The sequence below is a fragment of the Vombatus ursinus genome, unplaced genomic scaffold, assembly GCF_900497805.2.
Source record: "Vombatus ursinus unplaced genomic scaffold, bare-nosed wombat genome assembly UNPS02009205.1, whole genome shotgun sequence".
Taxonomy (NCBI): domain Eukaryota; kingdom Metazoa; phylum Chordata; class Mammalia; order Diprotodontia; family Vombatidae; genus Vombatus; species Vombatus ursinus.
In genome coordinates this window covers 9,193,323-9,265,411 of record NW_020948983.1, presented here as the reverse complement: position 1 = coordinate 9,265,411, position 72,089 = coordinate 9,193,323, and the positions used below count along the sequence as shown (strand labels likewise).

The 72,089-nt window shown below is 38.0% G+C and overlaps 1 protein-coding gene and 1 pseudogene across 1 annotated transcript; one reads left to right on the top strand and one right to left on the bottom strand.

The window, feature by feature from the left end:
* Positions 1–17,354: 17,354 nt before the first annotated feature.
* Positions 17,355–25,686, top strand: LOC114035478 (annotated as a pseudogene).
* Positions 25,687–28,965: 3,279 nt separating this feature from the next.
* On the bottom strand, positions 28,966–67,836 carry GPAM (glycerol-3-phosphate acyltransferase, mitochondrial). The gene is made up of 22 exons (XM_027851759.1): positions 67,816–67,836; positions 65,699–65,753; positions 64,613–64,743; positions 64,171–64,293; positions 60,809–60,882; positions 58,134–58,247; positions 51,633–51,782; positions 49,803–49,899; positions 49,298–49,434; positions 48,091–48,190; positions 47,094–47,306; positions 44,398–44,511; positions 43,602–43,687; positions 42,583–42,701; positions 39,900–39,970; positions 38,951–39,215; positions 38,049–38,191; positions 35,962–36,039; positions 32,831–32,971; positions 31,640–31,829; positions 31,269–31,327; positions 28,966–30,362 (listed from the first exon to the last, which is right to left on the bottom strand). The coding sequence occupies exons 3-22, from the start codon at positions 64,712–64,714 to the stop codon at positions 30,246–30,248; spliced, it is 2,493 nt and encodes an 830-aa protein (XP_027707560.1). The 5' UTR covers positions 64,715–64,743; positions 65,699–65,753; positions 67,816–67,836; the 3' UTR covers positions 28,966–30,245.
* Between the last annotated feature and the right edge of the window lie 4,253 nt (positions 67,837–72,089).

Below are 72,089 nucleotides of genomic sequence, written 5' to 3'. Positions count from 1 at the left end.
AAAAAAATACGCTCCAGCAAATTTACTTCTTGAAGTGTTTAGGACGCTTCCTTCCACTAAGTGCATGTTCCATGTGACAATACACTAACTGCTGGAGACTGACATAAAGAATCTATGGTTTATCCTTGTTAACAGATCTTCACAGATAAGCCAATTAATTCTGAAAGCAATGTTTCCTTTAATTTGGTCTATTTAAGGGAAGGCCACATGCATAACTAGAAGCCCTGAAGAGAGCTTAGCGAAAGAGGAAGGGGCAACAAAAGTAGATATCTATCCAACCTGAAAAACGTGATGGTAGGAGCTGACATATCTGAACAAGAACAAGACACCCCCAAAAAGGGTAATAGATCTACACCCCCCAAAGACTGAGAAGGAAAAGAAGGGGTACAACTATAAATACAACAAAAGAGCCTCCAGATTTATGGTCCCCTGAGTCATAGTGGGAGACATGGTCTTAGAAAAGGCTACTCCCAAAACTTACAGCAGAAGTAAGGAGGGGACCAAACAGAAAGAGTAAGCATGGCAGTCCCTCCTGGAAATTGTCAGGTCATTTGTCCCAACTGAGCATGCTGTGAAAGGTAAGACTGGTTTCAGAAGACAATAATCAAGCATTTTTGCTTTTACTAGGCCTGAGAAATAGAATCATCACAGTTCAACTCCCTAAGGGTGCCAACAGTGACCAGACCTTAGTGTGGATCAATATTTCAGTCCTGGCAGCATAATGCTTGGCACGTAGTAAGTGCTTAATAAACGCTGCTTTATACATGCATTGCTCTCTGACATATGCAACTTCCAAAGGGAAACACATACAGTCCGTATCTTATATGTTGCCTTCCCAGGCTAGGAGTGCCTTTCAACAGAATTCACCAATACACTGAAGAGGAAAACAATCCAATGACCCCTCAGCTATACCACTACCCTGTGATGAGAATCTTACTCGACTTTTTCCCTAATATCCTTTGCATTTGATCACTCCACATCGCAAAATTGGAAGAGACAAGTCCTAGCACAATAACAATAGTGGCATTATTTCCCTGCCTAAACCTGCTGGTTGAATTCAATCTCAGAATTGGTGGAGAGGAAAGTACAGTGTTCTTCCAGCACACACAGCCACATCTTTCCCTACTGTGTTGCCTTACCCAATATGAAAACAATCTATAAGATTCTTCTTGAATCTTGCCCCATGGAAAGAAAACCAGGGAAGGAGACAAAACCCTTTCATACCATGTGCTACTTTGTGTTACTTACCTGTGTGCAGGTCTTAGCCTTCCTACTAGACTGTAAGCTCCATGCTGGCAGGAATTAAGTGCCTGACGCATCATTCACTCCACAATGTTTTGCATGTGGTTGGTGAAACATAAAAATCCTATGAAGAAAAACAGAATTTTAAAGGAACAAGGAGCCAAGAATCAAAAGAGTTACAGAAATGCTGCTCATGGAAACAGGACACTGCCCATACTGTAGTTATCTGGCTTGTTCCTTGCAGAAATTTCATTACTTCTCACATCACAAGGAACTGGTGAGAGAGGTGCCTTTCTCCACTGAATACTATCAAATACAGTCACGATTTGGTTGCATCTGAGGTGCATTGCTCACTGGCCCCACAAACTTGTATGCCAGCTACTCAGCAAAACTGGCTGCAGGTGATTCCTCCTCACTGTCATCAGCCTTGTTAACGAGACTTGATCAGTAGCTCATCATTTTTCCATTTGCTACCCACCAGCTTGGCTGCTTGGCAGGCAAGATTCTGGTTTCTTCAATTCTTTGCTCTCCCTCTCTCTTCTGCCCTTTTTCTAAGACCAGCTTTTCTAGTATTAAGTCTTCCTTTTTTTGTTCTCTTATGTTTTTTTTTTCTTTTTTTGATGAGGCCTTGCTCTGCAGCTACCATTCCCTCCCACCTTCAAGGAGCAGAAGGGGTTTTAGAATGAAAAATCAAGAAATGAAGCAAAATATAATAGCAGCAGAGAGTGGTCAAAGTCAGAGAAAAAAGAATACGAAGATATATTATAGTGAGATGGCTTCTTACTCCTTCCAGTTGCTGATTTCACTCTCCCTACTCTATGATGTGTTCATTGCAATCAGACAAGGTTAGAGGCCCCTACTATGACCATACACCAAGACTAGAGATGTACCTACTCTTCTGAATTCCCACTTACAGCAGATGCTGCATTCCACACTTCCATGCTCTGAATGAACTGAAACCCTAACTTCAGAGTTTGCATCTGTACCTTATGACCAGTCCTAAGGGAAACACGAGTTAAACACCCCTAGAAACTTCAGTGTTGTACTCCTTTTCCTGCTCAAGGGAAAACTCAAACTCTATGTGTCCTAGAACTCCTGGGTCCAGACTGAATCAATGTCTCAGAAAAATTCTATAATCTAGGAGAGTAGAGAATTTGTAGCCACTTCAGTAAGCAATTATGTTTAATTACTTATTCTTCTATTTAATGACTACTTATTTATGAATTTATTCTATGTTATGAGTAACACTGATTATAGCATTCCAGCATGTCTGTTTCCTTGGGAAACCAACTCCATTAGGTCCAGTTCATGTGACTGGCACCCGCTGAATTATAACACTTTCAAAAGAAGGCAGGATGAGCCAGGGAATGGCAGGCTCAGAACCAAGCTCCAACTGGTAGAGGCACAGATCAATCCACCCCTAAACAAGAAGCATCGCCACATCATACAGAGAGGTAGATTTGAGGGATGACTCTCTGCTGACTATAGAGAAACAAAGTGGGTGTTCATCAACTAAAGAAATGGAAGAACAAAATGTAGGAAATTAATGTAGCAGAATATTATTTCAATGGAATACAAGCTTCTTGTAGGCAGGGATGATCTTATTTTTATGGATATTCCCCAGAATAGTGCCCTATACACAGGCACTTTAAAAATGCTTAATTGTCTAGTAAGAAACTGCAGATATGAAAAATCTAGAGCAACATGGGAATGCTCATATGACCTGATACAGTGAAAAAAGAAAAATAAAGAACAATATATATGTATATGTACATATATAATTACTTAATAATGCAAAGAAAGTAAAGGGGGAAAAAAAGCTGAACTCTCTTGCTATCTAGTGAGGTGGAGAGGACACTGGCCCTGGAATGATTGGACCTAGATTCAAATTCTACCTCTGGTGATTAATAAGCTTAGGCAAATCATTTAACCTCCCTTGGCCTCAGTTTCCTTACCTATAAAATGGGGGAGTAGAGGACTAGATAGCCGCTATGATCCCTTTCAGGCCTATGAACAGCAATTCTCAATCTTGTTTCCAGAGAAGAGAGAAACAAACCTCCCTCTTCTGGACAGAGATGGGAGACTAGGAAGGAATGGGTATACAATGTTGCATATTCTGTTGGGTGCTATTGCTGTATCTGTTTTTACTTTAGTTTCTGTATTACAAGGGAAGGGTTCGATTGGAGGTGGGGACAAGCTAGCTATAACCAGAAATTACTATGATGTAAGGGCGAAAGGCCTCAATAAAACACATGCGTGTGTATATATGTCTGCACATGTTATGTACATTTATACATGGGCATATGTATACATGTATGATAAACAGGGTAACCCAAAAGTTTCCATTTTAAGCTTTTGCAACTTAAAACCCTACCAAGACTTTTGGGACACCCTGTATGTATACTGGTCTTCAGGCACAAATTTAAGTGCCCCTAAAGGCAAGGTGAACTACCCGCTCTTATCAGACTAGTCAATTGTCTAAAACAGTGTAGACTTGGTCACTTTCATAGAAAGCGAGGGCAGTGAGAGCAAAAGTTCCCCAGATGGAAAGAGGTCTAAAGAAACCAGGATGGAGGGCCAACCCCTCATACCTTGGCATCAAAACATGTGTCAATAGACAAACTAAACACAGCAAACTGAGATAATTCTACCTCAATGCCCTATTCTGCATCTAGTGCCAAACTACTAAAGCAAGAACCCCAGACCTTACCTCTTATTAGTCCCTTCTCAGACCCTGTTGAGAATCTTAGTTTTAATTCTACATTTGCTTCAGATGCCACCACATGCACACATCTCTGGTCCTTTGAGTTCTGTGATTCATCTACCCAGTTTTTGATCTTGGCTTTCTTGATTCTGTGCCCAACCTGGTTAGAAACTTCTCAGCTACAAATATTCCCCAAATTCAGATGGGGGTTCAATGAATTCCATTCAGGAATAGCCATTGATGTACTCTGTCTTTGGTCCTTGGTTTTTTCAGTGTTTGACAACAACAACAATAACAATAATAGGGTGCAGCTAGGTGGCACAGTGGATAGACCACTGGCCCTGAAGTCAGGGGGACCTGAGCTCAAATCCGACCTCAGACCAAACACTTGACACCTACTAGCTGTGTGACCCTGGGCAAGTCACTTAACCCCAATTGCCTAACAAAAAAAAAAGACAAAAAAAACCAATAATAGCTAACATTTATATAGTGCTTACTGTTTGACAGGCACTATGCTAAGCACTTTACAATTATTATCTCATCACAACAACCCTGATAGGTAGGAGCTATCCTTATCCTCATTTTCAGTTGAAGAAACTGAGGTAAATAGAGGTTAAGTGACTTGCCCAGGGACACATAGCTAGTATCTAAAACATAACAGGTGCTCAATGAATGCTTATTAAATAAATGGAGGGACCTTTTTCCAGTCTTGCTCCAGACCTTGGCCACCTCAGATATTTCCTCTTTGTCTCATCTTCAATCTCTGATTATCTACTGGTTCCATCCCTGTGACCTATAATGCCTAGAAACTGCCATCATTTCAATCCTACATCTCTTCTTTCCCAATTCCACCCCTACTATTTCAATTTCAGCTTCTACTCAGTTTTCAACACCTTAAACTCTGACTTCTGACTCCATGTTTTGACTGTGTTTTTCCCAAGCCAAGATTTCTTCTAAATCCAATAACCTTTCCTCAGTCCTCATTCTGCTTGATCTCTCTATAGGTTTTGACACCGTTAGTTATGCCTTCCTTCTGTATACTTTCTCTTTTTCTTTACTTTCCATGGCGGTGTTCTCTCTTAGTTCTCTTCAAACCTTTTGTTTGATCACTCTTTACTCTGCCTTACTGGATCACCATCTATCTCCTACCCACTAGGCAAAACTGTCTCCCAAGACGCAGTCTTGAGGGGCAGCTAGGTGGTACAATGGATAGAGCACTGGCCCTGCATTCAGGAGGACCTGAGTTCAAATCTGGCCTCAGACACATAACACTTACTAGCTGTGTGACCCTGAGCAAGTCATTTAACCCCATTGCCTAGTCCAAAAAGAAAAAAGACTCAATCTTGTGTTCTCTCTCTCTTTCTCCCCATCAAAGCCCATTTGTTTCTTAAACTCCCTTCTCCAATTTAATTGCAAATTACCTTTTAGACACCTCCAGCTATATTTCCTATCATCTCAAACATAACAGACCCCAAAAGAACCAGAACTCTTTATCTCTTCCCAAAGCCCAAACCTCCTCTGAATTTCCCTATTTCTGTTGATAGCACCATTCTTCTAGTCACCAACCATCGCAGCCTCAGTTATCCTCAATTCTTCACTCTCCTGACCTTCCTCTATCCAATTATTTGCAGAATCTTTTCAGTTCTACTTACACATTTCTGTCATCTGTCCCCTTTTTCAAATCCCTTCTAATATGTGTTATCTCCCTCATTACACCATGAGTTCCTTTAGAGCAAGGACTGTCTTACTTTTGTCTCTGTATCCCCAGCATTTAGCACAGTGCTTTGCACTCAGCAAGCCCTCGATAAATGCTTGTCAATTTATTCTCAACACTTTCAAAGCTCCCACCATCATTCAGCCTTTCATCACTTCTCCCATATATTCATGCCTGAAATGGCTTCTTAATTGGCCTCCATGATTCAAGTCTCTCACCTCTTCAACACATCTTCCATATAGCTGCCAAATCCAAGTTCCTAAAACAAAGGTCTGAGCATGTCACTCCCCAGTTCCAAAATATCAATGGTTCCCTATTACCTCCAAGATAAAATGCACATGGCTTAGTCTAGCATTTCAAAGCTTCTACAAACTGGCTCACTCCTACCTTTCCAAACCTATTTCGTTTTACTCTCCTTCGTGAATTCCATATTCTGTAAAACTGGACTTCTAACTGTTAACCAAACTCTAAACCTCATTTCCTGTCTCTATGTTTTTGCAAAGGTTATTTTCCCCTTCGCTAGTATGCATGTCTTCCTTGTTTCTGCCTCTTAGAATTCCCAGCTTCCTACAACATTCACCTTAGATGCCACCACCTCCATGAAATTTCCCAGATTCCCACCCACCTGCCCACTTGTTAGTACCTTGTTCCTCTGAAATTTCTTTGCATTTATCTGATTACATGTTGTAACTTCTCCCAGTATCCCCTGCCCCAAATACCTCCTATAGAACATAACTGCCTAGGGGCAGGGATTGATTATCCCCTGCACCTGGCATGAAACCTGCCACATAATAGGTGCTTAATAAATGTTCATTGATTTGATTCAAATTAATTTTGACTCCATCTTTTCATCACACTATTCAACTTCTGCCGGGTCAATGGCCTAAGTTACTAAACAGTTTAACATTTTCAGACTGACTCTATGTAAATCCTATATAAGATGCCTGATTTATCTATTTTCCAAGAATTAAAATGTGGTCATTCAATTTACCCTGGAGCCATTCTGGGCAAGGTTTCTCTCTCTGGTGATTCTGTAGGCTTATGGGGGTGCTGTAGGCCAGATGTGTCAAATACATGGGCCCCAAGGGCCACTCCCTTGGCTAAAACCAAATAAAAATGTAACTGGGAAATACTTATCAAAATAAATAAAAATACAATAAAACATAGATAACATTACATTTAAAACTAAGTCGATCTGATTGCAGGGATCCTTATGTACCAATTAGCGGTCCCAGTTTATATTTGAGTTTGACATCAATACTGTATTCTAACCCTGGGGGGAATTGTGATGCTCCTGAATAGTGTTTGAGCTAGAATGCACAGGTTTTCCCCTCCTCCAGAGCACTGGAGATGGTTCGGCTGCTGGAGAAACAAAACTTTTCTGAATCATTAATGCTTTGCTAGGTGGTGCAATGTGCGTCCTAGGGTCCCAGCTACCTCCTGAAAAGTCTAGGCTCAGTTTGGTAATGAGACATCAATTAAAAAAAATTCATTAAGTGCTTACTATGTGCCAGGCACTATTCTGGAGATAAAATGAAAGGCTTAAAAATCCTAATTTTTAGAAGTCCTTGTTCTTAAGGAGCTCTTATTCTAATTCTAACATGTTAAAAACCAGGTAATCATAGGTTAATAGCTAGGTATATGCCCAATACCTACTGAGTAGATCAGATGTAATCCTAAAGAGGAAATCACTAGAATCTAGAGGCCCATGGAAAGGCCTCCTCCAGGCCTCCTATGGCATTTTAGTCAAGATTCGAAGGCAACCAAGGAAACTAGAAGGCAGAGGTGAGGAGGTGGAACATTCTAGGCATGGGGTATACCAGTGCAAAGATGCAGAGATGGGAGAGAGAGTATCATGCCAAAAGAACATGACATCTTTATTTTCTAGCAAGAAAAGACATGGGTACATCCCATGAGCTCTACAGTCACACATTTCACACACACACACACACACACACACACAAATAGAGCAGCTTTTAAGACTAAAAACCAGTGATTTCCAGGTTACCAGACTAGTTATAAGGTACAGAGAGGTACTGGCAGAAATAACCTGTCTATGATGCCATCCTCTCCCCAACTCTCCAAAACCAACTAATTCTTTAAAACCCAGATTGTTTCACCTTTTCCATAAAGTCTTCCCTGATTGCATCATCCCTCAGCATCACTCCTCTCTCTCTCTTCTCTGAACTCCAATGATACAAATACATAAAAGATAGCTAAGAACTTAATTATATTGTCTGATATTGTTCTCTCACTTCATAAGTGTACACCATGTAACTAGCCTTTAACCTCTAGAAGGAAGGGATCAAGAGATAAGCTTCTGTATCCCTATGGTATTTAGCAAAGGCCTAGAGACATAATAATAAGTCCTTGACCTTTTTCCTTAAGCAGAAATGGCCCTCCACTAAATTGTGAAGCAGATGAAGTTGTCTTGTCCCTTTACCCCACCTATAGGATCCTGTTTCTGCATCTTTATTCTCCCTCGAGGTTCCACCTTTCCAGGTCTTGTTAACTAATCATTGGTTTCCCAGTAGATTTGTTATCTGTTCAATGAAGTAACTTTGGAAATTGAACCACATGTTCCATGAGCTTATGAGAACTGTATTAGTGGAAGGGGAAGGAAGATCTCCTGGAGCACATATGAGGATGGGCCTGTATCCTGGCCCCTTCTAGTGGACCACAACTGTTCTTGCTCCCTCACTAAAGAATGTGCTTAACCAGCAGCCACTGGTTGGCCCCTTGCTACCCATGACATAAGAAGCACCCACTTTGTAGGCTCTGAGGAGTGAGGAGAGACAAAGCACATGTGACCTACTAGAAGAGGCCAGCTCCATCCCTGCACATATTCCATGGGATGGCTCCCTCTACATTATGTATAAAGTGCTCTTCCCCAACAGAGGCAGGGACCAGCACTCTCTCTACCTGGTGGGATTGCTCAAGCCAAGGTAGGGAAGCAGATTGGTTTGTGGTAAAGATGGCCAGTGGGGACCCGAGCAGAGAGGAAAGCAAGAGAAGTATAAAGAGACAGTGATTTTATTCCTAGTATCTAGAGTTGGAAGGGGCCTTAAAAATCATATAGATCAATCTCCTTATTTTGCATAGGAGGTAACTGAAGCCCAGAGAAGGTAAACTACTTGTCTAAAGTCATACACCAAGAACCAAACCAAGATCCTCTGACTCCAAACCACTTCTTTTCCCACTATACTACACTGGGCTCCTGAGTCAACTTTAAAGGCCCCTGGCACCCCAGGACAAGGCACTGAGTCTGTCTCTTGGAAAAAGGGTATGGACAATGGGTGTGAATGCTCTGAGTAGACCAACCCTTGGGGCTCTGAGCAAGGTGTTTTGGTGCCCTCTAGGGGAAAAGGGGAACAGTTCCGAATTCCCTGCAGAACCAGAGCTGCTGGAACAGCTCTCTTGACTCAGACTTTATATCTAGATTTCCTTGAGCAGAAAGGACTCTCCATTAAATTGTGAAGCAGATGAAGTTGTCTTATTCTTCTGCCTCACCCACAAGTTCCCATTTCTGCACCTTTTTCCCCCTACAGGGACTATCCTTCCAGAATCAAGCCCCAGTTCCCTATCTCAAAGAATCAATAGTCTTACTCTCTTCATGGTTTTAAGCTTAAATTCCTGCATCTATAATAATGAAGAATCTGAAAGAAAGATAAATCCCCCCCCCAAAAAAAGCCTGATTTAGGCAAAGGTCCCTCCCAGTTCTAAGGACCATGCATGACTCACACTTTCCCCCCTCCCCCTCTCTACGGCCTTACTTGTTCTCAGAAAAGGATCTTCTACACTTATTCAATCACACTAATATGTGAATAACTGAGAAGGTTTAATGTGTTTTCTCCCTTAGGGTGCCTGCATTTAGGTAACAGAATTAGCCTTTGTTTTGATCTAAATCAAAAGAAAAAACCTCTAAAGGGAAAACTTCTGGCATCAGTCAGGGAAGAGAGGAGGGGAGGTTTCAAAACTTTCCATATGCCTCTGAAATCATGCCACTCAAATGCCTGCAATGGACAGCACTAATCCCAAGGTACCAACTAGACATCAATACTAGAAGCCAGCTGGGTGTTCTTGAACAAGTCACAGCTTTTATCTAGACCTCAGTTTTTTATCTGCAAAATAAAGGTCCTAGATCTCATTATCTCTGAGGTTCCCACCAGCTCTAACATTCTCTGAGATTCTAAAGGGAAAAATAAAACCTCTTCTCATCCAGAAAAAGAAGACTCCCTAAATGGAAAAAGTCAAGACAGATCACAATAAATTGACTGGGAGTCAGAGGTTCCTGACTTTTTTTTTCCATAGCAGCTGCTTCCTCCCTTGCTGCTAGGCCCCCAAACTCTCCTCAGAATGTTGCTGACTGGATGCAGCTGGATGTTACACTTGCTACCAAAAAAATGCCCCTAATTTTAAATACCATAAAAAAATTAAATACCCTAGGTATTTTAAATGCCTAGAAAAGTTCACTGCTTAATGGAACATTGATGTAAATTCTTTTTTTTTTTCATAAATAAGATTGCTTTCCAAAACACAATTTCCATTTCTCTTTTGAGTCTCAAAAACAACCCTGTGAGTTAAACATGTTAAATAAGATTATCCCCATTTGACAGATGCACAAACTGAGACCAAGTGAAGTAAAATAATGCCTATGGGCAGAGCTCTTCTGATTCTCAATTCAGCTTTCTGGCTACTACTGAATGCTGCCATTTTATTGCTCTCTGTCTCTCTGTCTGTCTCTCTCTCTCTCTCTCTGTCCCTGTCTCTGTCTCTCTGTGTCTCTGTCTCTCAGTCTCTCTCTCTCTATATATATATATACATACACATACAGAATGCTGCCATATATATGCATATATATGTGTGTATATATATATATGTATATATATATATATATATCTGCCCCCATCCCTAGTAAAATATAAGTTCCTTAAGAGCATTACATTTTCGTCTTTGTGTCCCTGTTTGCCTAGCACAGTGCTCAGTGTAGAGCAGGTGCTTAATAAATGTTTATTTTATTGTGTTCTTTTGATCCTTGCCTAAATTTTCCAGCTTCTCCCACAGACAGTTAAAACTTCTTATAGTGATAGTCCCAGTCTTTACTTGGTCAGATCCCCTCCCTTCATCCATGCACTTCTCAACCACAGAAAAAAGCCCCATAAAACTCCACAGAGAGGCTTTAACTTGGGCTTATGTCACATCCATAGCCAATAAGCATCCTGTGGGAGGATAAAGGTAAGTTAGGCAAGGAATCAGTGCTAGCTACTTAAGCAAGATTGGTGACAGCCACACAGCTTAGCATTTCCCTCAGGATGCAGCATAATCAGTACTGTAAGAGGGAAACTCAAACTCAATTCTCTGCAACCTCTTTCTAAAGGGTGCTTTAGAACAGCAAGACAGCCCACTGCAAGGGAACCCTTCTTGGAGGACCTGGTTCCCGTTATCCCCACAGTCTCACATTGTCATCCCTATCTCAGCAGTATGGTGAAGCTTGATCTGATGCCCTAGGAGTTTTTTCTGGGTCTCCAGCAGCACTTTGGCTTTCCCTTGGCAAGAGCTGAGAGCTAGTGAGGGAATCTTAACCCCTTCAAGTGGCCTTAGGGACTGAACCTAGGCTCCAAAGAATAACTATACATAGCTTAGAAGGAATATTAACCTTTATCAAGTGACCTACACCTTAAGGCTCACAGGGATGGCATTTTATACTCAACATTTCTCACTGTTTCCTGATATGTCATTACTACTCTAGCATATCTCTTTTGCCACAATGCAATTCACTCTTACACTATTCACACTCAGGCACACAATTTTATTCCCATTTCCTATCTCTGCAAATCACCAGAGACTCCTTCATCCTCAATGCTGATTCATATCCCTTTCTTTCTTTCAAAACTCAGCTTCCCTACTCACTTCACTCCTTTAAACAGAAACATTTGGAAGATGAAATCCTGGGTCTTATTTTAGTCTCGGAATGTCAGAGGAATCATCATCTAGTGTAACCTCAGTTTTAGAGAGTACAAATCAGAGAGTTCAAATGACTTACCCAAGGTCACCCATTCAAATCAGTAGCAGAAGCAGGGCTAGCATCTAGGTTCCTTGTCTCCCAGTATACGGCTCTCTGGACTTCGCTATATATTGCATTCTGACAGGCAATAAAGAAGTAGCATTATTAAGAATAATATCGGTTGCCATTAAAGTCAATCTAGGGCCTGGCTAGCTGAGTCAGCCTCAAAATGTCCAGTTACCCAGGGAAACATTTGGCTTCTTGGATAGTTTTACACTGTAGGTACCTTCTGTCTGTTTTGTGCCAGAACATAATATGAAGTGACAGCACCACCTTGTGGACAACAAAGGTATGTGTTTTGCTACTGCATCAAGAGTTCTCATTATAGATGTACCTTCCAGACCAGGTTTGCTTTTAAAAATAATAATAATAATAATAATAATAATAATGTTTTTAAAAAGACACATTAAAGGGTTATTTGTTTTACAAAAGAAATTGGTAGGTTTCTAAAGACTCTTCTAGTGTAGTTGAAATAGGATTCAATTTTCACACGACTTCTCAAGAAAGTTCCCGTGCTGTCACAAAGAACAAGCTTTGGATGTGATGTCTGAGTACCTGAGTTTAAATCACAGTTTTGCTGGGTGACCTTGTGAAATTTATTTCACCTCTGTGGCCTCAGTTTCCTCATCTGTGCAACAAAGAGGCTAGACTGGGTGATCTCTAAGGGACTTCCTAACTCAAAATCTAATTATTTCCTAGTGCCTTGCACATAGCTATTATTGAATGAAAGAGTGAATAAACGAATGAAGCCATTCCTATAATATTGAGGACAATGTTCATTTCCAGATGAGCTGCCTTTGAAAATAACTAGGGAACTACTTATAAACTTTGGATTATTGATTTTAGATACTTAGATTTTTTTGTAGATTCATGCTTTCCATGGGCACTGCTTCTATGGGTTTAAATAACAGCATATCTGTGTATTCTTATTCTGTAGCAGTCTTGGCCATATCTGTTAATTAATCTTTCATACCTGGGACATCCACTCACCTGCATATCATAATCAAAGCCTCATACATTCTTCATCCATTTAGTTTTTTTTCTGTGTGGATCAGCTGGTTTATTTCACGTGGACAAGGATCTGCTAGAAGAGAACCTGTAGTATTACATGGCTTAATACAATCAGCACAAAGTTATCCACACACAAAAGGATCTATTTCCCACCTATAAAGAATATATATCTGAATTTTCCACAGGACACCTTCCATGACGCTAGTGAATGTGTTTGAGCATGTCACACTGTCTTATAACTTGAATATTAATAATCTGATGATCCTTGAACAGTTATTTCAGTTGTTTCTCCTATCAAGAAATCTTATATGACTGTAACACATGGGAGATACCATGCTAGAAGAAAGTATTTAAGACTGCATTTTACTTTCTCAAATAGTTTCCATATAAACACAGGGGGATTTGGTTTTCCCTACACCTTTTAGGCAACTGTGTGACTCTTAAGAATGATCTATAAAAGTCTACCTACTCCCTTCTCATTTTTTCATCACTAAGAAAAAAAAATACTCAAAGATTTTCTAGCAATGGAGAAATAATCTTAGTAGTCAGTATTTGCTGATTTCTTCTCAGTTCATATAATCACAGCATCTAGTTTGGTGGTAATATGGGGTGTTCCAAAATCCATGTTGCAGTTTTTAAAGCTGAGCAAAGGCTTTGGAGACACCCTGGATTGTCTGTGATCCATTCCATTATTTATTTTGGAAGTTTACTGTCTTAGAGATATCTTGAAAATCAATCTTAGAGCACCTTGAAAACCATATCAGCACCAGAATCGATTTTTCCTGTGTGAATTTGGTCAAACGCAAGTGTTCTTAACAACTCCATCCTCTTAAGTACTATTACTACTTACTCATCTAGATATCAGGTTCAGAAGTGATGGGGTCCAAATGTGGTGGTTCCACTGCTATCCATGACTCAAACAAATGTAATAGAGACACAAAAACCAAAATAAAATTGCCCTTGCCCAGAAGGAGCTTGCACTTTACAGAAAGGAATCTCAGCTAGGTAAAATAATTTACTCAGCTAAATAAAATAATTTGAGGAGGAAAAGAACATTAATAACTGGAGTCAACAAGATGAACTTATGGAAAAGGTTTCCTGTCAGTCAAGATAACGGCAACAGACCAGTAAGGAAATACTAACAAATCTGTTCTATTTCACATGTATTTGTTTTCCTCCTTCCTATAAATGCCATCAGGATGATCTGGATTAGTTGGCAATCACACTTAACCAAAGGTTCTCAAAGTGTTGCGTAAGGATCCCTGGGGGCCCTCACAACCCTTTTTTGTGGGGATCCATGAGGTCAAAGCCATTTTCATAATAACACTAAGATGTTTTCATTTCAAATATGGTAAATATCAATAAGCCCACATGAACAAATGCTCTGTGGGGGCTCCTCAATAATTTGTAAAAGTATAAAGAGGTCTTAAAATGAAAAAGTTTGAGAAGTACTGTGCTAAATTTTTCAATGGATTTTTTTTCTTCCACTGATTTCTCTGTTTTGAGTGGTGATTCTGTATCAATGCTTAGAGTTATCATATTAAAATGTTTTGCAAATAAGTTTCTATTATAAAAAGGTGTTGCTCTTAGTTTCCGTGTATGGCTTGGCATGGAAAGCAAGTGTTTGCTATCTGAAATGGTTGCTGGGTTCTTTTGTTCTCTTCATAGTGACTACCATTTTACAGTATTTAAAAAGCCCAAATGTTCCCCTGGTATCTAGGCAATGTCAAGAGATCTAAAAGAAACCATTTAACCACCCTTCAACTGCTGGTTGGACTCCCTGTGGAATATTTATAAAGGAGATATTGATAAGATTTGCAAAAAATGGGAAAATATGGATGGGTCACATTCTCTACCTTTAGAGAGAGTACTCATGTGAATGGGGCCACAGATTCTTAAAAGTATCACACTTCTAAAGAAAATAGTAATTAAAAAGTCCCAATAGCTTTACTTTTATCCAGAATCAATAGCTTGTTTAAACAGAATTAAATATACAACGTGTCTTTTTTAATTATTATTATTTCCTCTAGTTTGATGTTCATTTGACCTTTGCTCCAACCACTTGAAGATATTACTGTGTATAGACAGCCGATTCTGGAATGACTCCCATGTTCATTACCAGTCATTTCCTGTCAGGTAAGACACAATTAATTTCACTCTTTTTGGGGGGAGCGATACCCTTCAGTGACGATGTCCAGCACCAACCTGCTGTTGAAGAGCCTATCTGTACTTAGTTTGGTTGGTTGGTCAAGAAAGAAATGTTGGAGCACAATGGGTTGCCTCAGATTGTAGTGGGATCCCTGCTCCTCTCATTAGAGATCTTCACAAGGACTGGAGGCCACTTTTTAGGGGTATTGTAGGGCAATTTCTTGTTCAAGGATAGTTCAGAATACTTGGTTCCCAAGGTCTCTTCCATCTCTGAGATTCTGTGAATCTGTTGTCTTAGTTTAAGCTTTTCCGGTTTGATACAACCTGCTGCCAGAACTTCAGGAGCAAAATCATGCATGGCAATGTTGAGGCATTTGAGGAAGACCTTAGTAGAGAGTATCTGCACAAATGAAGACTGGAGCTGCTACCTTTCTCTGTTGTTTCTAGTTACCTTCAAAGAAAGGCACTCAAAAAGCACACGAGGATCTTACAAAAAGTTTCATAATTTTCTTAATTGTGCTTATCATAGATACTCAATTTCCTCCTCAGCAAAGTGGGGGATTGGTTAAGAAAAGGAATGAGTATGATGACAAAAATGAAATAATAACATTATTAATAAAGGCTAAAACTAAACATCAGAAGCTTTCTTTCATAAATTAAAAGATAACAAATCCCCCATATTAGAAGTGCAAATTTCAAGATAACCTTGAGAATTCAGCAAATAAACCCTATTAGAATCAGAGTATTTATCACAAAACTGTTGCCCACACTCATCCATACATAATGTTAATCCAAAAATATTTGAGAACAATGGTTTTAATGGATTTTACCATACCAAATCTTCAATTGCCCAGCTATGCAGAATGAAAAGCTTTCCAACTTTAAAGACTTAGCAGAGGAGACCAAAATTATGTGGGCAGGTATACTGGACATATTATGGGGATAGACATATATGCCATCCCCATCATCCTATCTGCTACTGGAGAGGTCCTGAAAAAAAGGTAATAGAGCCAATAAAAGATGAAATCATATCCTAATGAATGCTTCAGTTACAAGAAGCAGGTATTGTATCCAACTGTGAATAATTCTTAGAATATTGTCCTAAGATCATTTCAACTTGGACTCCATTAAAAATATCAGAATTAGATAAATAATAAAATCATATCTGAAACATGTAGCTTTAAGGTTTTCCAAGCATTTCATACACATCTCTTCTCTAAGCAGTGGTTTGCTAGAGCTGGCTCAAACTGGCCAATTGTTAAAATTTCAGTTTGAGCATTTAAACCTCAGATATCAAGCAAACACAAATGAGGATTTGATTTATTGTTTTGTTGATTTCTAGACTTAAGAAAGTGATGGAGAAAATGTTAATAAAGCAAATTAAATTTCAATTGTATTGTGCATTTTTCCCCTCTGGTGAACAGTTGTTAAACACCTATCAGCATACCCCTTCCTTTAAGGTTCTTTTCAACTTTTACAATATCCAGCTCTAAATCAGAAGTAACTGGACATTTCCACTACTGATCACTAGCTTAAGAAGCTGGCTTGAAGTTTGGCACAAAGACGACTTTGTGAGATAGCTACCTTGATTGAAGCATTTATGAAGTGCTTAGTGTATGACCAGGAGTGGGGAACCTGTAGCCTGAAGGCCACATGTGGTTCTCGAGGTCCTCGGATACGGCTTTTTGACTAAGTCCAAGTTTTACAGAACAAATCCTTTTATTAAGGGGATTTGTTCTGTGAAGTTTGGATTCATTCAAAGGGCTGCGTTGTGGCCTCGAGGCCACAGGTTCCCCACCCCTGCTATATGACAGTTACTATGCCAAGTCCTGGGAACACAAATACAAAAAAAGCAAGGTAGTTCCTACCCTCAGGGAGCTTACATTCTAATAGGAGAAGAATACATATATGATTAGGGATTGATGAGCAGGGAAAAGTGTTTTGGTCTCTGACGTCATAAGGATGGTTAATTGAGCCATAGAGCAATTGATTGAAATGTCCTTTCCAGGCATGAGAGTATTAATTTGATTACTATTCTCAGAAATAAAGGTGAAAAGCACTGGGGGGTTGATTAGTGGAAAGAGAGAATGAGCAATGTGCTGGGGTCTGTATCAGGCTAGATATGAAGAATTCATACTGATATGGAGGCCCAGGGCCCTAGGGTAGGAGTTGGGTTCTAGTCCTAGATGCAAGACAGAAGATAGGATAACAAGTCATGACATAAAGATTGACAGATTGCTGTATATATGTATTTCTATCCCTGTTTTATGAATAAAGAAACTGAGGATCTGAGGGCTTAAGTAATTTGTTCATGTTCACGTAGCTAGTAAGTATCTGAAGCTGGATTCAAACCCAAATCACCTGATTCCAAGACCAGGACTCTCCTTTGTGCCATCAGCACATGGATGGGTTTAGGGACGTGGCCTTAACATTACTACATTAAATCCAGAAGCAAAGAGATTACCACTCCAATGGTATCGGAGCTGGTCTTTGTCTCTCTTCCAGGTATGCATATGGTCAGATTTGCCTGGAGAAGACTCGGGATTCTGATTCCATCCAAGCATCACTACAGTGATGCCTGTGGTGATGCCAGAGACATGGAAGTATAAAGAGAGGTGCATGTGGAAGTTTTTCTCAGATTATCAGGGCCAGAAGAGACCTTTAAGTTCATGTCATCCCATCCAACATTTTACAGAAAAGGAAACTGAGGACCAAGAAGTGACTTTGCTCAAGATTTTGCAATTAGGGAATGGCAAAGTTGAGATTTACACCACGGTCTTTACTACATGACCAGTGGTCTTTTCACTATATAGTAGTGCTATAAAAATTCATGTGTTCCATGTGTCCATTGGGTTTACTCATTCCCTGGCATCCTGTCCCCAGAGTAGCCTCACATAGTTATGGGAGCTGCTTTCAAGGTAATTATCCTAGCTCTGAACCATATGGATGGTTGGTAGTAACACTCTATCAGTGCTCTGGAAAAGCATCACCATTATTATTGTTGTTGCTGATGCTGTTATAATATCTGTAATATCTCAGAGGAGAGAGGCCTAGGCCTGAAGTCTGGAAGTTGTTGTTCAGTCGTTTCAGTCATGTCTAACTCTTCCTAACCCCAATTGGACTTTTCTTGGCAGATACTGAAGTGGTTTGACATTTCCTTCTCCAGCTCATTTTACCGATGAGGAAACTGAGGCAAAGAGGGTTAAGTGACTTTCCCAGGATCACATAACTAATAAGTATCTGAGGCAAGATTAAAATTCAGGTTTTCTCCAAATCTAGCATTCTTCATACTACACCACTAGCTTCTTCTATAACTAAAATTCAAAATAGAATACATGGTAGGTTGGCCAATTAGAGGTTAATTTTTTGGCCACAACAATCTAATATGTAATTTATTATTGTTCAGTCACATCCAACTCTTCATGATCCCATTTGGGATTTTCTTGGCGAAGATAATGGAATGGTTTGCCATTTCCTCCTCTAGCTCATTTTACAGATAAGGAAACTGAGGCAAATACAGTTAAGTAACTTGTCCACAGCTAGTATGTGTCTGAGGCCAGATTTGAACTCAGAAGGATGAGTCTTCCTGACTCCAGGCCCAGCCCTCTATCTACTATGCTACCTAGTTGCCCCTCTAATATTTAATAATATATAGTTAAATATACAGCAAAGCAGTAATTAGTGTGTATATATGTATACATGTATGTGTGTATATGTATACAGGCATATATATAATGTACATATGTGTATGTATATGTATATAAACATATATACATATACACACATATACCTTTTTAAGTTTCTTATATAATAACTCCAAATCAGAATGTAAAATCACAAAGAAGATAACAGAGCTACATGAAATGGGAAGAAGGAAAAGCCATTTCCAAAGCAGGAAGGAGCAGATCTCTGAGGGCATCAGAGAGGAAATCTTGTTTGAGTTGGACCATGAAAAATTCCAACAGGCAGATATTGATTAGGAGTGCATTCCAAATCAATAAATATCTATTAAGTGCTTACTATGTACCAGGTGCTGTACTAATCATAGGGAATGACATAATAAAAAGGCATAAAGGTAAGAAAATGCTTTAATATATGCAAGGGGTTGACAAGTAGTCTGGCTTAGCAGGAACATCATACACATGGAGGGGAATTAGCTGAGATAACCACAGATCGGAGATTTAGAACTGAAGGGACTCAGAGATCATTTAGTCCAACTCCATTTTACAGATGAGTAAACTAAGACCAGAAGAGGTTAAGGGAGTTACCTAAGGTCATACACATAGTAAGCAGCTGAACTGGAATAGACAAAGTAATTCAGCAATCTACTTTGGACAGTGTGTTTGCTTCCAGAAACACTAATTTAATGGCACTCCTTTAAGCCAATTCCAAGCTAGGTATTAGATACTGGACCCAACTTTAACAAAACCTAATGTAAAAATATTAGGATAGGGGTAGGAACATAACCTTTGATTTCACTGGTATAGGGAACTTCATAGAGAACTCCTAGTAAGGAGACTCCCTCTACCAATGAAGATTAGCACCTTCTCTGTAACTTATGAAAAATAATTTTGCATTTTTCCATTCACCCAGTTGCTTTATGCTTTTCAAAACACAGCCATACTTCTTGACTTACTTGATCTTCACAATAACCCTTTATTGGATTTGGACAGGTGTCAGAGGTAAAATATAAACCTAAGTCTTAATGACTTCCTCTATCTACACTGTCATACGGCAATGAGTGACTCTCCTAGAGGCTTGACATTTTATTTTTCACTTTCAAGACATGGATTTACACATAGCTTTTTAGGAGTATCCCCACTTCACCAAGTGAGATTCACTGGGAATTTTCAAAGGCTTTTACTGCTATACCCATCCTGCCCTGCTGTGTTCAATATTCCCCAGTTCCTTCACAACATAGGGAAAACCTGATTTTCTTTCCTACCTCAGTATTTCCCCATAGTTTCTAGAAAATATATTTCAAATCACCAACAAGATTTTGTCATTGGGAAAATAGAATTAAAAAACAGCTAGGCCATGTAGACTAACACAATGGATCTCAAAAACAGAAGCAGCACAAGGAACTATGTAGAACAAGCTGTATATGAAGCTATTGCCACAAAAATTAATTTTTTTTTATTCTGACCACTGACAAGAATTACATTGAGTTGCCTGACTTAACCTAACTCAAAATTAATTCATTCTGCATCTTACCTTTAGGAAAGAAATATTATGCAGTAGGAAGTTAATGAAGCCAAAAGCCTCTTTAAAAAACCAATTTTGGGTAAAAGTTCAGTAGTTTCTTCCTTCTAGAGACTGAAACAAACTTTCCATTAAAAACCTTGCCTCCAATGGAGAACCATAACATCACATCCAACCAGAATCTCATTAACAGGAGTCAGTTACAAACCGGTTATTGAAATTTTTTAAAAGAATTGTGCTCATCAAGGTCTCCAATGGAGGCAATAAAATGATACTCAACAGGAGTCAGACAAACAGGCTGGACAGCAATCTGAGTTGGCCTGGTCTGGCCTGGGAGAAAAGGCCTCCAGTCACATCTCTTCCCTTCGCTCCAATAGATGTTTTCCAACCCAGTAAACACATTGATAGACTTCAAAGGGAGCCAGGATGTGTCCTGACTTGCATGTGCTCAATACATCTCCCAAGTTAATATCTCCATTTTATTTAGGTGTCATTTGCTCACTCTTCCAAAAAGCTCATAAAAAAATATTAGAGGCAGTAGAATAAAGCAAGGTAACAGGACTATTAGCACCTTTCTGGAAACCTTTGCGATCTTTCTGGCAATTTTCAAGTTCTGGGAGTCTTTTCTAAATCAAATAAACTCTGCAAATACTATGACTGGGCAGGGACTATAGCAAAACCCATCATTTGCACACCTTAATGAGAACATTTATTTGAGAACCTTTATTTATAAGAGCATCATTTGCATGCTTTTATGAAAATATATTCAATCCCACCAAGATTTATTAAGCACCTGCCTGCATTCCAGGTACTGTACTAGGCTCAAGTACAAAGGAACCAACAATCCAGAAAGAGAACTAAGGTGTATACATTCAAATTTATATCATAGTTAATATGTGAAAGTTCAAAGAAAAGGTCTAAATAAAGCAAGCACCTTGAGAAACTTGAGGAGAGAGTTTGCTTCCAACTACACAGGGGCAGGGAAGGCTTAATTCACATTTCAAAAGATAAGGCAATCCTCTGCCCAAATGCCATGGCCCTCACAGACTGAATTATTCTGATATCTGGATGAGGTAAGAAAGATGTCCTAGCTCCAGGCTTTGAGAGACAGAAAGATCCCAAGTATACAGAAATGTTTAAGGCACTTTTTGCAGTAGCGAAACACTAGAAACAAAATGGGAGCCCATCAATTGGGAATTGGCTGAACAAATTGTGATATAAGAACATAATGGATTACCATTGGGCATTTAAGAACAGTTTAAGAAGAATTCAGAGACAGACGAGAAGACGTACATGAACTGGTGCCAAGCAAAGTGAGCAGAACCAAAACAACGTAATTACACTAACGTAAACAAAAAAGCACTAAAAGGTAGATGAACTCGGGTTAATTTTGGCCCAGGGGAAAAAATGGTGAAACTCCTCAAGGTCAAAGTGAGCCTCTATGAAACTGGGAACATTGCTTATGCTGTTATTTTGTTTACTTAACTGTTTTTATTTGTTACAATGGGGAAGTAAATGAGATGAGGGAAATGACTGTAACTTTGTAAAGTATAAAAGGCATCAATAAAAAAAATTTTTTAAGAAAATATACTAGACCATAAAATCAGGAGACAGGAATTCTAGCCCAAACTCTCCAACTTATTATGTTATTTCAGATAAAACCAATCTCTCCAGGTTTGGTTTGTGGTAAAATGGAAAGATCACTAGCTTCAGAAACTTAAGAGAATAACTAGCAAGCATTCCTGAAGTGCAAAGCCAGAAATCCACAAAGGTCTAGGGGTTAGGCGGTTTCTGATCCAATTCTAGAAACAACAGGTCCAAAATGGGGCGGGGAGGGTTTCGAGGGGCAGGGCAAGATCAGGACACCAACACAGAGTATAGGGCAAAGGACCTTAGCTACTGATGATTTGTCTCACGCAAAGAATCAGCCCAAGGCTGTGAGGTCTGTATGGTTGAAGTATGTTAGTCATACACATCCCCACTCAGTTGAAGCCAACAGAGTTGAAATCCAGTACAGCTATGAGAATCCATTTCTTCCCTAATTCTGTACCTCTGCATTTGAGTCTTTGAACCTAAGACTAGTCCTCACCCCTCGTTTCTGACAATTGCTAGGATGACCACTAAAGGGAAAAAAAAAAAGGCAAAGACATCACTGATTACTTTCAAGAAAACAGTTTTGGTAGAAGCATAGAGTTAAGAAAGAAATTGGTGGCTAGGGCATGAAAATAACGGTTATAAGCATATATACTTGATGACTTAAATGACAATGTAGGGAGGTAGAATAGAAGAAGTCAAGCAAAGGGTTTGGGAGTATTTTTATTTTTTAAGATTAGTCATGTTTGAACCTTATGAAGAGGGAAAGCAGAAAAGTGCTAAGAGATCAGGGATAACTCTAGGAGGTCACATAGGAGAGAGGAAATATGAAAGGTTTTCACCTTTGGTCTTCCCCATCTCTGTATCTTAGCAGTTGTATAACATACTGAATGAGTGAGTAGATCTCCCCCATCTCTATAACCTAGGAATTTCACCTAAGTTATATAACATACTGAACATCGGGTCTCCTATATCTACATTGACAGAGTTTTGACCTAGAAGTAACCAGCATGTAACACCAAAAATTAGGAAATGCTAGCCTGATTTGTGGTACTACCATGTCCAAAACTGCATTCTCGAGATGAAGTTTTCAGTGATTGTGAATGTATTGCCAGCTGGAAGCCCAGGGATCATGGGCAGATAAGACTCCACTGGCATTGATTGGCCTTAGTTCCTCGCAACTCCAAAAAGAAACAGGACCTTTACAAGCTCTATGAACTGAAAATAAAAGCCAAGCAGATTATAAACTAGTTCGGTCTTTCAACCCTGATCAACCTACCCAAGTTTTCTTCCATAAACTGGAACCCTCTAGCACCTCAACACAGGGCTCCATGGTTAACAGCACCACAGTGGAAAAGATCCCAGGTCCCCTTGGGACAAGGGGGCATCACTCCAGAAAACAATCAAGTTGTTGACCTCACAGAAAGTGTACTGACAGCCACCAGCTAACTTGCCTGGCATCTGAAGTCTTTTACCTCAGACACTGAAGATGCCCAGTTGTGTTTGCAACATAAGGAGAATATGTGATTACTTGGTTTTAGTTCAGAAGAAATTTGGGCCTACAAAACAGCCTGAACCACAGAGGCTCACAAAGGATGGCATTCATGCACAAAACAACCAAGTAATAGTGTGGAAGAGGAGCTTAGATTCTTAAAATCTAGCCATGGCTCTGATTCTTAAAATCTAGCTATTGCTCAGATTCTTATAATCTAACCACTACTTACCCATGTTCAGACTCCTTAAGAGTCTGCCCAATATGACGGATGTTCTAATAAACCTTGTCTTTGGCTGAAAGAAGGCTTGGGTTGAATTCTTTCAGGCAGGACCCATGTTTTGTGATTTTGGGGTCCCAGCACCCCTGAACTCCTAAACCGCATCATTTTGGTGGCCTGTACAGGGAAACTGCCTAACCCCAAGTTCTTCTCCAGCCAAGACTGGAAGGTATGTAAGCCTCCTCTACCTCCCTTTCTTGCTCTACAGTTGAGGTTGCTTTCCAAGCACCAAGGCTTGGAAGTGCTTTTGTGGCAGACAGTTACAAGGCTGTCTCGCACTGGGCCTGATGCTCTCAGGCTCTCAGTTCACTGGGTTGATTGAAGGCCATGGACCCGGGTACACTTTCCACAGCATAGAGGGCAAGGATGGATGCCCTATCTGGAAGTGTATGCTTAATTCTGTTAATTCCCTCGGTGCTACGGAATTGAGGAAAACTGCAGTTGCTTTTTGGTTCCCTGAGGCTTACTTACTCCCTTTCCTCTACACCCCTGAATTCTCCTTCATGGAGGTTACAGGGAAAGTTAGAAAAGCCAAAAATATCTTGGCAGATACTGGAGGTTTTGTGATTGATCATTAAGGAGTTTAGAACTCCTGCTTATAACCCTGGTCACTCCTTTCTCCCACTCCCTTCCCTTGAGTCAAGTGGGTATGTTAACTCCACTCATAGGAGAAAAGAGTTTACTCCTCACTTTTGATTTCGCCCTCCCCCACTTGGGAAAGGAAGGAGGGGGGAGGTGCAGCAGCTACAACATGGGCCCCACTGGCAATGGCCTTGGGCTCTGGGGCAACTTTTGCCTGGAAGCATCACCCAGGTTCAGCACATCCTGCTCAAGGTAAAGAAGCTGGCCTCTGAACTTGGGTAAGCATGCTTTTTTAAATTTGTAGTTTTAACTGTTAAGATGAGATGTTGATTCTCTGTGTAAAGTAATTTGAAAGTACATTTAACAAAACTGAAGTCACCTGATTGGTAATGGGTTTGTTTCAAGTTTCAAATCAGTGAACTTTCTGTATCAGTTATGTCAAGCAACTTTTCATAATTTGGTTACCACTAAAATAATTTAGCTATTGTTGGTTATTGTTTTAATGTGTTAATAAGCCAAAAAGTTTGTTTGGGTTATGTATGGCTTGCTGAGAATTTGCAAGTGTATAGAAATCTCTAATGATTGGCCTTTTATATTAGGATAAATTTAAGTTTGAGATGTAAATCCTGAAGCTGTGATTAGTAAAACTTGCTGTTTGAGGTAAAAGCTCATAGGATTTTATTTTGAGTTGTCTGATGGGTCATAATACATCGATAATCAATAACCCACCATCTGAGAGAAATGCCACAAACTACTAAGAGAAGGTGATACTGGTGGGAAGTCAGCAATGGGAAAAGCTGATAGGACAATTTTAGTCTAAAATGGGATCCTCCTGGCTCAGTTTCCCCATTATGTTCCTTTGAAAGGGAATGTTACCCACCTGGCTATTCCTGAGTCTGGCTATGAGGTGAATTTGATACTGCATGGTTGGAAAACTGAATTATCTGAATCCAAACAGAGCTAATCCCCCAATTCTGTTATCCTTGACCTAGCCTGGCCCTCCATTATCTTGCCTCCCTATGGCCCCAGGCCACTTCCCACCCTTGATCCCACCTAGGCTCCATTTTCCTGGACTTCTATTACCTCATAGACTACTTGGCCACTCCTAGATATTCCTCAGACTACTTGGCCACTCCTGGATCCCTCCCACAGTCTTTCTGTATATAAGGTCCATCTTGTCTCCATTAAGATGCTTAGATTCTTAAAATCTAGCCATGGCTCTGATTCTTTTAAAATCTAGCCACTGCTTAGAGTCTTATAATCTAACCACTGCTTACCCATGTTCAGACTCCTTAAGAGTCTGCCCAATATGACAGATGTTCTAATAAATCTTGTCTTTGGCTGAAAAAAAAAATAGTACAGAAGAGGCACAGGAAGAGGACAGCAATGAATATGGAGACTAAGTAAAGGCCACTACAATATCAACTATGGAATTTTTTTTTTATGCTTTGAAACATATATACACATATACGTACATCTATAGTGACCGAAACCTGCTAAAAAAAAAATAAGCATTATATGGGCCCCAAACCCTTCTCTTCCCTTTTCCCTGGCCTCTCAGAAATGAACAGTTTATCACAATGTAAGGGAGGTTTTATTTGTAATTTATCCTCATTTAGTGGTGATCCAAGGAACACAGAGCATCATTGTCTAAGTCAATATCATAGAAGCAGCCATAGAAGCTAATGTTTCTCTTTCTTCCCTGTCCCCTGCAACGTCAATGTTTATAAGAATTGGACTTTGTTTTTGGAGAGTAAAGATGCCATAAAAAATGAAACCATACAGGTTAGATTATCTCCCTCCATTCTGATGGGAAGTTTTCATTCAATGCCAAATTTAACAACTGATAGTAACCACTGAGACTCCTAATACTTTAGCCTCCCTATCCTTCCTAATTTTGTATTGTGTTTAAATATAAGCTCTTAAGTAGACAGGAAGGTACACATTGAAAAGAATCCTTTTGCAAAACTGAAAATTCTCATTGTATCTTGAATCTTCTGATATTTTAGCATTCTAGGATATTTGGCCAGATCATTGGTGCCCCTTCAAGAGTAAATTACACAAATAAAAGACATGCATGCATATCAAAAGCCAACTTCAGTGAAACTGCCTAGAGAGCTACCCCTCTCTATAGCGTGCGTGCTTCATTTATAAATATAAGTAGGATTTGTTTCTGACAAGAGAAGGCATACGGCAAAGTGGAGAGATAGCCAGCCTTGGAGTCAGGAAAACCTGGTTTCAAGTCATTTCTGATGCATATTACTAGCTATTTGACTATCGGCAAGTTACAACTTCTCAGTGCCATCAGGCAACACGCTGAGACTGTTACAGAGATGCTACCAATCTGTATTGGTGGAAGACCATTGCACACTAGGAATTCCCAGTGCCAATGAAAACAGAGGTCACTCAAAAAAAAATGTTAACAATGTAATGACTTGTATAAAACAGAGGGGAATATGAAAAGATTCCAAGTGATGTGCTTCCACTCCCCATCCTACCCCACTTTGGAATTAAGTAATAACTTCTCCCCTCTACCTCTCAAAAATAAAGTGCAGAGACATGAAACATGTTGTGACTTTGTAATTTATTATAATAAAACTACATTTCTGTGCTTCTGACATGACATTTAACAGGCATAGAAATTGGCTAACATTTCCAAACTGGTTTAGTTCACAGACTCAGTTATTTTTTTTACATTTTCTACCAATATTTTTTTACAATATTAATTTGTTGTTTTTATATACAGAAACAGGCAAGTAGTTTAAAAATTGCCATCAAGGCATTTCAGAGTTTGAGATATTAGAACAAGGTCCAAAATTTCTCTTTCAAAATGCAATCATTAGTTTCTATTAAACTAAAATGCAAGGTACCAAGTCTCCAGTTCCTAAAAAGAACCAAACTGATTTTTACATTCTAACTTCTCCAAACTAGAATCAGCAAAAATCAATGAACAGGTTCCATTCTATCTCAATTCTAAAACTACTTGCTCACTTCAATCTAAATTCAGCTATGCCAAAATTGACTTCGAGGTCCTCATTATGGATATCACTATTTACCCCAAATCAGAGCAATAGCTCTGTACTTTCAGTAGAGATCCAAGATTTTTGAGATGAACCAGCCTTGAGGCTAACACTCCAAAAGAAAGGCTTCTCACTTTAGCAAGCCAATATCACAATAGTTTTCTGTGCTTATTAACTCTAGGGGAAATATAATTTTTTTTATGTGTATGTGTGTGTGTGTGTGTGTATGTATATATACACACCTCACATATACACCCATCACAGGCAACACAATCATATAAAATGCATGCAAGTTACCTTTTGCTGCAGTGTGATTTCATCTTTTATCACTGATTTTTTAGTGTCTAAAACATGGAGTAAATCTTTTCCAAACTGCTCACAATCTAAATTTACAGTAATCTAGATTTAGACAGTATTCTCCTCACACATCTCAACTCTTTCATTCTGAAATCTATTGAAGTACTTTCTGTTCTAGTTCAACCAATTTCATTCTGTCGGAGATTTTTTTTGTTGTTTTTAAGAGGGAAAAAAGTAATTCTTTCTCTGCTAGTCTGAATTACACAGGATGTTGTCATTAAGAAGACTGAAGTTTCACATTACTTGGTCTATTCTTCATTCACAGTCTTCCCCCCAGAGGACACAAGTGCATGCAGTACAGTAAACCATAACAAAGTATTTACAAGCACCTAGTTTGTTTAGCCTTAAATGGAAACCACCAGCTTTAAGAAAAAATTACACAGAAAATATATTCGTTAGCAAAGAGTATGCTTTGGCTGCAGTCAAGTGGGATGGAGCTCTGTCTTTTGCAGTTTCACTACAAATGAACTAAATGTATTCCAGTAACTGAGGCACTGAATAGTGCATTATTCTAAAACTATCTCTGGTGTCAGAATCTCTGAATTAGTGTAACTTTGGTTGAGATTTTTCTTTCTTAAAAAGTTTTCAAAGCACCTGTTAATAACAAAAAGCATGCATAATTATGTTCACAGTGATTTAGTTAAGTGGTAAGATCATTGGCTTCACTTTCCAAAGCATTTGACTGGACTTCTAAAAAAGACATGGGGCAGGGGGTGGGGGTGGGGGTGGGGGGGAGGCGGGAGAGAAGGGGCGGACAGGTGGAATCTAAATGTATCAACGGGAAACAAAAAGACAAATTATTATTATCCATTCCTCAAAGCAAGCTTACACTGTACACAGCAGATCTCTGCTGGAGTGATTGTGCTGTGGATCTCCCACATCAGCTTATCAGCAAACTACAACAGAACTGGGAAAGTCTTGAACTTAAATCTGGGTAGTTAAAAAAAGGGTAGAGTTCACTGGCTTTCTTCAAATCCCTTAAGAAGAACTTTAAAAAAAAAAAAAGGTCTGATTGCCAAGATATAAAACAAAACTAAGAAAAAAAAGGAAGCTTCCCTAAGTATTTCTTCCAAGTGCAGTGTCCTAACTAATGCAAATGTGTTCATTCCTTGCTAGCCTGGCTAATAATCTTGAAGATTAAAATATGAATTTCATCATCACGCCCCTCTAGAACAGTGGTTTGGAACACAAGAGGACCAGAAAGGAGGTACAAACACTTTAGATTAGTGTACTATCAAAAAAACCGTTTGCTTAGTATTCCAGAAAACATTATTGAAGAATAAGTTGTGATTTAACTTGGAATTTGACTCTTTAAGAAGAAGGATTACAAGATTACAGCATCACTGTTGGGCATTTTAAGTGAAAAGTTTTGTGTAATGCCAGTTATTAACATGTATCCAAAAATCCCTGATCATTCAAGAGATACTATTAAATAGTGTTTAAAACCAAAGTTGTCAATATTAACAAGTCTCGGTAATTTTACATTAGATTAAAAGGCTATACACTACATTCACTGGGAAAAAAACTCAATTTCATAATACCATGGAGATAATGAGTAGCAAGCCATTACAAAACATTTTAATGTCACATTATCCTTAAGGGAACATCACCATTAGTGCAATTAACATACAATTATGCTGTCTACTAACAAAATGGCACATGCCTATTACAAATAGACAACCTTTCATAATTATTTGCCACTGTGTGGTCTCAATAACATTTAACATGATACATTTTGGCATGTAATTTCCCTGTAATTTTGAAGAACCATGGGTTTTTCACAAAGTCAAATGTGTCCACCATACGGCAGCAGCCCTCCAGCCATAGCACTGTAGGCTCAGATTTCATCAACTGAGGAGAAGCCAAGCTAAGTTATCCATGGTTGGGTGGGAGCCTCCCAAGAAGCACTCAGATGCTACTGAAATAAGTCCATTCTGGACAATCCAGAAGGTGGCAATTTCCTTCATACTTCAGAAAGAAGTAAAGAGACACATTGCTGTGAAAGGTGCATACCTCATGAAGAATATAAAACAGGAGGTCCTGAACACTAGCTGAATGATTAGTTGTATACTATGGTCAATAAAAACTCAGTGGCACTTTTTGCAAAAGTGAAAGATACTCGACCAGGTCCTTTTGAACTCTGCCTACTTGGTTTATTCCCTGCTATGTTATTTATCATGATTTTAATTTCTTGACCTAAGCTATTATTTCATTTCATGCAGCTCTAAAACACCTTCTATATCAGACCCCAAAGAAAACAACATTGATCCCAGGCTACAATTTGCATTAGTCCCTTCAATTGTTAAAGAGCTTTCAAATAAAAGGTGCATATATGAAAAATTATATTACTCTATTTTTTTTAAAGATAGTAAAAAAGTCAGTGAATTGGATGATTTTAACTTATTTTTAAAAGCATTAAAATCCTAGTGGATTTGCTGAAAGCACTAAGTTTGCTAAATACACTTGGGGGTTTTGCTTATCACTACATTTTTGCAAAAGTCACAGTAATTAGACTTTAAAAGTAGTTATTTAAAATGTAGCTATTCAATAAAATCCAAAATATTTTACTGAGACTTCATTTTTAAGTCTACTTATTTTGATTTGCAAACTGAGGCTACATCCAAGTGTTAACTGTAGGTTATTATATTACCACAGAATCAGGATTATCACAAATCCATGGAGGGAAGAAGGCACTTGTCTTCCAGTGGATCCAGTCAGATAAGGTCCTACCACATAATGGCACCTCAAACTGTTGGGCCAGTCCTGGAGACTGTGCTGGCCTCACCACCCCCCACCCCCTGTATTTTTCTCTTTAGGCAAAGGTGCTACCATTCTTCTACAATACAACAAAGCTTAAAATATATTCTAGTAGTTTCTGCCGGTTACACTGAGGTAGAAAAGTGTTGCTTAGTTCCAAAATTGATATTCTCTTTTCTTTTGTCTCCTTGAAAACCTAAAAGAAAAGGAAACAGATCATGTTAATTTCTCATATTACATCTCTGTTCCACTCTGACCTTCCACTTACCCTATGGGGCCTGGCCACTTCAACAACCACGAAGACATCAAAGGTAAAGGAAATGTGAATCCCCACTTTGAATAACAACAGTTTTGTACTAGTCTATTACTTTGAGTAAATTCAAATTAATTAGCTGTCTATTACAGTAAAATACTGTGCTAAGTGCCAGGGATACAAAAATGGAAAATAACATTTCCTGTATTCAAGGAGCTTCCATTTTACATGTACAAGTATAAAGTATAATACAAAGCAGAATATGAAGGGCAAAGAAAAGATACAGAAAAAAATATTTCAAGAAAATCTGAGCAAACAGAGAATGCTTTCAACTGTGAATGAATAACCTTCAGAACATAGCCTTGAAAACAGCAGCTTAAAACTTCAATAGACTCAAAAATTCTCATCATCAGTCAGTCCTGCCATCCCTTACCCCTCACTGATTTTACACATAACAGTGAATGGCAGCAAGTCTAAGGTGAGGCCACATGGTAATAGAAATAGTGATAATCATATTTTAAAAGTAAACGTAAAAACCAAATCTAATTGCTAACTTAGCCGATTTTTGGTGTGATGCTAAAGACATACAGACTTGTTATTTACAAAGATGCCTTAAAGAGAAATAGCATTTGAAAGGAGCAAGATTATGGGCCAAAAAATATTCTATAAAATAGTCCTCACTCACTGCCATTCACAAATGTCTTTGTCACCCTGAAAAAGCATATATACATACCATCCCCATCTCCCACCCCCAAGAACTGCAGGGGTAGCTTATGTTATAGTTACAACTAAAAACATGTGGAATGAAACTGAAAGTAAATTTCTGCAATATCAGAAATGGACACCTACCCCAATATCCTTGAAGATTTTCACCGCATTCTTCACAAGACAATACGTAGCACTCTCAGCTGTGTATGGAAGGGGAATGAAGACATTGAGGTTAAGAGGGGAAACATGGTCTCATTAGATTTCCAGTATCAGCAGAAAGTCAGTATGGTGGAAGGGAAAAAGCCCTAGCCTGTGGATCGTAAGAGCTCTGTGCCTAGCTCGGCCACTGTTGTCATCTTTCTTCACCAAATCATGCCGCTGTTTCTGGGATTCAAGTTTCTTATCTGTTGCTTCAACACTCTAAAATCATGTTCACAAATCAAAGTATAAAAGTTACTTTCCCCATTTCTATCACCAACTTCACCCCCTCTCAAAAAAATGACTTGACATACCATAAACAGCAACATTTCTTTCCGTTCTAGTTATTAAGTATTTGTGTAACTTCTGCAGATACTCTGGTTCCGAGACAGGGCCGCTGAAGTTATGAATGAAGATGGCAGCTGAGCTATAGGCCTCTAACAAAGGCCCGAGGAGGCTTTGCAAGAAAGTAAGGAATTGCTGGTGTTCTTTGGACTGGCTCACCTGGAAAATATAACAGGAAAAGTTATTAAAAAACAAGTAAACTGAATCTCAAAGGAATATTGTTTGGATAACTAAGAGAGCCACTCAAAAACAGGCTGAATCTAGAAAAGACACCATATTGTTTATCACTTTTTAAAAAAAGGTATTTTTGTACACACATATACTTACTAGAAATCATCAGCCATGAAGTAGGACACTAAGGATTAATAACTAACAACAATATCTTTGAGTCAAGTACCCAAATAGTGCCAGCAGAGACTAACCAATATGGAGCCTAAACCAAATTCCAGAACCATGATACTTCCATGTCACTACTTCCCCATACTGACCCCTGGAGCCAGTTCTTCTGGAGTTCATGTAAGAGGAAGAGATGTGAAATCGGTGACTTTCACAAGCAACAAGGAATGTGATACAAGGACAGGCTTCAATTCAACAGAATGTAGTAAGCTCCCTGGAGGTGGCCATTTCATTTTTGTCATGGAACCAGTGCAAAGCAGAATGCCAAGTACATAGTAAGTGCTTTAAGAATCGTTTAATGAAAAGAATTAAATTTGGTGCAATTCCATTTTTTGAGCGCTAAGTCTATACAGGGCAACGTTCTAGAGGCTGAGGGGAATTAAGATGACTATGATGTTGTCCTTGCCTTCAAAGAATTTATGATCTCTCTGGACACAAATAACCAGAAAGCAGGGTGTGGAAGTTCATATGAGATACAAAGTACTATGGGAACTCGCAAAAGGATCACTTATGCCTGGGGAATAAGGGAAAACTTCAGTACCTAACCTAGGCAAAAATCATATACGTAGACACACAGAGACACATATAGACACACCCACACACACACATACACACACCCTTCCATCAACAAAAAGATTTTATGCACATACTATTCTTCCAGATTTTTCTAATCTTTATTTTCTTTACACTGATAAACTGAGCCATTATTTTTAATTGCACCAACATCACACTGCCATAGACTCCAAAATTTCACACAAAAATACCTTTAGGTAGCAATCTCTCTGCTCTTCACCAAAATCACTATCCTCATCTTCTTCATCACTTCTCCAAGACAAAGGCTCAGGAAGTTTCTTGTCCCAGGGCTGTTCTGTGAGACCAGGGCTAATGTCTTCTTGATCATCTTGCTAAATTGGAAAGAAGTGCAACAGTCAAACAGAGATCACTAAGCACAGACATACAACACAGAAAAAGGAAAATATTTAAGGGTTGAGTTCCAATTAAATCAACCAACACCTACAGGTTTGTTGGTCCCTTCTGAACCCTTCTCTGATCCAGGCTACAAACCTCTCTATCTATTTTGAAGCAGCTTCTTAGCTAAAATTCCTATGAAAAACTAACCAAAGTAAGTAAAATAATTCTGAAATCAATCCTGCCCCCCAAATTGTTTGCCTACATTCACCATAACACCCCTATCAATAGAACTACAATTGAAATCAAAATTAATCAGTTAGTCACCAAGTCAACAAGCATTTATTAAGTACCTACAATGTACCACCTAAGAAACAGAGATACAAAGCAAGTTAAAAGATAGTCTCTGCTCTCAAGGAGCTCCCAGTCTAATAGGCCAGACAACAAGCAAACAACTATGTACAAATAAACTATCAACAAGGAGAAACTAGAGAAAAATCAACAGAGGGAAGGCACTAGAAAGCTTCTTGCAGAGAGTGAGATTTTAGCTGGGACTTGAAGGAAGCCTGGAGGCAGAGAGGAGGAGGAGGGAGAGAATTCCAGGTGTAAGGTGCAGCCAGTAAAAATGCATGCAGTCAGCAGATGGATTGTCTTATGTAAGGAACAGCAAGGAGGCCAGAGTCACTCAAAGAGTATGTGGAGGAGGACAGTATAAAAAGCCTGGAAAGGGCGAGAGGTGGGAAGTAATGTAGGGCTCTGAAAGCCATATTTTGTATTTGATCCTGGAAATGATAGAGAACTGAATAATGAGGTGACATGGTGGGACTCGTACTTTAGGAAGATGAATGTGACACAGGACAATAGCTAGCAAGGATGAATTAAGTGAGGGTTTTTTGAGGATAAAGGAGACATGGACATGTTTGTAAGCAGCAGGGAAGCAGTCAGCAGATAGGGAGAAATTAAAAATAAAGTGAGTGTGGATAACAGAGGGGACAATCTGCTGGAAAAGATGGGATTGAATGGGGTCTCTTGTGTATGTAGAGGGCTTTGCCTTGGCAAAGACAAGGGCCATCTCTTCATGTGAGATAGGAGTAAAGGAGGGGATAGCTGGAGAAGGCACCTAGGTGACATGAGATGAGGAGGAGGTGAGAAGGAGAAGCTCTCGGGGAACAGTCTCACTTTTTTCAGTGAAATATGAAGTAGCTGAGAGGACAGTGCAGAAGCAACGGGAGGTTTAAGGAAGGATAAAGTTTAGAAAAACTACCATGTGATAGTGAGCCAATTAGTGAGGTGTCAAAAGATTGCCTTACCACAATGAGGACCTAGATGAGATTATGTAACATAAATCTGTAGTGGATCTAGTCAAGATTGTTTCATTACTTTTTCTGGCTTCATTCATCAGCATGTGAATGGTGTGAAAGTAAAAGATGATGAGAATAATCCAAGGCTGAGGCTTGGCAAGACAAGAGCAGCAAGAGGATGAGAGGAGCAAGGGAATTAGGATAAGGAGAGAAAGTAAGGTTCATTAAGGGATCAGGGTCAAGGTGGAGAATGGAAGAGAAGGTAGCCACTGTACAGTTTATAGCTTGGGAAAGAATTGAGGGGTCAATGGACTGAAAGGTATGGTAAGGACAAAAATGAGAGAAGGAGAGGTGAAATGACAACAGACTGTGATCAGAAAAGGGAATTTCAGAACTCATGAACATAGGAATGGTGCATCTGTGGATGATGGCAAAATCACACATCAATCAGTGTGCAGTTGAGGTGAGATGGAGGAGTAGGCCACAAAGAAATGAGTTAAGTTGAGGAACTGGGAGGCTAGGATCTTTGAGAGAGTATCAACACATGTTCTGAGGTTCCACAGTATGAGGATAGGAGTTGGGGATGTGAGAAAGACCAAGTCGAGTTTTGAACACATTGAGGAAAGAAGAAGAGTATCCTTGAGGTCAGCTGAGAGTAGCTAAGAGAATTTTACTGGGAAGTAGTTAAGGATTGAGTGAACTTTAAGGAAGAAGAGGTTACTTAGTGAAAAAACAACTGATTACACTGCATATGCATACATGTTGTAAGACCACCATAACAAACTCCCCATAAGGGAGGTTGTACCTTATAGAATCTATGCATGGATAGTTGTGTGTCCAAAAACGCTACTTGCCAACTCCCAGTTTGTCTTCCTCCCCTGCACCCATGTAAAATTCCTGAACTTTGTTCTCTGAACTTTGACATGCAAATCACCCAGGTCTAGGCAGTCACCTAAAACAGGGCTTTAAGTATTCCACTCTCAGAAGGCTATTTTGGAGTATATGTCCCTTCCACTAGAATAACTCTCCCCTCCCCAGGAGAAGGTCTTTCCTCCTCAGGAGCAAATCTCCCCTCCCTGAAGCATGCCACTCCCAGAGTACCAAGTCTTGCCACTTACATAAACCACCTGAATGGACCTATGTCTCTGTGCTCTCCAACACAGCACCACCCTTACGTGGGTTTTAGTCTTGTTAATATGTAGATGTCTGACCCATATATCAAGTTCCCTTCTCCCCTCCGTCGCCCCCATTCTTCTTCATTATTTGTCAATAAAACTGAACATTAGCTGGGCTGCCATTGTTATAACATTATTCACGGCATTTAAACCAGGTCCCCAGATAGGGACTTTCCCTTTTGATAGTCGCATCTCTGGTTGGGGCTTGAGTACTGGGGAACCTCCGTCCTCCCAGGAAAGATTCCCTTATGCCAGAGGAATATCACAAAACAGAATGATATATGCATGGTATCTCACCTTAGAACATAAAGTTCTACAGGTCATGGATCACATCAAGGTAGCTTTCATACTGTGCCCACAATACTGTAAAAACTAGTACTAACAATCTAGTTATTCCAGGCTAAGATTTTCCCTCTACATAGCGCTACTGATAAGGAGATAACATAGAAAGTAAACGGTGGAGAGGACAAGGAGCCAGATCCAAAAATAAAGATAAATGATTCATCTTACCTCTGCTACTACAAGAATTCCATACTGTATAAACCTTCCCACTGCTTCATGACAAATTTGGTAAAATGTCTGACAAGGCTGAAAAGAAAAATATTTTAGAAGTGAACATTCTGCACATTTTTATCAAAGTGTTTTATCAGGTAGCTAATAAACATTATCTTTATATTTTTTAAACACCACCAGACAAAAGCAAATCGTAACTTATTCCCAAGTCATTTTTTTTTCAAAATCACCCCCTTCTGTTTGAACGTAAGCTCCAAAAGAAAAAAAGAAGGTTTCTTGTTTAACTATTCAGATTGGCATCTTCCACAGCACCAAGTGTACTTGGGTCCTTACTAAATTGATTTTCTCCCAAACAAATGGATCAGGCTAAGAAGCTGCTTAGAATGAACATATACAACATTTTCTTCTGTTTAAGAAAGACCTTCCCTTAGAAAATATTACCTTAAACATCAGGTGACTATATACCACTTATGGATGGGGAAGTGAAACATGCAGAAACTTCTATAAGGGAAAAGAAGACAACCATCTCCAGCCTAAAGAGTATAACCTTCCACCTCCCTTCCGTTGCTGATATACCTCAATTTACACACAGAAAATCACGTACCAGTACCCAAAGAATTCTCCAATGAGATCCTCATTATATTTCATATAAGATGAAGGACAAGAGGATAAAATATAGTCTAGAATGTTCCGTGGTCATCAATGGATCACTGTGGCATAGTTATCACTCTTGAGTACACATATTTATTGATTACAAACCACCAAAATAAAATAATTCAACAGATATTTATTTAATTATGTTCATTCTAAGAACCTGGTACCACACTGACAAAATTAGGCAATTACTACAATTTGAAACAACTTACATTCTATTAGAAGGTAAAAGTTTAACTTTATTATTCTGGTCTTCAGTTTCCTTATTTGTAAAATGCTAGAACGGAACTAGACCATCTCTATGGTTAATTCCAGCTCTAATTTATGGTATTAGCATCAGTGTTTAGGGAATGTAAAACATTCATTTCAAGTCTACCAAGAACAAGAGAACATATGTAAGCATATTCATACACAGTGCCCTGCTTCAAGGTTCTGTAACTTGGAACACATAGTACTCCTTCCATTGGCACAAACCGAAACACCTGTCTAATTTAGCAGTATTTGAGAGTTGTTATGGCCAAAAAATTTATCACCTTGTCAGCCAATCTGGTGATGAACTTCTCTGAACTTAACTGTAATGGTTCTTCTACAAAATACTGTTCAAACAATCAATCGACAAGCATTTATTAAGCACTTACTATGTGCAACGCACTGTGCTAAGCATGAAAAACAGAAAAAATGGTAAAAAAAAAAAAAAGTCACTGTCCTCAAGGAAGTTATGTTTGAGTGGAGAAGACATGTAAACAGGTACATACAAGATAAAGAGCAGACCAAAGTTAAATCTCAAAAGGAACAGGCACTAAGCAACAAAGGGGGCTAGGAAAGGCTTCTTGCAAAAAGAACCTGAGCTGAACATAAAAAAAGGAGGTATGTGAGAAGAAAGAGCATTCCAGGCATGGGTGATGGCTGAGGGAAAGGTACAGTGATGAGACATGGGATGTCAATTGCAAGGAACAACAAGGAGGCTAGTTTAGCTGTATCACAAGAGTTCATGGAGGAGAATAAAGTCCAACAAGTTTAGAAAAGTATGAATGGGCCAGGTCACATTAACAGAGGATTTTATATTTGATCCTAAAGTGATCTATCATTAGGTTATATTCAAAGCCTTTCCAGATTGCTGGAAAAAGAGTTTGAGGTCTGATGGCATAGCCTTCAAGAAGCTACAGTCACCACCAGGTCACAAAAAGGCATTCATAATAAAGCCTCTACTGATAGTCTTATCAATTAAATTTATTATTTCCACAGTTGTGTACAATGATGATTGTAAACCAACATATATAATGAATTTTGTTCAGGTGTCAAGATGGAAATAAAAAGCTATAACATAAGAGAAAAAAAAAATAAGAAAAAGAATGCAATAATCTTTTCAAGAACACTTTCAAGAAAAGGAAATAAACAGGAACAGATGCCACGATTAAATGTTTACTTACTAGTGATATGGTGCCTTCATTAGAAAGCAGATAACATAAGCCAGCAGCCTTACGGACAAGCTGTTCCTGGCTAATCATGCTGGGTGATACACCTCCAGTACCCCCAGAGCACCTTTTATTCAGGATGGTATAAAGGCTGCACGCTAAACAAACGAAAACAAAAATGAGAAACAGGAGCTTGAACTTTCTAAAAGAAACTTAGAAAAGCAATACAAGATTAATCCTTCAGCTTAATAATATGACTAAATTGGCCAACTGTTTAAGTGTCTAAAATAAGACAGGAACCGCAAACCAATGTTACTTAAGAAAATGGTCTCCACAGAAATATTTATTGAATTTTAAGTGAATCAACCCGCATGCCCAGGCACATCTAGCTCAGCTTTGTCAGTTCAGCTCCCACTCTCTTCCATGAAACTTTCCTTCCCCAACCACTTCAGCCTATACTGACCTAAGCAGGATGGCCTCAGGGGCCTCTTCCAACTCTGATCCTATAAGCTTCCCCTTGTCTGAACTTTTGTCACGCATATTATCTGTATTACATATGTAGGCATTTCATCACATTCTGCCTTACATTGTTATTTAAACATTTCCTATGTGTACATCTCGTTCTGTCTTCCAACAAAAATGAAAGCTCCTGGAGGGCTGGTTTCTTGTTTCCTTCTCTGTTTCAATCAGTGCACATCATAGTACTATGTATACAGTAGGTGATAAATAAATACTTGCTAAGTAAACTAAATATAATATGAGTTTTTTCTTTTCTTATTTTTTTTTCAGCCCAGTTCTACCACAGTGAGACAACATCTAATTATGCTGTTTGGTTTTTTAAACCATGAGGCTCTGTTTTGGCATTTAAAACTTAGTCTTCTCTAGTCTTAGTTAATATGTGCCATGGATCTACCAACCCACAATGGCCTCCATGATGAAGACGTGTAGCACCCCATTGCTGTAGAAATTAAGTTCAAAAACAGAAGGAATAGTTGTGCTTGGAGTAATGAAGAATTCATCATTTCGGCTGGTCTTGGTGATGGTTACACAGTTTCCCAGAAGCTGTATTGCATGCATGACGACATCTTCTGAATTTCCTGAGAATCCCAGGTCAAAATCCCGAGCCAGCACTTCCTCCTTCATAATGAAAAAGTCTTCTACCAACGTAGAAAGATCAATTCCCTGTAGGAATAGAAAAAAGCCTAATCACAATTAAGGTAACTGTCTTGAAAAGCCAAGATATCAAAAATATTTAAGGGTTTTTTTTGCTTTGTTTTTTTTGTGATGTCATCCCTAGGTAAAGAGCAACCAAACCTCACCATTAGGACACATAGAAATAGGGTCAGATGACATATAAAAAAAAAAAGTCCAACAAATTTCCATAGAGCCAGGTCACAAAGCAGGTAAAATATAAAAAGTGTAGGTCACCCACAAGGCCATAGATGGAAAGACCAATGGCTATTCACATGTCATCGGAATTCAGGTTAAAAAAAGGGAAAAAACTATTTAAAACAATCTGCAATTTGGACAGTGTTTTCCTCACTTTGGGAAGAGAGAAATGTAAATTCAAGTAGTTTCCCAACTATGAACATTAACAATGAATTCTATATAGCTTCTTCAGTACTAAGCATTTATCATACACAAAAAGCTTCTGATTTTATATTCTGTTCCACAAGCACACTGTGCAATTCTTCAACAAGACTGAACTTCTTGGGGACCCAGAACTTGTCCTACTCTTATCTTTCGTATTTCACAGCCCCTAACATGGGGCTGAATACACAGCAGATGTTCAATTAAATGTTAATTAAATATGTTAGACATAATTCTAACAAATATTTTATAACGTATAAAACATTACAGACTTACCTGCCGGTGTCTATAGAGTAGTAAACAGGCCACTATGTGTGTTGACATAACAGCACATGACTTGTTAGCAGCTAGAAGAAAGAAAAAAAAAAGACTAAAGCTTTCTAGCATAACTTAGAAAACATTTGATGTTGTTAAGTGGTGTTCAACTGTTCATGACCACATAGCTGCTCATGGGGTTTTCTTGGCAAAAATGCTGGAGTGGTTGCCATTTCCTTCTCCAGTGGATCCTTCTGTCAGGAAATTAGAGGTAAAGTGACTTGCCCAGGGTCACATAGCTAGGAAGTATCTCAAGCTGGATTTTAACTCAGGTCTTCCTAACTCCAGGCCCAGTGCTCTGCCCACTGAGCCACCAGCTACCTCTTTACTTAGAAAACATCTGTGCCTTAAATAAAAAATATTTAAGGATGATAAACAAGCTACTGGCAAATTTATTATAAGTCTATCACTGATAGGTTCTGTGTGAACACTGAAGCCTAGCTATAAAATATTCTTCAACATAAAGAAGAGTCAGTTATGTGGTGGATCCAGTACATACTCTCTTCAAAAGGGTTTGGTTCCTTTGTTTCCTGATATACCCCTAAAATGAAGGACAGTTTCACCAAGAAAACAGTCCCACAGAACTTTGTACTACTCTCATGTAAGTCCTACATGCTAATTTGTAGCATATTTACGTCCTTGTATTTCCTCACTCAGATTATAAATTCCTTGAGTTCTGATGCCATCCAACGTTTCTGTTTATTTCCTATACATTTAAGAAGTGTGAAGTACATAGTAAGCACTTACTAAATGGATGACAACAATCCATAGGTACACAGTGGCTTACAAAGTATTTTCCTAATAGCCCTATGGGATAACCTCTAGGCCTCAGTTTCCTCACCTGAAAATGGGGATAATATTCTTTGAACTGGTTAGGTACTTTTGTCATCACTAGAAATTAGCTGAGCTGAGACTTCAATTTAGGTCTTCTGATCCCAATTCACCATACTGTCCCTCCAAAATTATCAATACAGGAAGAAACTTTACTGGAGAATAATACTTCATATAATGCTACTTGCTCCAGACTCTCATCTACTTCATTTATACCTCCATGACTTCACCATTCTTCCAGGTATAGCCTGCTGTTTAAATTTTTCTCAGCATATTATTGTAATTCATAAAAGAACATTTGGCGTAATATGCAAAAACACAAATTACAAATCAAACAGATAAGTGAACATGAAAAAATGGGAAGAAGGACATTATCAGAAGGTGTTTAAGATGTTAAGTGGATCAAATTAACAGTCTTCACCTATACTAAACAATGGTAGATCAGAAGTTTATAACATCCAGTAACCAATTTTTTTTAATGTTTTCTTGAACATATCTATTTGCAAATTTCTTTTAAACCACCAAGTCCTTTTCATTCTTTCCCAGACCATAGTTATACTGTAATATTAATAATAAAAGTCACAGAAGCAATGTTACTGGCATCATCAAGAAGTCCATTTTTACATTCTCAAGTTTCTACTCACCCTCATTTTCTTTATGTATATTAATTTAAAGACTCCATCAAAAGCAGTAAAAAATACAATATAGTTGAGAAAACTAGAAAAAAGATTAGACTTTGCATCCCAAACCAGGGAAGACTGTTACTAAAAACACACAGCTCATCCAACTAAAGGAAGAGGAGAGCTTTCCCACATAGATATATCATTGTCTTTTTGTGTATGAATAGTAATTGCATAGCCAAAGCTGCAATCACACTGGATATTTTGGTGGCATTGCTCCATATGGGGAGGTCCATGACCCAGCAGGCTATCCTCACACCATCCCAACTCCAATTACTTATGACATGTTTAACCTGAAATGAGGGATTAGTAATGTCCTCCGTTCTTCCTCTGCTCAGAGTACAGCTCAAATTTGTACCATTTTGCCCTCAGCAAAGAATTTGCTTTGAGATGTCAAATAAACAGAAGGGAATGGAAATAGGAGATCCTTCAAGGGTACTGCATCAATCAACATCAGTCCACTCAACTAGGTATAATAATCCATTAGAACCATAATTGATTAGCCAGTAGGTGACTGACAATTCAACCAGCTAGTGATGTTGGTGGAAAGAGAGAAAGAGGAGTTTCTTATGGCTATATTTTTATGTGTCTCATAATTTTCTGAAGCCTGTTTGCACAAAATACTTACACAGGACCCTGTGATCATCTTAAGCATGTTTCCTATAACAAAATCTTTAATGTCAAATTAGACCTAAAAGCTCCAGGGCCCAAACAAAGTCTGCAGATAAGAGAAATTGTCTGTAGGACTAAGCCCACACGGTTCATTTCATTTAACTTTTACTCCAAGTAGGATGTTTTCAGGAAAAACTGAATGAGAAGAAAAATATTACATTTTTAACACTTATTATAACTCACATAAGACACTCAGTCACTGAATTTACTAAACCAGAAATAGTTCATGATGTAGTTAGTTGGAAATCTAAAGCAAATCTACCTTAATAGATGTATATGACAATCTATATGTATAATGCAAATTTACAGGCAGAATATGAAAACAATTACTAACTCATCAAAAAAAAGTCCCAAAAACACATACAGAAACATATGACTCCAAGTAAGCCAAATAAAATCAATTAAGCTTTAAAATAAAACAAAATACAATTCAGTTTCAAATGCTTTGACATTTCACTTACTAAACATGATGTGCTCAGCAAGATTTGCTATTAACTTCCTCCTGGATGGCTCATCATTTACATTTCTGGATTCATTAACTGTAGCCTCTCTACCTTCATCAGCAGCATCATCATTAGGTCTGAAGAAAAAATTTCAATTTACATTTTCAAATGAATATTTAATGAGTCCCAACTTTAAGAAAAAGTTTTATTGAAGTTTTTGTTTTTATATCAGTCATGACTGTATACGCCATCTGCTCCTAGCATTTAACCCACCCCTTATTACTTAAAAGTTAGGTAAAACAGCTCATAAAGTGACCATGTATGACAGTGTATGCAATCTCCTTACAAGCAAGTTAAAAAGAGTTCCTTTGTCTTGCACACAGTTAGAGCAAGAAATAAAATGCACTTTAAGTTACAAGGCATGCTAAGTCATCAAACCCTATGGATAACTGATTTAAAATTTCTCAGTTCCTAAAACCAAGATGCTTTTCTGCATTAACAAACTAATGAATCTAGCTTTAAATATTATACCCAAGAAATGTAACATATATTTAAACTATCACTATGTGTCACTCATCCCAGTAACACTTCATCCAAGAATGCTTGCAACAAGAAGCACACCGTGACAATCTCAGTAAAACACACTTCAGAGTTCAACAACTTTGAAATTGCTCCTAAAGCAAGGCCTTATTCAATTGTTCTGATGAAAAATTCTGTGAAATTAAAACAGCAAGGTTATTTTACAAATTGAATTAACATGCAATATGCAAAACCTATTACTAGAACTAATTTAAACCACAGACAAAAAGCTTATATACTCATCTACAGATAATTCATAAATGTTAACTGAACCCTTAGTTCAAGAACATATTCTAGAAATAATAAAACATTCATAACAAGACAATAATGAGATTCAAAGTCTTATCTGAGGCCATCAGAAAAATTACAGGAAAAAGACAATGAAAAAATGCAAACTTTTTCTAAGTTATTTTCATTTCTCTAAATTAATAATAAACCAAATATTCTGAAAACTTTACCTTGAAGGAAGTATAGCTGGTAACAAAGCTTGCTCCAAGGAAAGCGGGGCAGGCATAGGTTTCTGACTTTGACTCTCTAAGTATTCCTATAAAATTACACCATGATATTTTACTCTCATTTCAGCATCTAATTTTTGTTTTTAGAAAACAAGTTATAAGTTAAGAAAAGGACAGTTTTCCAATGAACCACGACACTCAGCATAATGAGAAATATATCCATCTAGTCTTTGAAAGAACTATAAAACAACATATTTAAATTAAATATAAAACCAAATGCAAATTAACATTTTGCAATGCTAAATTAGCTCAGTGGTTTCCCAGCCTTTTGACTATGAAAACCCCTTTGAATGTCTAAAAATTTCATGTAACCCCAAGTGATATTAGCTGTAGCATTGGTTTCCACTTACTGAGAAAATATAAAATAAGAATGGCTGGTGCAAATTTGGATTCATGAACTCACCCCCTCAATGATCTGCAGCCCATGGGTTAGGAACCACTGACCTAAGACAGCCTCCAAATCAAACTGGAACTTATCAGTTAACTCATTTTCCCCCACTTGATTATCATCACCTACAGGGAATTCAAATTCCAAATTTTTTTTTAATTATATAGAAAAGGCATACAGTATTAACAGTGATAGCCAGCGTAACAATTTCACCAATCAACTTTGTAGTACATGAGTCACATATACTATAATACAAGATTATAGAGAATTAGCATGTAACCAAATGCAGAAACTATCTTGTAAAAAGCCCACCACTCCATCTTGCACAGTATCTTGATGTTTCTCACTCACCTTTAAGGAGAATGGCTGTGCAAAGTCCACTCTAACACAGCCAAAGTTTTTACGCAACATACGACAGACTCCCCTTGCCACACTCCACAAACTTTCATTCTTCTTGGGTTTACCCTGACAAGTAATCAAGAAAAAAATAAAATTGGGCAAAACAACTCTTAAAACAAATTCTTTGTCTGGCCAAAGTAGCAGTTTTGTTTATGAAAGCTAAAAGGGCAGAAGATAAAATGTCTAAGTTAAATCATATAAAATTAAGAATTTGCACAAACAAATCCAATGCAACAAAGATGAGAAGGAAAACAGTGAACTGGGAGAAAAATCTTTGCAGCAAGTAATTCTGATAAAGGTCTCAGTTTCAAGAAAGACATACAGGAAAGAGATTCAAATTTATAAGACTAAGAGCCATTCTCCAATTCATAAATGGTCAAAGTTACTATAAACAGGCATTTTTTAGAGGAAGAAATCCAAGCCACTGGTAGCCATAAGAAAAAAATGTTCCAACCAATTAATGATTAGATAAACTCAAATTTAAAGCAACTCTGAGAGTTCTACCTCACACCTATCAGAGTAGCAGAATGGACAAAAAAGTTAAGTGACAAGTGTTGGAGAGGCTGCAGGAAAACAGGCACAGTCGATAAGCAGTAAATTAGTCCAGTCATTCTGGAAAGCAATTTGGAACTACACCCCCAAAAGTTACTAAACTGTGCATACCTTTTGATTCAGGTTCTATCCATATAAATATATTTATAGCAGCTTTTCATAGTGGAAAACCAAGAGGGTGCCCATCAATTGGGGCATGGCTTAATAAATTACAGTACATGAATGTAATGGAAATCTGTTGTATTATTTGCTGTATATGAAATAGATGATTTCAGAAACCTGGGAAGGAAGACTTGCATGAACTGATGTAAGGTTAAATGAGTAGGACACTATTATACAATAATAGTAACATTATAAAAACAACCAATTTTGAAAGACTTAAACTCTTAAAACAAAATGATCAATCATAATTCCAGAAGACAAATGAAGAATGCTGCCCACCTTCTCATGGGAGGTGATGGACTAAAGATACAGATTGAGATATATTTTTGGACATGGCCAACATGGGAATTTGTTTGGCTTTCCTATGCATATTTGTTAGAAGTCTTGTTTTTCTCCCCTCCCCTGCCCCCTGGAGGTGGCAGAGAAAAAAAGAATTTGATAATTGAAAAAATTTAATTTCAAAAAGCTAAAGGTATAACTTGAAAAATATGACCAGGTGAAGAAGAACTTACAAAATAAACAGTAACTAGAAGTTGGCAGGATATTTTTAACATTAAACTCTTCTGGTGAGTGTAAGAGTCTGGATCTGTGATTCCTATCCTGACCTCTGAATGGGGTTTAAACATTAAATTTCTAAAGTTTCTAAGTCATCAAATGTGTGATCTGATGTCCTTCATTGACATCACAAAACTGGCACCTAACTGAAGATAAACAATATTTAAAAGCCTTAAAACTAAATTAGGCCCAAAGTGAATCCCTAAAACTGATATCAAATTCCTTTAGTGGTGGTTTAGTCTTCATTTTGTCCTTATGCATTCAGAGCTTGTACAGAAACAACTCCAAAGAGAAATTTCTTGCAATCATAACTGAGACCCACTCCCACTTGAGATAATTCTATACTCAGTCCCTACAGGGCTGCCACTCCAGTAGCTGTGGAGTACAGACCCAGGAATGAAAAGCCAATACAAGAAGGACACCAAGTTTTCTTAGAAGTACTTCTGACTCAGAACATTTCCTCAAAGAATTAATACTACATCCACAACCAGCTTGGAAAGAAATAAACTATGTTTTCTAAAATAAAAAATCCATGAGTTCTTTGCACTCATCTCAACTCCTTGTAATCTGACTTTTAACTACAATACTATAAAGAAACTCCTCTCTCAAAGCTGCTCATGATATCATATAAGTCTACAAACTATTTCTGTCACCATCCTCCTGGCCCTCTCAGCTTGACACTGTTAACAGAATCCACACCTAAACAACCAATTCCTTGTTTTCAAACTGTCAGCAGTTCATCATCGTCAGCAGGATAAAATACAAACTCCTCAATCCAGTGTTCCAAGGCCCTTGACAATTAGGTTCCAACCTACCTTTTCATTCTTATTTCTTATTTGTCACTTCAAATGAGACAATTATACAAAGCACTTTGCAAATCCCAAAGTACTATATAAATTTCAACTATCATTATCATTAATTCTAGAGCCACACTAGATAACTACCCAAACCAGGTATTCTATCTCCCAACTCCTTTCAGTCACAAAGCTGCTACCCATGCCTGAAATGTATTCTCTCGGATTCCCAGTTTCAGAACTGTTCTCTTCCTTCAAGGTTGCTATCTCCTCCATGAAGCTTTCCTTCATGCTTTCAATTGTTAGTAATCTTGCCCTCCTCAAATTATCACATGTTTACTATCTTTATTTATGTTGTGATCCTACCTCAAGTCTTTATTTCCACAGTGCCTCACACCCCATACAAGCTCAATAAATATCTGACTTGCAAAGAGGGTGTGCTCAATACTTGTTACTGATTAACACCAAAAACATTAACTATATTAAAGCAAGAAAGTGGTACAGATGGCAAAGCCCTTCTGACTGCAACCCACCCCTCCCCCCAAAAAACTATTTTTTTACTCAACATTTAAAAGACATTCTTACCAGTTGTTCACCATTGTAGTGACCTTCAATAATCCGCTCATAGGAGATTCCAACAGGGATTATCAAAATGTCAGGAATGGTATTGGTAGAAAGAGTATCCACTACCACAGACAAGAGGCCTGCCCTAGCATGGGAGGTTCTTCCACTCCGAGAACGTGTTCCTTCCAAAAAGATCTCCAAAAACTGTTGCTGTCGAAGCAGTTCTACTATGTGCTAAGGGCGGAGGACAAAACAAAACAGTAAGTCAAGATCATAAAACTTACCATATGTTTTTTTTTTTCTCCAACCCAAACTACAATTTCATTGGTTTCATTTCCTCACGCTCAATGACGACTGACACCTGCTCTGCAGCTAAAGCCTTCGCACCTGGAATGGTGAGAGATTAAGTAGTTTGCCCAGGTCATATAGCCAGATGTGTCTACTGGAATTTAAACTCAAGTCTTCCTGACTGCCAAGTCAACTCTTTATTCATAATACTAATCACAATTAATTTATGTAAACTAAAACATTAAAAGAAAATATTCATATACTAGCAGAGTATCTTTAAAGGTAATGGCAGAAAAACTTGTCCTATAACTAGCTTGGGATGAGGGGGTGGCACTACAGAATAATAAAACCTACATTCAACTTTCACATTTCTTTAACTGGGGGAGGGGAGAGAAGAGGATTTTGTTTGGATTGATAATTATCAATGTGTGGATCTCCCATTGTGGAAAACTCCATTTAGCAATGCAGACTGGCAACTCATCTATAACTTACAGTCTTAGAGAGCTAAATGGGACAAAGAAATTGCAAGACTTGCACAATACTAACATTGGAATCACTATGGCCCATCAAAGGCAAGACTTGAACCCAGGTCTTCCTGGCTCCAAGGCAGACTCTCTATTCCTTCTACCATACTGTCTCTTCCTTACTTTAGTAAAAAATCAAAATATCAAGACAATTTATAACTTTCTTCTCAGGTAACCAACACAGTAGCTTTAGAGAGAACACATACTCCATGGAGTAAAGCTCTGTAGAGAGTATCTTTTCGTCCATCTGATGTTTCATCTAGCCTTCGTCGTATGAAAAAGCCTCCAAGTTTATGGATCAGCGTACTGTAAAAATGAAAGAATGTATAATTTACATGCAGAAAAGATGACTTCATGTTTCAAAACTCAAATCTTTCAAATACTCAGCATTTGGCTATTTCAGCCATATCTTTTGAGCTATTCTGCCTATATAAAAAATGTTCAAGAGTTCCAGTTTCTAAATTAATATCTCATTTTGGTAACTGACATTACTCTTCATCAGTCCTTAGATTATCACTGTTTATGTCAGAGGCTCTATTATAATGGGTTCCAAATCAAAGAGACCTATCTGTGATCTTTACCTTCTCAAAACTGACAATGTGATTTATGCTTAGGCACTTTATGCTACACTTGAATATCAAATCCTTATGCAAGTTTCTATAAAATATCCAAGTGCTAGAATGCCTGCTTATGGCATATTTTGCTACAAAACAAATGTTTTTATAGAAGATCTCTGTCCAGATGAAATCATCACTAATAACAACTGATTTGGAAAAAGTTTTCATGACATGTCTAACAATCAAAAGTTAATAATCTGCTATTTATTTTAACAGTATTGTTCAATTACAATATCAAGTTATTACACCTCATGCTAATCAGGCAGCTAGATGGATAGAGCACCAGGCCTGGAGTCAGGGAGAACACCCCGAGGGCAAGTCACTTAACCCATTTGCCTCAATTTCCTTATATGTAAAATAAGGATAATAATAGCACAGATTATTGTGAGGATCCAATGAGATAACACTGTAAAGCACTTAGCACAGCAGCGCCTAGTACAAAGTAAGTGCTATATAAATATTAGCTATCATTATTAATTCCTTGTCATCCTTTTCACTCACAGAGCTCCTACAATTTGGATTTGTGTTCTTTGCAAATGATAAAGGAAAACTCAAAGTACACAGATGTTGCACTTTTCACTTTGAAGAGCTAAAGTTGAGATTTGATGATTCAAAGTCATTCTCTTTCCTACTTGTTTTTTCTCCACTGATATATTCCCTAACAAGTTTCAAGTTTCTACTTGCCAAATATGCTATATAAAAATTGTGCTACAGAATAAAGGGAACAAAATAAAACCTCAAATTAAACCTGTATCAGTTTTACTTTGAATTTCAAATTAAGCTGATTGATTCTTACCTGAAGATAGGTATGTTCAGGTTATTGCCAGCAGCAATGTATGGTGCTTTGATGTTATGACAGAAAAGAATGAATGTGAGCAGTAGATAATCAATATGGGATTTATGAACTGGTAGGAATATAAGAGGCAAATTCATCTGATTGGAGGGAAGAAAAAAGATGTGCAATTTTAAATTAAAAGGTAAATACAAATGGTAAATTATAGCATAACATTTAGCAAATCAATCAACCTAGGCTACCACGCTACCAGCAAAATGCTTTAAACAATGCAAACTGCTAACAATAACTAAGAGGTGAAACTAACATCCCATCTAATCTAGGCTGCATGCAGCTACCACAGAGACTTCTAATAATGAGAGATCTCACAAAAAGGGGCATGTCCCGAAGAAAGGAAAAAAAAAAAGAACCTTGCAAAATATTTGAAACAAAAAAAAAAAGTTTTAGTAAACATGGGGGGGCTAAGGGTAAAAGGCTTACTAAAAGTCAACAAAAAGACTAATCTTACTTCAGTGGCTGCTTTGACCATCTCAAGTTGACCTTTGTGAATTTGAACACTCCAAAAGAAGCTGTTGAAAAGTTTTAGTAGCACCCATCCAGTCAGCCTAGGAGAAAACAAAATGCTAAGATGAGCCTCTGCTCAAACGTCACTCACCACCAGCTTAGCAGCTACTTGTAATTAAAACTATCTATAAACAACTGGCCTACTGGATTGACATAATGGTCAATGAAACCAGTATGTGTTCATTTATAGATTCATTAATCATAATGGGCATCACATTACCCTCATTTTTACCCCAAAAACCAGACCACTAGCTCATTCCAAATTACTGGCCTCCTGACTGGCCTTTTACTGTTCCTGCAGAACTCATTTATGTAGTATAGTTTATCAGGTAAAAAAGAATCAACTTAAGTCATATGTGATTAGATTTCTATATAACTTAGATCTCAGAAGCAAATACCACCACAGTCAACTGAAATTTGAAGGAAACAAAATGAGGAATCTAGAGTGTTCTTTGTTAATATACACCAGGCAAAACAGTTTGCTTAGAGAAATAGAAAAGAGGTTAGCAAGCTAGCTGAGGTAAGAACACAAGTAGTAGTCATTCAACTATGGTTTTTATAATGTTTCAGGGTATGTCAAAATATACTTATTAAGTCCTGTAGGAAAGGGGGATAGGGTAAGCTATTGCTTGGAAATACATTGTAACCTTATAATCTCTTAGACATCCATCCTCCCTCCTTTCTATTCTCACTGCCATTATCTGTATGACACCATCCTGTCATACAGGCCCTTAATATCATTCACCTGCATTACCATGGTAGCCTTCTCTGAGTTGTCTGCATTTAGGCTTTCCCCTTATCAATTCATTCTATGCTACTAAATCAATCTATATAACCTTGGGTAAGTCATTTAATCTATATGGCCTATTTCATCATCTTTAAATCAGGGACCAAATGGACCAAAAATATCTGTAAAATCCCTTCCAACTCTAAATGATCCTATAACCCAGTGGTACCAAACTGAAATAGAAATGGATCTATGGGCCATGTATTGACATGATTTTCTAAAACCACAAATTAATATTATCTATGTTGTATTGTATATTTATTTTATTAAGCATTTCCCAATTACATTTCAATCTGGTTCAAGCTTCAAACTTACAGCTAGCAAAACGTAGAGGAATGCAACACATATAGAAACATCTATAATGTTAAATGGAACATTAGATCATTACAGACATAGGTGAGATTTCAGGAGGCAAAGATGGAAAGGAGGGCATTGCAGGGGTAGGGAACACTGTGAAGGCCCATATTAAGGTGATGGTACTGAAAATAGAAAGGAGGATGTAAAATGTAGATGGATGCAAAAGAGATTACAAGGATGCAATGTATTTTCATGTCATAGTTTATCTCCTTCTTTTACAACCTTATTTGTCAATACTACTCCCTTTACTTCTAGCCAAACTGGACTACAGGCTTTGTCCCTGACCTTTGTCCCTGTCCACAATCTCCCCCCATCACTATGCTTCTGCTCACCTTGTTCCCTATCCCTGAAATGCTCTCTTCTTTCACCCTGCCTCCCAAAATACCATCTATGTCTGTAATGACCTAACGTTCCATCTAACATTACAGATGTTTCTCTAAGTGTGGCATCCCACTTCAAGACTGCAAATTTCTTTAGGACAGGAACTACATCTTCATCTCATCCTTGACAACTAGCATATGTTCTACACATTATAGGAACTTCAAACATATTTATTGATTCTGTTTTTACTAATGCAATTACCTGAAGGAGTCAACTCTACTGACAACCTGTTTTCCTGATTTTCATTACCTGATCATTGCTGGTGAGACACTAGCAACCATCTCTTGAAGGATCCGCTTAGCTCTCTTTTTCACTTTGCTGATAGATTTTGATTGCTGCTGAGCAGAACCATCTCCAGAATTCAATTCAGAAGCCACTTCTTCAATCGCCTCCTGGACTCTGATTTCAAAAATTAAAGACAATGTAACTACTTCTGTGCTGCTTTCTATATCCAAATTTCCTAAAGTATTCATTCAATTCATAGAGATGAAACAATATTCAGAATGTTTTCAAAGGGAGTAACACCACTTCTAGAGCAACAGAAAGCATGGCATTCCAAGTAAAACTTCTAAAGTTGTCAAGTAACAACTAAAGATTCTTAAAGCTCTAATTTAGGTCAAAGCAACAAGCAGAATTGTTAAACAATCTAGGAAAAAAGACTGAAGGAACAAAGAAAAGAAATGACTATCTGCAAGAATATGTACCATATGCCCTTATGTCTAAGGGCAGCTATGAGAAAATGTATGATTTCTCTTTCTGAAAGGTTACTTTGCCTCTAATTTATAACTCCTTTAGGTGGCATGCAGATAAGATGCTGGATTTAGAGTCAGCAAGACCAGAGATCAAATCCTGTCTCAGAAACTTCTAGCTATAGGACCTTGAGCAAGTCACATAATTTCCCTTGGCCTCAGTTTCCTCTTCTGCAAAACAGAAATAATAATAGCATCTACCTCCCAGAAATTTTGTGACAATCAGGTGAAATAACATGTCAAAGTGCTTAGCAAACCTTACTGAGCAATATAAATGCTAATGTTTAGCAAACCTTATTGATCAATATAAATGCTATTATCCTTACCACACCGACAGTATCCATTGTTAAAATTAATGTAAGTTTTTTTTGTTATAAACATTTTATCATTGTTAATCTAAATGTGAGATTGTCCACAATATTGTTCAATAACTAAGTAGATATCCTACTAAAAGAACTAAATTGTATCAATCTGACATTCTCACTTTAAATGAAACTCAAAGCTGCAGCTAAATGGAAGGATGGCTCAGAGATTTCCCCTGTGTTCAACTAACAAACATTTATTAGGCACCTGCTATCTGCCAGGCAATGGGGAAACACAAACAAAAATTTCTGCCTTTGAGGAACTTACGATATAGCCAGGAGAAACACCATGTACACAAATGGATCTACGCAAATTAAACAAAAGATAATTTGGAGAAAAGGTACTAGTACGGAGTGGGGCAGAGAGGAGAATCATTAGAGGCTTTATGTAAAAGATGGCATGAAAGTTGAGCTTTGAAAGGGAGTAAGGGATTTTAAGAGGAGAAGCTTCCAGGCACAGGGAATGGACAATTTCAAGACTTTTGAAAGTGATAGAATGTCACGTATAAGGAGTCATTGTGTACAAAAACAAGACTGATATGTAGTAAGGCTAGAAGCAGAGTTAGGGTCAGGTTGTAAAAAGCTTTAAATGCTAAAGAGTTTATATTTGATCCTTAAAGGATCCCCCCTCCACTCCCTCACCCCCCAGGGTACCAAGTAAGGAAGTGATATAATAAGAGCTATGTTTAAAGAAAACACAGCCTTTGTGGAGGATGGGCAGGAAGACTAATTAGACCTTCCACCTACATCAACCATCTGCATCCTATAAGTAGAGTTGACAGGGGCCTGAATTAAGGTGGTAGTTATACAGGGGAGAGAATAAGATAGATACAGGAGATGTAATGGAGGTAAAAAGTGAGGCATCAAGGATAACACTGAGTTGCAAACCTGGATGACTACAAGGATGGTGGTACCCCTAACAGGAATAGAAAGATTCAGAAAAGGTGTGAGCTTGAAAAAAAAGAAAATTAATTCTTTTAGGAAATGTTGACTCTAAGCTCTAAACAGGACATCCAGGTGGAAATCTAACAAGTGATGTGAGACTGGAAAACAGGAAATGATTTAGGGCTAGATACAGAAATTCAGGAATCATCACCATAGAGATGATATTTAAACTCATATAAGCTGATGAGTTCACTGAGAGAAATTAGAGAGAAAAGATAAATAAAGGAGGTTAGTAGAGTTGGTTTTATCATGTTCCCAAAAGCAACAAGAAACATCATAACCCGAGACACCGGGTTAATCTGGTATTGCAGTGTTTATGATAAACATTTTCAAAAAGACAATGAAAATAACTGCAGCTTGTCTGCTACAAAGGATAAAAAGGTAGAGAAATTCTGTGGAAAAACTCAACAAGACCTGTCAATTAAATTAACATATACATTGATTCTGAGTAACTCCATGACTTTGACATGAAAGTGGAAATAGGCAAGGAAAATGGAAAATGTTGGAAGTTATGGATCAGGTGTAAGGAATGAGAAGCCAAAGACATGCAAATTACAAACACAAACACCTTCTTCAAAAAAGTAAACTGAAAGGCACTAGGCACAGCAAGTGTTATACAGTATCACAAAAAATTGAATCAGTTATATCTAAGACAAACAATGACTCACTAATAATATAAAAAAGTCACTCTTGCCTCAGCTGTTTGATGTAGTCAATCCAACAACTTGTCAGAGTCAAGTTCAAAATAAAAAACTAGAATAAAACTGAGATATAAATATGGTGTACAATTTGAAAATTAACATCCCATAAAAATGTGCATACCCTTTGAACCAGCAATAGCACTTCTAGGGCTTTATCCCAAAGGGATCACACAAATGGGAAAAGGATCCACACGTACAAAAATATTTATAGCAGCTCTTTTTGTGGTGGCAAAGAATTGGAAATTGAGAGGATGCCCATCAATTGGGGAATGGCTGAACAAGTTGCGGCATATGAATGTAATGGAATACTATTGTACTATAAGAAATGATGAACAGCCTGACTTCAGAAAAACCTGGAAAGACTTGTATGGTCTGATGCTAAGTGAAGTGAGCAGAACTAGGAGAACGTTGTACACAGTAACAGCCACACTGTGCGATGACTAATACCGATAAACTTAACCCTTCCCAGCAATACAAGGATCTAAGACATGTCCAAAGGCCTCGTGATGGAAAATGCTATCCACATCCAAAGAAAGAACTACAGAGTTTGAATGCAGATCAAGGCATACAATTTGTTATTTTTTTTCTGCTGGGTTTTGTTCCCTCTTTCTGGTAGTTCCTCCTATTGGTTCTAATTCTTACAACATCACTAATGTGAAAATATGTTTAATAGGAATGTATACGTATAGCCTATATCAGATTGTGTGCCGTCTTGGGGAGGGTGGTGCAGACGGAGAGAAAAATTTTAAACTCAAAAGCATATGGAAGTAATTGCTCAAAATAAATTAATAAAAAAAGATATCTTAAAAAAAAGAAAAGTAATATCCTACCATTTAAACAAATTACTTATGACAAAAAAAAGGCATATGAACAAAAGACATCAACACTTGCTATAATTATTTTATGCAGAAACTCAGCAGATATAAATCAATTGCTATAATGAAGACATTGGTCAAATGGTCAAAATGGTCAAAAAACTACATTAGTCAACTAACAAGTGACTTCGTTGCAAAGTGAAGAGATAATGGCAATCAAGGAAAACACTTGTTTAGAATATAGCCTTGCCAAATAGAACAAAGAAAGGCAGTTGTGAATTAAAACAGTTTAAAGCAAGCTTGAAGAGACACCCTAACCAAACTCATTACAAGGACAAAGGGGAAGAAAGGAAAGGGAACAAGCATTTATTAAGTTCCTGCTATGTGCCAGGCACTGTGCTAAGGGCTTTACAAATATGATCACATTTGATCCTCACAACAATCCTGGGAGGTAAATGCTATTATTTCCCCCATTTTACAATTAAGTATACTAAAGTAGCCAGAGGTGAAGTTAACTTGCCAAGAGTCCAACAGCTAATAAGTGTCTGAGGCAAAATTTGAACTCAGGTCTTCCTGATTCTAGGCCCAAAGCCACTGTGACAACTAGCTACCTTTAAAATGCTAAAGACACTTAAAGATGAAGCTGGATGGTGACATAAGATGGAAAAGATCTACAAAAATGTTTATACCACACACTTGTCATCATCAAGCATAGTGAAGTCACCGCATTTAGACTCTAACATCATAGTCCTGGAATGTACTTACAAAAGTAGCAAAAATGGCACTGAAGAGAAAGATGAGAAAAGAAACAGGACCAAACTACACGTGCATGGAGGAAGCAATGCAACTGGAAGGGCATTGATATGTCAATTTTTCAAGATAAATGAAGAAGGGGGAGACAACCAAAAATCTAGGATCTTTTTATTTGGATAGATAAAATGCAATTGGAAGGAACACCAATAACTAGCCAATATGCCTACTTTCCCATATAAAATATTTTTATGAGAATAATTTACACAGCATTAAGGAAATTCTTACTAAGGCTATTAAAAGAGAGCTAGCAGGCTTTCACAAGCAGTATTCCACCACAAACCCAATATCTATAGTCATCAAATTGACTAAAAGATATAGAGAAGCAAGAGCCCATTATACATATAGTCTTGTGAACTATAAAAAAGTATAAGTTAAGCAAAAGCCTGACTTAGAGGTTCTCCTCCAGTAAGGTATCTCCAATGCATACCTCAAAATTATATACGATTCCTTGAAAAATATAAGAGAAATACCTTGACTGACAAGCCTCTGATTACTATTATCAGGCAAAACACAAAACAGAGATAAATTTGCCAAAGATCTTTACCACAATCATGGAGGAAAAAGCACAGTCAAAATTGTGGAAGGATTCCCTATAAATGGTGAAGTCCTTCAGTACTCCAGATGCTCCTGTTTGTGGATGACATTATGCAGATTGCATCAGGACTAAGAACACCGCAGAGCCTCCTGCATGAGAACCATGACCACTCACATGAGTCTAGCCTAACAATCTACCCAGGAAAAGCCAAGAGATGAAGAACGTGTATTTTCTAAACTATAATATGCATTTCAATAAACAAGCTATAGAATTTTCCAATGGCTGTGTGTGCATATGCATTTCTTGGACAAGCACTGCAAATAAACAATGATTTAGACCCAAAAACCAAAAAGGAAGTGAGCGGGCTGGACTGCCTTTTGGAAACCGCAAAATTGTTTCAATGGCCCTGAGACCAAGGCCCATATTTTTAATATAAATATTGTTTCCGGTGCTGTACGCCTGAGGCATATGGAAGATTCATCTCCAAAAATCCAAAAACAAGCATCCAGAGGGCAACAGAAAGGTATTTGGTGTGTTAAACAGGTTACAAAACATTAGAGATGGGATTACAAAGGAGAAGTGAAAGATGACATCAAAGAAATGTATTCAGCAAAAAAGACACACTGATTATATGGCAAGAGCAGGAATAATCAATTATAGGCCCATGTCAGTCAGATATCTTTGCAATGTTAACAGCAAGGAAGATCCCCAGCCTGTTGAATGGACCTTCTGTAATGAACTTAGGGAAAAATAGACAGGAGTTTCACAGGATGGGAATGACTGCATTCTGCACTTATTAGAGGGGATCTTTTTTGAGTACTAAAGTATTTTTTAAATTACCATAAAATGAAATCCAAATTGTTTTTAAATTACAAAGCAGAGGGAAGGGGCAGCATGGTAAAGTGTATAGAGAGCAAAAAGACCAAAGTCATGCCTCACGCCTGACAGATATTGTTGTGTGACCCTGGCCAAATCACTTAAGCTCTCAGCACCCAAGGCAACCTTCTAGCATCATCAATTACAGGATAGACAATGATCAGCATTTGTAGAGAGAGCTTCCTTAGAGATCCCTACACCAAAAGATGTAGCTGGCTCTACCTTCTAAAAAAGGAGAGTAGCAATGGAAGTATATAGTCCACAGATTTATAAGTCCATTCTATTTTACTCAAAGGGAAAGTCCAATGACCCAAGGAGCAAGCCCCTTAAATTGCTTCTAAATTCTTATTTGGATTACTGTTACATTTAATGTAGGAAACAACAGAAAATGGTTTAATTTTTTTTAAAACAAATGGCACCATTAACAATCCTATGAGAACTCTGCTAAGTCAGTAGTTTTAAATCTTCATAGTGATTTTAGTGGGACAGCCAGACTTACTAGGCCTGGCTGGTTAGTGACTACAAAATGACAAAATCCAAAAGGAACTAACTATACTAGAAAAAAAAGTCTATTACTCTATATTTCAGTACAAAAAGCATATAACATTTGCTAACTCTGATAATTCAACTCCTATCCTCCAGATCTTGAAGAATGAATTACGAACTGAAAAATGCATTATCTCACATTACTGTTATGACAACACTTTCCAGGATCTCTGAAAATACACATCTCCTAAACCAATTTGTTTCTGTGGTATTTATGAAACATATAATTAATAATCCACAATCCTAGCATTCTGTTCTACATGCTTACTGTTCCTCAAAGAACCTACTTTACCCTCCATTTGTATTTTCTAAGGATGTTTTACAAAACTTTAATAAAGTTAAAAAAAAGACTTGGGAAATGCTGCTCTATAGAATTTGGAATAGTATAGAAATTTTTTCTCCTCTTACCTCTTACTGTTCAATACATTTTCAGTCACATTGGTGGCAAACATGCCTTTATGAACATCTCGCTCTTGAACAAAAAGTACATATGAAAGGCGTCTTGCAAGCCATCCTCTATGTCTGTGATATGAAAATAGTCAAGTATTCTGTTAACACCTAAAACAAATTATTTTAATCATTTTGGTTTTTCATCTTCCCCCCAAGTCCTTTCTGTAAAAGTAACCTTTATTCTAATATTCATTTAAATTTTCCACCTAGATCTGTAATAGTTATAACAGCAATCTAATATCTATTATAGTTACCCAAGGGCAAGAAATTATGCTATCAATAGTTATGCAAATTTTCTCAAGGGCTCACAACTAAAATTTAAAATGAGTATTCATTTATACCAGGGATTCTTAACTTTTTTTCATCATGGGCCCCTTTGGCAATCTGGTATAGCCCACAGACACCTTCACAGATTCATGTTTTTAAACACATAAAATAAAATACATAGAATTTCAAAGGAAACCAATTATACTGAAAAACAGCTATGCATATTTCTTTTAAAGCTTATGGACCCCAGGTTAAAAAAACTGATTTATGTATTTTTCCCTTTTCCTCTACCAAATAACAACCACCAAAATGCCACAAAATTTAAAAGTTTTCACTTTCAAGGAACTTACTAAGCCCATAATATGCAATACAATTCATTAGAAAAAAAAAAAGAAATTATCTTTATTATTTCCAGGCATCTGCTTTTCAATGAGTCTGGCTGAGCACACGATCATTCAAAGATATATTACAAGCAGCATGGTCTAGAATCTCGTCTCTATGTTTCCGAATTGTCAATAACACATTCTGTTAATCTTCATAACAATTAACATTGAAAACAGTTACTACTTTTCTCACTATTTATAAATTTATACTGAAATATGTGGTAGAACACAAAAAAACTCAATTCTATGAAAATAAAACCCACTTTCCTCATCACTCCGTCCTAAAACTTTTTCACTTCCTTCTCTTCCTTTCAAAAGTCTTTTGACACCATCCCAGGCCTCTGAAAAGTAAGCATTACAAAAATACAAAATATTCTTCTTTCAGAGTACATTTCTCTATTATTAGTGGAATATCATTACAAGGTACAAAGTCGTCATGCTACGAAATTCCTAGGCAATTAAATTCCAAAGGGAGGAAAATACAATCTGCCAGCTTATTATGTGCACCTGATGGAAAAATAAAGTTGTTACGGTTTATTTTAGGCTTTGTCTAGACATTACATAGAAGAATTTGTTATCTAGCCAAGTGTTAAGCAATGTACTTAGGCAGCTGATGCCCACTAGCAGCTAAATACCCTGATATTTCTTGGACAATGGTTTAATGATTCTATTTCTTAGAGCGACTCCATCTGGATATAATTGCACAATTTGCACAGTATTATAAATAGAATTCCCAAATATCAGTATATGCTTGCAACACTTATATAAATGAGATTCCTTTTCTTGGGAACTCAATCTTAATTACTTCTATTAAAAATCAGATGATTTTGTGCATATACATACATACATACATATTTCTTAAGGAAAAGGGAGAGGCCTGAGAGGCAAAACAAAATTTCCCAACAAAATACTGATTTAACTTTATACTTTTAAGGTGAGAATTAAATTTTCATAAGAGAGCTAAGCAAGCATCCATTTTTTCTTAATATGAAGAGCTACTATAGAAAGCGACTCGACAATATGACCTCATATCGTCTTTTCAGAGGCAGCGAAATAGTGCAGTAAAAAGAGTTCCAGGCCTGGAGTCAGGAAGACCTGAGTTCAGATTCAACCCCAAACACTAGCTGTGTGACCCTAGCAAGTCACTTAACATCCGCTTGACTCAGTTTCCTCAATTGTAACATGGGAATGATAATAATAGCACCTACCTCATAAGTTTAAGGATTAAATGAGGTAAAGTGCCTAGCACACAGGAGACACTTAAAAAACGCTTATTTCTTCCCTTGCTTTCAAAGAATTTCAACTACTTTTCAGTATGTTTCACCAACTGTTTACTCTCATCCCAAGTTTTAGTTAATAAAAAAGTAACAGTAGCTGAGTAGGTCTATTTTATCTGCTATCTTTTCCCCAAGCCCTGTTTTCTTACTCTTCCACTGTCACTAAATTTTCACATAAAGCTCCTTTCTTCTCACTCCAACATTTTGAATCATTTCCTTAAGTACACAAGCTTTCTCCCATTTGACTTGAATTTGAAAGCAATTATTCCAAGAGCCACCTTACTCAAATGATAGATTATCACTTTGTATTCCACTAAAAATTAAACAAATGTAAATAACGTATATCTTTGAGTAAAAATATTCATCCTAGAACACCTAAACAACCTAACAAGCTTCCCTGAAGAAAAAAAAAACTAACACATTTTCGATAGAAAACTAATATATGAGCAAATTAAGCATAATACTTTAAGTAATATCTGGTACATTAATATCTGGTAAATTAAGTAATATCATGGTACACTTAATAATTACAGCAGCGATAACAATTGGTCCCTTAGATGACTAGTTTTTTTCCCACAAAAAGTCTGTCCTACCAAAAGCCTCCAGGAAGTAACAATTAACTAAGGTTTGGTAACTGATTATTTTGATAGCTGGATTAAGTCTGAAACAAATACAATTTATGTATTTTCTTAAAGTGACACCTTACCTTGTATGAGTTTCATTGATATAGATAACATTCCTCAGTCCTAAGGAAGGGATACTTGGGTTGAAAAACTTGTCCTATGGAAGAAAAATTGAAACAACTCACCCCACAAAAATGTTTAGAAAGTTCTACATAAACCTCAATAATTTTCCATGACAATAAAAATATGAAATTCAAGGTGATAAGGGTCAAAAGAGCACTATTTCTATTAACAGGTAATTTTTCTTCTCAAAAAACATACTTTGGTTTTCAGAGGAAGAAATTAAAGCTATCTATAGTCATATGACAAAATGCTCTAAATCACTACTGATTAGAGAAATGCAAATCAAAATGAGTCTGAGGTACCACATCACGCCTATCAGATGGGCCAACATGGCAAAACAAGTAAATGATAAATGTTGGAGATGTGGGAAAATCGGAACACTAATGCATTGTTAGTGGAGCTGTGAACTGATCCAACCATTTTAGAGAGCAATTTGGAACATGCCCAAAGGGCTATAAAATTGTGCATACCCTTTGATCCAGCAAAACCACTTCTAGGTCTGTATCCCAAAGAAATCATAAAAATGGGAAAAAGAAGGAAGCTAGGTGGTGCAGTGGATAGAGCACTGGCCCTGAAGTCAGAAGGACTTGAGTTCAAATCTGGCCTCAGACCAAACACTTGACACTTACTAGCTGTGTGACCCTGGGCAAGTCACTAAATCCCAATTGCCTAAAAAATAAAAAAATGAAGAAAAAAAAAAACCAGGAAAAGGACCCACATGTACAAAAATGTTTATAGCAGCTCTTTTTGTGATGGCAAGGAATTGGAAATTGAAGGGATGTCCATCAATAAGGGAATGGCTGAACAAGTTGTGATATAAAAATGTAATGGAATACTATTGTACTACAAGAAATAATGAGCAGACAGACTTCAGACAAACCTGGAAAGACTTATATGAACTGAGGCTGAGTGAAATGAGCAGAACCAGAAGAACATTATACGCAGTAACAGCCACATTGTGCTGATGACTGACTTTGATAGACTTAGCTCTTCTCAGCAATACAAGGATCTAAGACAACTCCAAAAGACTCACAACGGAAAATGCTATCCACAACCAGAGAAAGAACTTTGGAGTCTGAATGCAGATGGACACATACTATTTCTCTCCTTTTCTTCTGTTGTTTTGTTTTGTTTCTTCTTTCTCGAGGTTCCTCCCATTAGTTCTAATTCTTCTTTAGATCATGACTAATGTGAAAATGTGTTTAATATGAATGTATAGGTAGAGCCTATATCAGACTATACACTGTCTTAGAGAGGGAGGAGTAGAAGGGGGAGAAAATTTAAAACTCAAAATCTTATGGAAGTGAATGTTGAAAACTAAAAATAAATAAATTACATAATTACACACACACATACACACACTTTGGAATGATTCTTATTTTGCAAACAAGGAAACTGAGACAGAGAAGTTAAGAAATTTCCCTAAACCCTCAAGGTAAGTGAACTGTGTCTCAAAGACCTGGCTCTTACCATTATACCATACTGCCCCTCTTTCATTAACTTAAATTGACCTTTGAAAAGCTACCTGTTTTGAAAGTTACCTCCTTTTAAAGGGAAAGGGAATTACATACTTTAAGGGAAGAAAAGGAAAGGAAGAAGCTGCAGAGAGTCTAAGTTACTGCGACAAGGCTACCAAGAGGATATTTAAGATGGACTGGATATCAGGGGTTGACATTTATAAGTCCCATGTTCAGGCTACCATTTTAAATGAGAACTTTTTCTCATTTGGTGAAAGGTCCTTTCTTTATGGGTAGATTTTAAAATGGTAGTGACTTTTCTTCTCAGTAAGGAAAGTGAGTTATTGGAGAAGCTAGTTAAAAATCCTTTATATTACTCCTACATTTCATATACCTTATATTTCAGTCAAATTGGGCCCTTTAAAATTTTCCAATCCCATCCTGTCCTTTCTTGTCCCTTTTACCACTGCTCATATGGTCCCCAATGCCTGAAATGAACTTTCTACCCATTCACCCATCTCTACGTGCTGAAATCCTTCCCTCCCTTCGGGTGTCAGCTCTTCTTTGATCCTCACAGCTAAAATTGATCTCTTAATCAGCAAAGATCACATAATACTCTCACTGAACATCATGTGTGTCTGTGTGTGTGTGTCTTTGTGTGTATCTGTGTCTTATCTCTTCTATTATTTTTGAGGGCAGAGACTCTTCTCACTTCATATCCTTTTACCAATGCCTTGCAGGTAAAAAGAGAGGGCCAGTACCTAACAAAGCTTATCAGGACACTTCCAAAAGAAATTCTGGCTCCCAACAGGCTCCAATAGACAAAGACTGGCCCCTATCTGCAAAAATCCCCTGTCATCTTTCCTGAATCCAAGCTACCACCTTTGGGTTTCAAAGGAACACAGTGGCTTAGGGATGGAACATTCTTGAGGATCACTAAGCTTTTTTTAGGAGAAGCTTGAGTGGCACACACAACTTTCTTCCATGGCTGTAAATCCCTTCCTTTCTGTCACATCTTTCACTTCTTTTGCTGCCAAAAGGACATTAAGTAGAAAACTCACACTCAGCATAGTGATCTATTCACATAGACACATTACAGGCATGAATGGCAGCATTTTCCTTCTCAATAAGAATCGAAGGACAAAGAAGCTTAACATTTGAACTTAACTCAAATTTTTTTAAGAGGCTTTTCCCACAGACTTGGAACACTGTTGCATTAGTTCCAGAATTCCTTATTCTGACACATTCCTGTATTTTTCTCTAACTGGTCCTTCTAAAATACTATCCCAGGAACTCACAAGTTGTTACACATAGTTCTTGTCTCTTACAAAGAATCTGAACGTATTTTACTTTTTTTGTTACTTTTATTTTTTAGTCTTCATTCTGATAAATATCTGTCTAAAATGGGAGACTTCCCAATACTATGTTCTGCCCCCCCTCTACCCCCATTCCATAGCAAAAATCAGTAGACATTCCCTGGGAGTGGAGGCCTTAAAGGAAGGACAGCAAAGCAGCTACTTGAAACACTGTTTGCCCTTCGCAGTCACTTCTGTTCTGTTCTACCCCTACAATTTTTCTTGCTACAATGTTTAATACTGCTCAATGTCAAACTGTTTTCTCCTTAACCCCCTGAGCTATTTCTTCCAAAGACACTCTGAAAAGTTATATATACTATTCCTTTGGGGTATAACAGCACTATAAGAGATGTGGGCAGAGAAAATACCACTTAACACATTTGGCAGCATAAGTATGGATTATAAATAGTTAAAAGTGAGTCAAAAATACTAAATCCCTGAAATATCGAATTTATCCCAACTGTAACATATAAAACACCTTCCTCAATGTCTTATCACTGAAAGGCTTACCCAGCTCTGGGGCGTACACACGTAGCAACATCGTCCCACAAATGGCCTCTTCCTGTTCATTAAAGTTTCTTTCCACTTTAAAGTTGCTGATCGGAAGACAGTGGGTCTGAAACCACAATCTCCCTAGTAAAAATTAAGAGAAAAGGGTCTGAATAGCAGAAAAATACATACTTTCTTTGAATTCTAAGATTTAGTAATCAAAGAAAAAAAATCCTAAACAACCTATACATTCATTTACTTTGGCACAGGCACAAATTTTTAATTTATTAAACTATAGTTAAACGCCAGTGGCACAACCAGTATGATAATTTTACTCTTCTGCCATAACCCATTTTCATTTCAATTTTTATGAGGTCACTGTTTGCCCAATTACCAACTGAAATTAATCTTATGCTTCATTGGGGGGGGAAGGGGATGGCATAGCGATAAAGTTTAAACTTACCCATTCTTCACCTGAGTGTTTGCATCTATTGACACTGTATTCTGAAGAATTTGACAGGTAAGAAACATCTATCGTACCAAGGGACAGCACAGACTCATCCATGACACCAACTTAAAATCCCAAACCATGTGCTATATAAAATAAAATTATGTATGAGTGAGATATTTCCAGTATCTTAGTAAAACAATGACTTGCAAATCATTTGTTCCTTGTCAGAATGTCACTTGAACTGTTGCAGGGTTTCTAAAGTGGTAGGCGAACAGGACAAATTGAAAGCTTTGAGGGAGATAAACTGCTTTAATGGAAAGAGTTCTGGATTTGGAAATAGAAGCCCTTGGTTCTGTATCTGTCTTCCACTACCTATGACCTTAGGCAAGTTATAAACTCTCTGAGCCACATCTATAAAACGGAAAGAAGTGGTAAAGGCTGTTTCCAGCTCTAAATCTATGATTTTATATAGATATATAGATATATATGTATATATATACATATATGTGGTGTGTGTGTATATGTGATCTCAAGTACATTACTAAGTCAAAGAATTCAATGATGTACTGTAACCAAAAATAATGTCCTATGTATGATTAGCACACATTAAAAATAGATGAATACATTTACAATTCGGGGTACTCTAAACTTTCCTATAATCACTTACCTATATAAATAATGGTTCATTTCAAGATGAATCAATGTTTTCCTTAAAGAAAAAGCTAGTAAATTATGGATACTTAAGTTCATAAAGCAAATCTTACATCATTACTTTAAGGAGCCATGATTTCACTAATGCAGATTACAACTCCCTCCACTAGCTATTTTCATGAGTTATTGTGACAAAAATAAAGAAAGAAAAATAAAACATTAAAAAAAAAAGTCTAAAGAACCTGATAAGGAAACTCAAGAGAGCTTGAAAGTTACCCTCTCGACTTAGTTGACTATAACCTCCGATTGAGCTGTAACAATAAATAAAACAGTCACTGTGCTAATACATCTTTCAAAATCTACCCAAACCAGACATACCACTACCACTATTAAATTGATTATAATGACCAACCTGACCCTGAAGAAGAAATAAGAAAACATACCCACCTCCCTCGTTTACAGAACTTTTTTCCTCCTCCTTATCCTTTGTTGAAATGGATATCTGGGGAGAGGACAGATGATAATTTAGAAATAAAGATAATAACCAATATTAGTTTAATTTCCTAGCCAAAAGCATAGTATTTTTAACACATCTCAAGTTTAACTTCACAGATTTCACAAAGTCAGAGAAAGAAGGAACCTCCAAGGCCATCTAGTCATTTAGGTTATAAATGACCTCTACAACATCATCAACAAGTGTTCACAGACTTCACTGATAAGACAGTTTAGTAAGGCAAGGCACTTTTGGACAGTTATGACTGCTAAGAAGTTTTTTTTTTTCTTATATCAGCAGAAATGTACCTTTCTGAAACATCCACCCAATGTTCCTACTTTTATCCTTTAGGGCCAAACAGAAGGAGTTTAATCTCTTTTACATGACAATTCTTCCAATACTTGAACTGCTTCTTAACTCTTCGGTTTTCAAGGATAAATATTTCTAGTTCCTTCTACAAATCCTGATATGGCATGATTTTTTACACTATTCTGGTCACCTCTTTATATCTTTAAGATGCAGACCCCAAAACTGAACACAATTGATCTTCACTCACTTTCTCCCTTTCCAATAAGCAATTATATTCAGAAGGCTCTACCATTATAGAGTTTCTTATATGACACACTGCAAGAAGAGGAAGTATAGCAACAAATACATAAGATATAAAAACGTTCTAATTTATTCTGTGCTAATTGTCTTACATCAGTCATTTTAGTATAGTTCGATTTAATATTTTTTTAAAAAATCTACATCACAATGCCCACAGTAATCACTGCCACTTAGTTAATACTTAAAGGCATTTATCTAAAATAGTCTGACAGTCATCACCCTTAATCCAATAATACTTATGTTCTTAAGTACTTCCAGTAACTATAACAATCTAATAAGAAAGGATATAAGAGTAAAAATACATATCAGGCTTTAAAGTTCCTCTATAAATAAAAGCTCAGCATTTGTGTATCAGTTTTTGGTTTGAGTATTCCCATATAATAGCGATAACAGGATGCCAGGAAAAACGAATTTGTTCTACTGAAGTTTACGGAACTAAATTGCAAAGGTGATGGAGAAGAAGGCCAAGGAGAAAGCCGGGATGTGAAAGATTTTTTTGCCCAAGAGAAATGCAACGTCTTCACACAAGCTCATGTAGGAAAGATCCCAGTTGGACTTCCTTCTAGGTGTTGCTGCCTGCCTGAAAGTGTTAACGAGTGGGAGGGAAAAACCCTCTGAACATGAGGAGTTGGTTCGGTATTAGGCATGTGTACCATCCATTCTCACAATTCTTCAATACTTATTTCAACACTATCTTTCAGGGAAGAGGGCACCATCAACCTCCACACACACACACACACACACACCCTACATATTTTTTTTCCTGCATCACTAGGGGAGTGAGGCGAAGAGCTTGGAGAAGTTTCACTGCAATTCCTATAAGGAGGTTAAAAAAAAAAAACAAAACTACCCAACCCGTTCAGATCCCTTTCATCCAAAGAGAAGATGTGAGGCTTCTCCTCATTAAGAGACAATGGGGATGTGTCTCCCTCTCTTGACCCTTGGGGAATTCAGACCCCAGCTTTCCCTTCTGAAGAGGACCTCGCTGTGGATAGGGCAGAACAAGCCAGGGGTAGGAGCCACTGAACTTGGGATCCCCATGGGGTTGAGTCAGAGCTCCTGCACAGATGCCCGTCTCCTTGAGCAAAGGCACAGCCCACCTTCCACGTGCCACTACGGGTGACACGGGTCAAAGGCACCGTTCCCCTCCCCCCCACCGAGTGCCCCGGGGGTGACACAGTTCAAAGACACAGCCTCGCACGTGCCCCCTGGGGAGGGAACGGAAGGGCAGCAGAGCCAGAGCCCAGGCATACACCAAGAAGCCGCAGAAGAATGACCGCAGTTCTCACAGGTTGGCGAGGGCCCCGCCCGGGGGAATAGAAGGGAGGAGGAAGGAGAAAGACAAAGGAGCCCCGATCCCCAAGCCGCAGCGCCGCAGCCAACGTACGGCCAGCCCGGAGCCCGCTGAGCTCCAGCTCCTCCTCCTCCTCCTCCTCCTCCTCCTCCTCTCGCAGACACCCACCAGCAGCGCCGGGCCTCGCCTCGCTGCCCGGCCCCGGCCCCGGCTCCGGCTCCGGCTCCAGCTCCTGCTCCAGCTGTGGCTGCAGCGGCGCGCGCGCTCCCTCTCTCAGTCCCTCTCTCTGTCCCTCTCTCTAATCTCGGCCGCCGCCGCGGCCGCCCCCGCAATCGCGGGGGCACCAGATGCGGCGTCGCGCCCTGATGACGCCACGAAGCCGAGCGCGCAGCGAGAGAAATGCCGAGTGCTAGGGCTAAGGGGCGGGGCCGAAGGCAGGGCGGCCCCGGCTTATGGGGGGGAGTGTGCACTCTGGCGCGCCGCTATTGGGGAGCGACTGCTCCCAAGCCCCGCCCCCAGCACGTGCTCATCTGCGCCTCAGGGGGAAGCCGTCCTGGGGAAGGACTGAAGTGAGTGAACAGAAAGACCCGAGTGAAGCGAGGCCCCCCTTCTGTGATTTTTCCTTTGATGCTCTTCCTGTTTGAATCAATCATTTCTGTCCTGTCCGAGTCTTCATGACCCCACTGGGGTATTCTTGGCAAAGATACTGGAGTGGTTTGTCATTTCCTTCTCCAGCTCATTTTACAGCCTAGGAAAGGGAGGCAAACAGGGTCACGCAGTTACTAAGTATCTGAGGTCGCATTTGAACTCGGGTCTTCCTGACTCCATGCCTAGTGCTTTTTCCACTGCAGTCGTCATGGGAAGAGCACAGATCTTGGCTTTCGGAAAACCTGGCTTCCAGTCTACCCCTAACTGACAACCTGCGTGGCACAGGGCAAGGCATTTAAACCTCTGGGCCTTGGTTTCCTTTTCTGTAAAATGGCGATCATAGCTGCTACCTCACAGAGTTGTGAGCTGTAAAATAATGCATCTAAGGTGTTTTGCAAACCTTAAAGGTGATACATTTACAGGTCAAGTCCTGGCCCTGAAACTAACTACTAACGTGACCTCTGTCAAGTCACAAACTCTCTGAGATTTTGGCTAGTTGGAAAGGGGAAGGAACCAAGCATTCATTAAGGGCTACTATGTGCTAAACACTACAAATATCATCTCATTTGACCCTTCCCAAAATCCTGTGAGGTAAGTGCTAATAATACCTCCATTTTACAATTGAGGAAACTGAGGCAGAGGTTTAATGACTTCCCTAGGGTCATACAACCAGGAAGCGTCTGAGGCTGGATTTGAACTCAAGTTTTGCTGGCTCCAGGTCCAGCCTTCTATTCACTAGGGTAAGTTCCACTTGCCATTCTATAATTTTGTGACCTATGCCCTCTCTTCACACCTTACAAACACTTTAACAACTCCAGTTTCAAAGTAGGATGAGATGTGTGCCATTTCTCCCAATAGAATGTAAATTCCTTGAGAGTAGGGATTTTTATGTTTTATAGTTGTATCCCCAGCACACAGTAATAAATATTTGGTAATTGGTTAGTAATAGACTATAAGCTTTGTGCTGTTTTTCTTTTCCCTACTATGCCGAGCACAGGATCCTGCATATAGCCTATGTTCAGTAAAAGTTTGTTGATAATGAATAGAAAGGTTTTCTTATTAGGAAAAAACCAGTAGTTCTTCAACTTTTATTTTCTGTTTATCATCAAGATAGCATAAACTCCATAAGGACAGGACTTTTTGCATCTTGCCCAAATGGGATCCTTAATAAATTTGCGCTGGTTAATGAAGGTTTACAGATTCAAGTGGGCCTCTCTCCCTTTAAATTAACTGAATTGCATTAGAAAAAAAAATAATCAGAAGGTTGTGATCATTAGCTTACTTAGAAGTTTCTTTCCACATCATTTGCCTCTATATCATTATCTAATCCATTATATTGTGAGCTCCTAGAGGGCAAGACTGTCTTTTGTCTCTTTTTGTATTACCAGTGTTTAGCACAGTGCCTGGCACAAAGTATACACTTAATGAAGGTTTGTTGATTCACTGGTTGATCAAAAGGAAGACTGAGACACTACAGTATAAAAAGGCATAAAGATCACTCATGAATGACAGAGATGTTTCTGAAATAAAAATTAAGCCATTGTAGAAATACTATTGTATTTACCTAAAACTCTCCTGGACAATTTTTTGGTTTTACTGTCTCTTGCACAAAGACAGCAAATAAGGGGTGTTACCCACGGTTGCTTACTATTCAGAATATTGTCTCTCAAGAGAGGTGTTGATAAAATAGACTCATTATTATTGTTGAGTCTTGTCTGATGCTTTGTGACCCCATTTGGGTTTTTCTTGGCAAAGATACTGGAGTGGTTTGCCATTTCCTTTCTCTAGCTCATTTTGCACAGAAGGAAACTGAGGCAAACAAAGTTAAGTGACTTGCCCAGGGTCACACAGCTAGTAAGTGTCTGAGGCCAGATTTGAACTCAAGAAGATGAGTCTTCTTGACTCCAGACCTGGTACTCTATGCACTGCTGCCCTAAATAGACTCCACAGCAGCTTATAATTATTCTTTTTATACCTGATCCTACCTGCTTGCCTTTTATTTTCAGGTTGACTTAGGATGATATGATTGCCCTGACCTTAATATCTGGGAGGTAAGTGCATTAAATCCCTCTAAGAGAACTGGCTCAGGAGATTAAACCAGCAGGCAAAAACTATTAATTATGTTTATCTGGCGCTAAGAAATAGATAATAAAAAGCTGGACCTTGCATTCACATTGTTTACAACCTAGCAGAGGGAAACTTTCACATATACAAATATGCATTACTCTACAATGAAAGCACAGAAGCCATACAATAAATGTAGTACAGAGTAAAATGAAATAAGAGGGTGAAACACATATATAACGCTATATGAATATTATTCTGTCAGGGATAGGCCTTAGATCTCTGATTTTAGGAGTACAGACATCTAGTAACAAAGGTCTGCAACTTCCTGACAACGTGTAGTTTTTAGCTGCCTAAAATACTGAGAAGTTAAGCAATTTGCCCCAGGGTCACTCAGTATGTGTCAGAGGAAAGACTTGAATCCTCTTCTTCTGGGGTTCCAGAACAACTCTCTATCCACTAGGATACACTACCTCTCAAGATTCCTTTTTACCTAGGTGAAAAGAAAAAGGACCATGGCTCAAATATAAGTCTTCTGTTGTTCCTGGCCTTGTAGCATCCGACTTCGACCTGGGACTTGCAAAGCTACCAAGGATTATGGTGGGCTATGCTTTGCCTCGCAGTCTTGCTTATCCTAATCAACAAGTCTGGGATGTAAAGTTTATATTATTATCTCCTGGAAGGCTGCAGTCCAGAAAAACAACTGGCATTAGTGAATCCTCAGACTTCAGGTTAGGATCTCTCTTACTGCCACATAAAGTGACTGTGCGGAGGTACTTACAGCTGAGTCTCAATCATCTCCAAATGAATCAGTGCCTCCAAACTCTATTATAGCTTGTGTGAAAAAGAATAGTGAAATTGACTTGGGGGGGGGCAGTGTGGAGGAACATTGCTGTCTCACTCAGTTGGAGTAACAGTGTTTTGGTACGGTTGAATCATAGTAAAAGACATTACAGGACACTTATAAGAACCGTGGTCATTAGAAGGAGATGGTACAGAAGGAAATAAAAGGGGCTTGTATTTTGCCAAAAACAGAAAAACTATGACTGGTTGTAGTACTAACAGGGTATTCTTATCAAAAAGAATGTGCTAACTTATGTAATAGTAGAATCTGCCTGTCTTCAGAATTCAGAATCTGTTTTAGAGAGAAAATAAGAATAAAATATTTTAAAATGTCATTAATTAGGACTTATTGGGAATTATGTCAATCTGAATTAATAAACCCAAATTATAGAATTTTAAAAGAAATTAAATATCAATTTCAAGTATAGAAATATTGAACTCAGTTCAAACCAAACTGTGACATAATAGAGTTCCTAATAGATTAAGAACGAGTCATTTGCAATTAGAATATCAATTGTTTTGAAGTCAATGAGTGAATGGTTTTCAGGTACTTTAAATCAAAAGTTGATTCTCTTAAAATTGAGGATTTTTCTCCTTAAAATTTTGTTTATATTTACTAATTTAAAGAAAAATTATTTGCTAAATGAAAGGAACTTGAGGCCAATCCCTAGTGGTATGCCGATCGAATTCTGAAATCAGTGGGATTCAATTAACATTATATATTGAATGTTACTCTTCCAAATTATTGAAATATTTTGAAAAATTACTTTGAGACATCATTTCCCACATTTTATTGCAAGAAAAATTATTCTTTCTTACTCTAAATTATTTGGAAAGTTCAAGAGTTTACAGATTTAAGTTTGTGAATTAATCAGAAAGGATGTGTT

Bases quoted from the DNA above. Each gene is read 5' to 3' on its own strand.
- GPAM (XM_027851759.1), bottom strand. From the start codon at position 64,714: ATGGATGAGTCTGTGCTGTCCCTTGGTACGATAGATGTTTCTTACCTG. The intron at 49,435-49,802 runs GTAAGATTAGTC...CCCTCCAATCAG, and splicing joins TGGTCAAAGCAGCCACTGAA to ATGAATTTGCCTCTTATATT. The intron at 43,688-44,397 runs GTGAGTGAGAAA...GTAATTTTATAG, and splicing joins CACAGCCATTCTCCTTAAAG to GAATACTTAGAGAGTCAAAG.